This window comes from Salminus brasiliensis, chromosome 1 (assembly GCF_030463535.1).
Source record: "Salminus brasiliensis chromosome 1, fSalBra1.hap2, whole genome shotgun sequence".
Classification (NCBI taxonomy): Eukaryota; Metazoa; Chordata; class Actinopteri; order Characiformes; family Bryconidae; genus Salminus; species Salminus brasiliensis.
Genome location: NC_132878.1, coordinates 16,985,463 through 17,056,058, shown reverse-complemented (window position 1 = coordinate 17,056,058; position 70,596 = coordinate 16,985,463). Strand labels below are relative to the sequence as shown.

The 70,596-nt window shown below is 39.4% G+C and overlaps 6 protein-coding genes across 6 annotated transcripts; 1 reads left to right on the top strand and 5 right to left on the bottom strand.

Moving 5' to 3' along the window:
* Positions 1-16,275: 16,275 nt before the first annotated feature.
* cdca5 (cell division cycle associated 5) lies at positions 16,276-21,345 on the bottom strand. The gene is made up of 5 exons (XM_072693283.1): positions 21,199-21,345; positions 20,331-20,410; positions 19,782-19,844; positions 19,171-19,683; positions 16,276-16,572 (listed from the first exon to the last, which is right to left on the bottom strand). Exons 1-5 carry the CDS (start codon positions 21,260-21,262, stop codon positions 16,492-16,494), a joined length of 801 nt encoding a protein of 266 aa, XP_072549384.1. The 5' UTR covers positions 21,263-21,345; the 3' UTR covers positions 16,276-16,491.
* A 761-nt stretch (positions 21,346-22,106) lies between these two features.
* On the top strand, positions 22,107-29,533 carry zfpl1 (zinc finger protein-like 1). The gene is made up of 8 exons (XM_072693273.1): positions 22,107-22,239; positions 23,962-24,078; positions 24,180-24,291; positions 25,113-25,306; positions 25,840-25,912; positions 26,112-26,303; positions 27,411-27,534; positions 27,700-29,533. The coding sequence occupies exons 2-8, from the start codon at positions 23,977-23,979 to the stop codon at positions 27,884-27,886; spliced, it is 984 nt and encodes a 327-aa protein (XP_072549374.1). The 5' UTR covers positions 22,107-22,239; positions 23,962-23,976; the 3' UTR covers positions 27,887-29,533.
* A 2,384-nt stretch (positions 29,534-31,917) lies between these two features.
* Positions 31,918-34,604, bottom strand: LOC140537989 (serine/threonine-protein kinase pim-2-like). Its single transcript, XM_072660365.1, has 7 exons — positions 34,571-34,604; positions 34,110-34,265; positions 33,906-34,000; positions 32,843-33,037; positions 32,539-32,716; positions 32,225-32,401; positions 31,918-32,049 (listed from the first exon to the last, which is right to left on the bottom strand). The coding sequence occupies exons 1-7, from the start codon at positions 34,602-34,604 to the stop codon at positions 31,937-31,939; spliced, it is 948 nt and encodes a 315-aa protein (XP_072516466.1). The 3' UTR covers positions 31,918-31,936.
* Positions 34,605-41,186: 6,582 nt separating this feature from the next.
* On the bottom strand, positions 41,187-43,334 carry LOC140537982 (serine/threonine-protein kinase pim-2-like). Its single transcript, XM_072660351.1, has 5 exons — positions 43,155-43,334; positions 42,108-42,290; positions 41,804-41,981; positions 41,490-41,666; positions 41,187-41,314 (listed from the first exon to the last, which is right to left on the bottom strand). Exons 1-5 carry the CDS (start codon positions 43,332-43,334, stop codon positions 41,202-41,204), a joined length of 831 nt encoding a protein of 276 aa, XP_072516452.1. The 3' UTR covers positions 41,187-41,201.
* A 9,094-nt stretch (positions 43,335-52,428) lies between these two features.
* Positions 52,429-55,078, bottom strand: LOC140537975 (serine/threonine-protein kinase pim-2-like). Its single transcript, XM_072660340.1, has 8 exons — positions 55,045-55,078; positions 54,582-54,737; positions 54,378-54,472; positions 54,180-54,227; positions 53,332-53,526; positions 53,028-53,205; positions 52,714-52,890; positions 52,429-52,541 (listed from the first exon to the last, which is right to left on the bottom strand). The coding sequence occupies exons 1-8, from the start codon at positions 55,076-55,078 to the stop codon at positions 52,429-52,431; spliced, it is 996 nt and encodes a 331-aa protein (XP_072516441.1).
* Positions 55,079-63,226: 8,148 nt separating this feature from the next.
* On the bottom strand, positions 63,227-65,897 carry LOC140537968 (serine/threonine-protein kinase pim-2-like). Its single transcript, XM_072660327.1, has 8 exons — positions 65,864-65,897; positions 65,401-65,556; positions 65,197-65,291; positions 64,999-65,046; positions 64,130-64,324; positions 63,826-64,003; positions 63,512-63,688; positions 63,227-63,339 (listed from the first exon to the last, which is right to left on the bottom strand). Exons 1-8 carry the CDS (start codon positions 65,895-65,897, stop codon positions 63,227-63,229), a joined length of 996 nt encoding a protein of 331 aa, XP_072516428.1.
* Positions 65,898-70,596: the final 4,699 nt, after the last annotated feature.

The window sequence follows — 70,596 nt, the reverse complement described above, 5'->3', positions numbered from 1 at the left end:
ACGGCATCAAAGAGGCTCCCTCGGCAGCTCTACGAGAGACCCTTGGACATATCTTTGATTATGAATTGAGAAGCCTCATTTGAAATTCAGTACAACTCAGACTCAAAGTCGAATCGAACCTATGCAGCACAGGCTTTCGGCTCTGAGCAGCAGTCAAAGGGCACAGACCTACCTAATTAGTTAATGGCCCATATATAAAGTGGCCACTTCCATTATACATACTCAGCCTGTCAATTTCAAGATGATTTATAGTGTAATCCTTAGATGGTAGGCCTAGGTCTGAGTTTTGGATTACATGTCAAAGTCATGTGAGATGATGAGCTACACCACTGTTCATCGGTTGTATCTATTGTACCCAAACTGATTTTACTCCACTTTTGAGTTAACTCAACTTACTTAATTTACTCAAATGTTCTTATACTCTTATACTACTCTTATACCTATAATGTCTTCATTTCTACATCAATCTTCAGTACTACATTTCTGAGCCCCAGGCTATAGAGAATATCAATATCTAATGTTTATTGGCCTAATGTTTAATGCATGTTATGTATTGCATCTTAGTTAGATCATCAGTTCAGTTCAAAAACAGCAAATAATCTTTTTTAACCCCAATTTTATATTCCCAATTTAGTCATGTCCATTTCCTTAGGACACCTCCTATCACATGAAACTGATGGGTCACATAATGTTCCACTGCATTTTTTCATACTTTCACAAACTTAGTTCAGGGGACGGCTCTATGGTTGAGAATGTGAGAAAGAGAGACACAATCTCCAAAACTGGGGACATTATGTAATTCAATTTTGAATACATTGATGCCACTAGTAAAAAATTCTGCCCAGCTACTGAAGCACATTACAAAACACTAAAAAATAAATAAAAATGAATTTAGAATAAGCTCAACTTAAACTGTTGACCTTAATAAGATTAAGATAAAATTAGAAAAATGTGAAGATAAGCTGAGTTAACGCCAAAAGGATGGGAAATCAGTCTCTATGCAGACTTGCCAACTTGCCCACAAGTCCATAGGCCCCTTTCCCACATTTTCAGTTCCCAGGTCAAACAGAAATGTATTTTCTGAGGACCCCCACTCTAGGTCACATCTGATAGACTCCCTCTGGATAGCTACAAGAGGGGACTCTTTCTTTTTCGACTATGAATTGTAAAGCCTTTCTACAAAGTGCAGCCACCACGTTGTGAGCAGTGGACAGAGGACACAAAGCTAGCTAATACATGTACAGACTGCACATACATACATATTTATATTGATTTTTGCTTATTTTAGTTTGCTTAGATCAGATTTCTGCATTACAAAACTCCAGCCACACTTCAGATTTGTGCTTCAATGCTCACCAAACACTACAGAGCATCCACACCTGTAGTTTGTCCTGCAATATATGACTACAGTACCTGGGCCAGATTTATGAAATGCACCCCAAAGATTTGCTGTGACAGTAAGAGTAATCAGCGTCACAGTAACATTGCTGCTCATTTATACACAAGTATTACTGGCTTGTTTTACTGTTTACTGCATTCCTGCCCCTTTCCCTCATTTGCATATGCCGCTAGGCTCGCATAACACAGAACTATCAAAATATACCCTGTCCGCAAAATATACCCTGTGAACCTGTCTGACGGCTCATTTCCCCATTCATAAGTCTATATGGATTTCATTTCTTTAACATGATGTACTCTAACATGTTTGGTCACATTTGCAAGTTAGTTGTATGCAAATGTTTGCTGGTCCTTTTAAAACACAATTTCTATCAATTTAATTCATTTAACACAACAAAAACATGACATTTAAATGTTCTATAACGATTGCACATGCCACATTGTATGATTTATGTGTTTGCCCAAGGGCTAAATTATGCAAATGCACAGTAATTAACATGTGAAGAAGTGTGTTGTCTGTAGAGATCAGTCACTATCCTTACAATTGTCTTGTAATTTGTGCTAAAAATGTCATTTGACCTGGGGTTCCAAAACTTTTGCATACATTTGTATTTATAAAGCAATTTTCATGTGAAACATTGTGACTGCAACTGAGATTAACTTGATTTTGGAGCACATTCATTCATTACTTTTCTTCCTTTTGTCAAATTTTTAGTTTTCTTTTATGTAGTATGACCCCTTTAGCACCTATTTTGAGCGGCAATTTTGAATAGCTTTTAATAAGGACACAATTAAAAATACTGTAGTGGTAAAGAGCCTGTGGTCCACAGAATATCGCCACCGAGAAAAGAACGCATTTTGCGTAGCATGGCACAGTGGCTATAGTTTTATGAATCTGGCCTATTGTGTGCTCACAGTTATGGCCTTCATCTTGTATTTGCCATTTTTATCTAAACTATTGACCATAATCACATCACAACATAACCCATGCCAGGTTAAAGCATCGTTAATACTTTTTCAACCTTGCGTCTCATAGCTGTGTCCTCTCTCCTGCCTGTATAAAGTGGTTGAGCATTCTTTGTGCTGATTCTAGACTCGCCAGACTGCCTACAGGCTCCAAGCCCCCCTTCCCAGCCCCTCTCCCACCACCTTCAGCATTCTGGTTGCTAGGCCTCTTCCAGTTCCGAACGATCTCCTCGTCATCTGAATCCTCCATGGAGCCCCTTTGTGGATGGTGTAGGTCCATCATGGCTTCGGTGCACTTTAACTGGCTGTGGCGCTCATGATGCTGCAGGCCGGTGGAGTTTATTTCTTCCAGGCTAGCGGAGAGGATGCGAATAGGAGTGCCCAGGTGCCGCCCAGCAGGAAAGTGGCGACTTTCTCCACTAGGGCCGCCCAGACCCTGCTTAAAGCGGGACAAACTGGCATCAGCCAGTGGAATGGGTAAAGTCTCGGGGTGTATGGTGAACTGGAGGTGGGGTATTTGTAGGCCATGACCTCTGGCCATCTCTTCACCTCCAGATTCGCTCTCAGTGTCCCCATCTCCCCTACCGTACTGGTCTGCCCTCACCACCCGGCTGTGCCCCTGCCGCCATGGCAAAAAGGCTGTGTCGGCGTGGTGACTTCCTTCCGAACTTCTCAAGGCATAGTGCTGTGCCTCATCCCCCATTTCGGACCAGTCAGATTCCTCCTCCTCTGGGAGGGTACCCAGCAGTTGCTCATCCCCAGTTACTGAGCCTTTGTCGTAATGATCGCTGTCCATAAACTGAAGTGGAGGAGGCGCAACTGGAGGTTTGAATGGTTTAAGGGGATCATCTGACTTGAAATGCTTAACTAGGGCGTCCTGTAGCATAGAGGTCACCTAGGAGGTACATGAGGAGAGTGAAAGGTCATTTAATTAAGTGTTCCACAGAACTCTAGATCAAGGAATACTGTACACAATTATCAGATGGAATTCCAGAAAGTATAACTAAACAATCAAGAATAAAATCAAGATCAATCAAGATAGACACAATAAATGCCCCTTTAGATTTATCCTGCCTGGTTTGACATGTTTCCTCTGTCACCCATCTCATACATTAATTGTCTCCAGGCTCTGAATGGTTGTCTTGGCAGCTGACAGTTGGTCTGTGAGTTCTGAGATTCGCTGATTTAGTCTCTCACGTTCCCCACCCATACTTTCAGCCTGAACAGAAACAAAAAGGCAAAAAAACATCATTCAGATTAGGATCCATAATATATTAAACTTTGATGCAATCATACTAGCTTGTTCCAACTAATTTAGGGTGGGATAGAAAATATATGCATGTCCAAAAGTATTTAGGCATTCCTTTTAAGTAGTGAATTCAGCTATTTTTAGGAGAACCCATTGCAGATACAGGAGTTCAGTTGTGCACAGACAACTGTATAAACTGACAACTGTATAAACTGACAATTGTAACCACATAAATTGGAAAATGGCCAATAAAACACTTGAGCCTAAGGTCACCAGGTACGAAGCCCAGCATTTGGCTGTGGAGTAGTGGAACTGTGTTTTCAGGAGTGATGGAATTATTATATATATATATATATATATATATATCAATCATACATTTGGGATTAGTTGGAGTGGCATTAGTTGTCCAGAATGAGTCATCCAACATGAGCACCTAACCTTACTCTTGTGACTGAGTGCAATCACATCCTCAGAATAATGTTATTCTAGTAGAGACTGCAATTGGAGACAGCCTATTACCAATACACTACCGCCCCCTATTTTCAGATCTATTCAGAATACTATGTCATCCAGAACTACACTACTCAAAATAGGGTAATTTAGCACAGGATATAGCCATATATGCTTAAGTGGTTCTTATTATAGCACCAAAAGGTTTCACTAAGGTCAAAGAACTCTTTTTGCTTTGATTGTAGGTTTAATCCCAGTCTTTACCCACCCATAATGTAGATGAGATGATGCCTTCTTGCACCGATCATCCTAATGTTGTTCCTATGTCTGTCTTAGAAGAGTAACTGCTCGAACCTCAGTTAAAACTTCACATTAATAAACTTGATTTTAAAAGAATTGGATAAGAAGGTGTCCACAAACTTTCAGACGTACAGTGTATCTTACAGATGGCTGTGGACATGAACGACGGATAAACCAAGAAACCAATCCATAACATTAACTTCACAGAATTGTGCATGAAAGCATATACTTTACCACACAGTGTAGTTTCTTTTCTAGTAGATGATTGGTCTGTTGAGTGGAAGAATAGTTATCCTGAAGCCTGAAAAGGGAAACATACCATTGACACTGAATAGTATGTTCCAGATACACACACCAACAAGCACACATTGATTTGAGAGGTGCATTTGTGCATTCGATAGAACAATACAATATATTGGTCCTTGACCTCGTGAACTTGTCCATCATACTGCTGAGCTCCACACGAGTCCTTTGAAGCTCAGATTCTAGTAGCTGATGTCCAGTGATGAACTCAGCTCCCAGACATTCCATACGCACTGCTGTCTGCCGCAAAGAGTTGTGGAGATCTTCATTCTGTTCCTGCAGCATTCTGGAGAGAAAAGAGGGAGAAAGAGAGGGTGGAGCACTGTGATGTGATGAACACTATCAACTAAATGATCAGTTTATTGTTCTTATTGCACTCACATCACAAGTATATCTTTCATATAGATGCATTGTGTATGAACACTATATGGACAAAAGTATTGGGACACCTGCTTATTAAATGTTTCTGCTGAAATGAAGGATATTAAAAGTGTTTATCCTGCTTTTATTGGAGTAACTTGGACTTTCTTTTAGATTTTGGAGCATTGCTGTCAGCAACAAGAACTTTGGTAAAATCAGGCTGTTGGATGATCACCACCCCACCTCATCCCCAACTGCTCAACTCATCCCCAACTGCTCAACTCATCCCAATAAGTGTTGGATGGAGCACCATCACTCCAGAGAACACAGTTCCACTGCTCCACAGTTCAATGCTGGGGGGCTTTATACCCCTCTAGCCCACGCCTGAAATTAGACATGGTGCCTATAGGTTCATGTTTATCTGCTCTAGAGAGTCACATTTTATTGACATTTGGACATGTGTATGTTGCAACTTGAAAAACTGGACTTCTCTGACTTCCTCAGTTTCATATAGAGCTGTTTGAGCTCTTTCTGCTTAGAAAGGCTGTAGCCTTCTCCAGACATCTCTCTCTCCTTGAAGGTGTCACTATATGTTTTGTCACTGTGAGTGTTTTATTATATTATGTACACATGCAACTCACTTGATCCTCTCGAGTTCAGAGCCTTTCTCCTGTGTAAAATTAAAAAAGGGAATTGATTTCAAAAGTTGCCAGTGAGAATGATGATGGAAAAAGCATTCAGAAAAAAAACAGTATTGATCACGTGGCTTTAAGGCAAAACTACCAGGAAATCAATATACATATATTGTTAATTAAGTTGGTGAATGCTTGTGTCGCTGCATATTACACAACCCAGCCATAAACAGATACATAATGTACAGTTAATAAATGCTCATTCGAGTCACAAAGTTACATAATATAATCAATATATATTATATTTGAACCGATCATTTGAATAAATAAACAAACAAATGGGGAGAATGAAATGCCCTGAACTCCACTGCTTAATTTCCCAGGACCTATATATCATCATATATATATATTATATATATATTATATATTGGGACGTGAAGCCAAAAGCCCCCCTGTTATATGAGATCAGAGCCATGAAAGAAAGGAGGAGACGGGGAGGTGGTGGGTGCAAAGATGGTCATCAGGGAAGTGAAGAGGGGGGGGGTATATAGGGCCTGGGAAATTAAGAGGTGGAGTTCAGAGTGTGGTCCTTTTCCCAAATATGTATATAATATTCTCTGGTGATTTTGTCAGAAATTCTTTATCTTAGAGAAACAGAGAACGCCTTACATTGAGAAGCAAGGGTGTTCCCTTGTAGCTGACAGTAGACTGATCATCATGGGTGGTAGGACAGGTGGTGTTTCCTGAGGAATCTGAACTGCTGGAATGAGGGGAGGTGGCCCTCTGTGCAACAGGAGAGTGGTGAAGAGCACTGGGATGATCCCCATGTTGGTGATGCCCCTCAGTATGGGCATGATGGTGATGATGATGGGATTCGGGATGATTGTGGTGATACTCATGGTGGGATTCAGTTTGAGAATTATGTAAGTGGGAATGATGATGGGTTTCCACATGAGAATGGTGGTAGGATTCAGAATGGGAAAGGTGATGGGAGTCTGAATGCTCATGGGCATTGTGGGATTCTGGGTGCTCATGATGAAGGTATGCTTCAGTATGAGCACTGTGGTGATGAGCTTCTGGATGGGAACGATGATGGGGTTCTGGATGTTCATGATGATGGTGGTGGTGAGATTCTGGATGTGAATGGTGTGATTCTGAGTGTTCATCTTGGTGGTGATGGGGATGGAGAGGAGATTCTGCATGGGAATGGTGATGTGATTCATGGTGGTGAGATTCTGGATTATCATGGTGATGGTGGTGGTCATTCTCCTTATGAGTGTGAATACGGGATTCAGAATGGGAATGATCATGGTGGGGGGAATGTGGATGCTCGTGGTGGTGGTGGTGGTGGGTTTCAGATTGGGAATTGTGATGGGAGTCTGGATGGGAGTGGTGATGGTGATGGTGCCCTTCAGAGTGGGATGGGCTGCGAGGGTGGGATTCATGATGTGAATGTTCATGTGCTTCAGCATTATGGTTAGTTGCTTCTCCAGAATGAGAGTGGTGATGAGGATGATGATGATGATGGTGATGACTGCCAGAATGAGACTGTTGGTGATGACCATCAGGAGTTGGGCTATGAGAGTGAGAGCGGTGGTGAGTATCAGAATAGTGTTGACTTTTTAGATGACCTTCTTCGGAGTGAACCTCAGGATTAGATTGATGATGATGGTCATCAGAATGGTGATGAGAATGATGATGGTGAACATCAGGATGAGAGGAGTGATGATCATGGGAATCATGATGTGAATGGTGGGAATGATTGAGCTCATGCTCAGGATGCTGGTGAGTGTCATCATGATGCTGGGAATCTGAGTGAGATGAGTGGTGGTGATGAGATTTCTCATGCATGTTATGATGATGGTGGGGTTCAGGGTGAGAGGAATGGTGATTAAGATCTGGAAGTGAGGAATGATGAAAATGGGACTGGTGATGATGTGTTTCTGAGTGTGGAGAATGATGACTAGGGGATGGACTTTGGTTAAGTGTATGATGGTGATGGTGGTGCGATGGAGAAAGTGAACGATGGTGGTGAGATTCTGAATGGGAATGATGGTGGGTTTCCGAGTGTGGAGAATGATGATGTGGAGATGGGCTTCTGTGATCACTGTGATGATGGTGGGGTGATGCAGATTCTGAATGTGAATGAGGATGGGTTTCTGAGTGTGGAGAATGATGGCGTGGTGATGGGCTTTGGTGATCGCCATGATGATGGTGGTGGTGGTGGTGGTGGTGCGACGGAGAAAGTGAACGATGGTGGTGAGATTCTGAATGGGAATGGTGGAGAGATTCAGAGTGTGGAGAATGATGCCGTGGAGATGGGCTTCTGTGATCACTGTGATGATGGTGGGGTGATGCAGATTCTGAATGTGAATGAGGATGGGTTTCTGAGTGTGGAGAATGATGGCGTGGTGATGGGCTTTGGTGATCGCCATGATGATGGTGGTGGTGGTGGTGATGCGGTGAAGACAGTGAATGGTGGTGGTGAGATTCGGAATGGGAATGATGGTGAGTTTCTGAGTGTGGAGAATGATGGCGTGGTGATGGGCTTCTGTGATCACCATGATGATGGTGGTGGTGGTGTGATGGAGAATGTGAATGATGGTGTTGAGAATCTGAATGGGAATGATGATGAGTTTCTGAGTGTGGAGAATGATGGCGTGATGATGGGCTTTGGTGATCACCATGATAATGGTGGTGGTGGTGTGATGGAGAATGTGAATGATGGCGTGGTGATGGGATTTGGTGTTCGCTATGATGGTGATGATGGTGGTGCGATGGAGAAGGTGAGCGATGGTGGTGAGATTCTGAATGGGAATGATGGTGATGTGCTTCCAAATGAGAATGATGATGATGAGTTTCTGGCTGTGGAGAGTGATGATGTGGGTTTTGGTGATCACTTTGGTGGTGTGATACAGCAGATGGATGATGGTGATGAGATTCAAAGTGGGAATGGTGGCGTGTTTCTACATGTGAAGAATGATGATGTGGCGATTGGCCTTGATGAGCTCCGTGATGGTGGAGGTGGTGGTGGTGTAATGGAGAATGTTGGTGCGAGGATGAACTGCAATGATCTCCTGTGTGGTGATCATGATGGGAATGGTGATGAGGAACCGGAGAGGGAGAGTGGCGCGTCAGTGTACTCCTTTCTGTGTCTGTGCTGGCCCCATCTGTCAAATGACAACCAGACTTACTGTGATGCTTCTTGTGTCCCTTATGTCCCTTATGGCTATGGCCAGACTTTAAGGAATGGCTTTTAGATGATCCACTGCTGGTGCTAGTCTGGCTGCTTATACTATGGTGAAGATGCTTGGGATGGTGGTGATGATGGTGGTGCTGATGAACATGGTGCTTGCTTGAGTGTTTGCTTGAATGAGAAACCCTGCTGGAATGTGAACGTCGACTGGAGCGCTTGCTTAAACGGGAATGTTTGCTGGTGTGGGATGGTGCACCGGATGCCACAGAGTTTGCACTTCCAGGCCGGCTGGCAGAGTGTTTTTGGTTTTTGCTGTCTTTGCATTCAGGCTTTGGAGACCTCACAGGGGATGGACTTGCAGGTCTATGAGCGTCAGTTACTCCAAGAGTTTGTAGCCTGGAGGGACTGAGTACCTGTCTAGTTATCTCATTTAGAAAAGCAGAAAACTTCATCTTTTCTTTTAGAATATTTTTTCTGGCCTCCTGCTTCCTCTTTTCCATTTCTTTCTCATTTAATTCTGTTTTTACAGAGCGGTCTACTTGCCTCGACAGCGCTTCCATAGACTTTGCCTTTCGAAAGTTTCCTGCCTGACCCTTTTTCTTTTGCAGGGTGCTTTTTCCAGATTGTCTTAGGGATGACTTTGTCCCCCTGGTACTGCCTTTACCCTTTCGCTTGATAGATAATTTTTTTTTCATACTTGTGGACTTTTGGACATGGCCATTACCATCCAACAGTGGCATAGTATCCTCTTCATCTTCATCATCCTCAAAGGCTCGCCTTCGGCTGGAGATGTCAGTACAGGACTGGGAATGCTGTGGGCGGCGAAGAACCTTTTTGGACTTGGTTAATTTGGCATTTTCTAGACTGCTTTCAGAAGACCAGGATGAAGAGGAACCAGAAGAAGAAAATGAGGATGAGGAAGAACTGGAAGAGGATGAGGAGTTGGTAGAAGAAGAAGAGGTAGTGGAGGAGGAAGAGGAAGATGAAGAACTTGAGGTAGATGAGGATGATGATGATGATGATGTTGAAGAGGTGGAGGAGGATGTGGAGGAGCCTGTGGAAGAATCTGAGGAAGATATGGAGGAGTTTGATGAAGTAACTGATGCTTGAGGATGGGACTTCTTCCTGGATGCACGATGCTTTTCATGCCGGTGCTGCTGATGATGGTGGTGTTGCTGGCTATCAGAGAAAGGATGATGGGATTTTTCATGGTGATGCCCATGGTCCTCATGGGTATGGAAACTATGGTGATGGTGAACACTACTACCCGCTGATGTACTATGACTGCAAATAAGGAAACAAATAAATTATGCAGATTGACAATGTTATGTTATAATACCAAACCCTGTATGAATACTATATTCATACTATGTACAAGCTATACTATTGCTTGAAACTGACCCAGTATATGCCAGGCTTCAACATCACTGAATGTGTTTGATATTACTTGAATGGTGGGAAGATGTTCTGAGGGCATTTCACATGCACACTTTGGACTCAATTTCATTTTTTCATTTTCACCCTTGGTGTGATTTGCTTGGGCAGTTGTGAATACAGTAATTACACTTGGATGTGGACCAAAAAAAAAGACCCTTGAGAAGAGGTGGTCTCGGTTCGGCTTTGATTCATGTAGTTAAACTACACTAAATGCTCTAGTCTGGAACACAGGACCTTCTTCCTGTATTTACCGTCTTACTTCCGCCCCAGACAGGACTGACCAATAAGCGGAGAGAACGTTCTCACATGGTTTGTTGTGACGCATTTTGGTGCCCTTGATTTTGTTGCTTATGTGAAAACAAATCAAACCAAGGGGAAAACGTTCTAAGTTTACAAAGTCTGATTTAGATAACTGAGTCAGACCAGAGCTAATGAACTATAGGTGTGAAAATGGCCTAAGACTTTGAGGATGTGGAAAAATCTTAAAGCTAGTGTCCTAAAAAAGAATGGAAGCTGCAATAAGAAAAGGGTGGACACACTAAATATTGAAATATTTAATATTACATTAGCTGTATATAATTCTGTGTTTTTCCTGACATTGAAAAAATGGTAACTTTTACTTAATTGCTCTTTGGCTGTTTCACCTCCAAAGTAAACAAATGGAGGCTGGTCTTGTAAAAGAAACTGTACTTATCAGAGTTAAGGGAGCAGGGGCACTTTATAAGGGATGCAATTGCAAAAACAGTTCCTAAATTATCTCTTTTCAGGATGATCAGTGATTGTCTTACCTCTCAGTCGGGTGGGATTGTTGATGATGTTGATGTTGGTGATGGTGATGAGGGGAGTGGTGACGGTGATGATGAGGTTCGTGATGATGTTGGCTATGGTGGTGTGGTTGTTGGTTGGCCATTATTCTGTTTTCCTACTCCTTCTTTAAACAGTCATCAAGATTTGTCTTGCACAGGATTAAAGAGTTTCTCCAACTGTTGTTTTCCTACAGCAAACTCGCGTTTGGCCACAGTGAGACAGCCCAGATGGATGATACTCTGTAGGATAGTAAACAAAGCAAGTAGGTCTGACTAAGATGATGTCTTTATGATTCCTACAGAGGTTGTCAAAAATGCTGCAGAACATCGACTGTAATCAATATGTTTGCCGTGCAGCATTAATATTTAAGAGGGCACAATGATTATTATGGAAACAAGGTCATTCAGAGTGGTTTGATGTGAAATTCTCTGTTTTAGAGAAACATATCAAGTCAGAATTGTTCACAGTGACATCTAAAGAGTTTATTGACTCTGACAGTTACATCATGGAAAGCTTATAGGAAATGGTTCAGTACACTGACTGATGTCTGAGACAGTAGTTTTGAGAAGGTTCAGAGAGTTGGAGAGATACAAAATAGTCTCATATTTTGAACATAATTTGGGTGGTTTTAGATAGAAAATAAAATATAATTACTACTTTATTCATAATTATAATTACAACAAAATGTCATTAATAAAATAAATTGTAAACTCCAGGTTTCCATCACCACCACTGTAGAGAAAACAATGTGTCACTTCCTAGAACATGACATTTCACACCAAATCACTATGAACAACTTATCAACCACTATGAAAAACAATCAAATTATGCAGATATTTAGCAAATTAAGCAAAACGCATGTTGAGTCTTACCTTAACCATGGACCCAAATGGAGAAAATGGATAGAGAAAACAAATACATCACTCTATGACAAAAAAAGTGATCATGGTACAGCTTCTAAATTTTTAGATAAGTCCATATCATGCAGATCACTGTATCTCCTCCTAACAGTGCAACTGCAACTGATCAGGAGAAATGAGAGGAAATATAGTATCCTCACAACTTTTCTACCAGTGTTGGCCCCCTTCGGCCCCTCCCCTGCATTGCCCTGTTTGTGATTTTCCAAAAGGACCCATGCCTATGTCAATAATTCCTGTTCGACTGCCTCAAATGCCCCCAGCAAGATCGTGCAGCCATAACAACAATACACATGCTTCACTTTTAAGCTAAGTTGACCATTCTTCTCTGTGTGACAGAGCCTTTCTTTCATTTAGGAAACCATTATTTTCCTGAAGACTTCCTTAGCCCCTTAAAAAGCAAATGGAGCCCCGGCGGAAAGCGTTATTACAAACTTCTATTACCAAATAATAGCCCCACCAGTTTGTACAGACGTCCCTGTAGTTACTGAATAATACATAATAATACTGAATAATAATGCAATAAAATGTAGACAAAGTCAATCAGAGGGGTTTTGAGTGAAATGCTTATGCTGCTATAAATGTAGAGAAACCTGGTGGCATAGGAGCCAGGGATCACAACAAATACAACACAAATTTAACATATATTTTTTTTAAACTAGTAAACCTATACATGCCTTCTGAGTTTTACAAGTAATTTTGATATTAATAACTAATAGTAAAGTAAGATTAATTTTGCCTTACTACATACAGCATGTGTAGTCTTCATTATTAATGTATATATTAATTAATATATATTTTAGGCCAAGTCTCAGGTACAGGAAACATATCCTGTGTAATATTTTACATAGCACTTTCTGCAAAGTAGCTTTTAGAGATACCAGATACACGTCTGATTCTTATTACCACCACTTTTACAAATTCTAACTCTGTGTCTCCAGAATAATGCATTTTCCATCACATCACTCTGCGTAACTTTGTTTTCACTTTGTTTTTGAGAAATCTGTGGAGTTCACCTTTAAAACCACCATCGCTGAACACACTTATGATCTGACAAACGGATACTGGCTAGTTTCCTACGCTTCGGGTGTTGGCTAGCACAGTAGTAATGTGTCCCTGGTCATTATTGAAGACGGAACCATTGGGAATCAATTTGAATTATAACAATGACACAACACATTTTCATCAACAAATATTCACGCCTCCATTGGAGTGGGTGACTTTACACTGCAGGATATGCACATTTTCACCATAACTATAGCTACATCAATATAACATAAGCAATAAATATGAAATGAATCAGATGAACGAGATAAATCTAGAAGTATAACATTAGTCCTCACATTCAACATTAGTTAAAATAATTACCCATTTGGGTCATTTTCATGACCCAGCACTGGGTTACTATATAGGCTAACTTACAATTCTATATACATACTATATATGCATAACATGCTATGTAAATAAAATAGAGTATAAAATAAATACTTGTTCTTTATAACGATTTAAAGCAGCTGATTTTTTAGTAATTACAAGTTTAGTTACAACTACTTCTGGTACAACCAGTAAAAAAGAATCTTTATCGTGTCCTTGCATCTTTTTGACTCTTAAAGACAAAGGAGCCTATAACAGTTTCTCAGATTAATGAGATGGATGTAGCACCTTTGGCCAATAGAACCATTTACGTCAAAGATATGTACTCTGAAGAACCACACATCCAAGAATCATTTGGGTCCCTTTCATTTTGAGAGCATGAGTTGAGTTAATATTGAGTTCTCTAAGCCCCAGTGTCCCTTTTAGTCCCCTCCAAACCAATCAATGGTCAATTGTGTAATACAGCCCCTGCCTGCACTGATAATCGATGGCGGTATCACAGCAATGTGACCCTCCAGCAAAGAGAATGGAAGGACACAGACAAAGCCACAGCACAAAGTCTCAATACAGGCTTGGACAAGATAACAGCATGTCAGCCTCTTTACCATTATGTAAGAAGCGTGCAGGGACCCTTCCTGTACAAATCTTTTTTTAATCTGCCATAGAATGTCTTATAATGCATACTATCTGACCAATAGCACTTAATATGCTTGCGTTGAATTGAAAGGCTTATAAAAAAGAGAAAAAGGCAGATTTCTCTTGTCCAGTAACGTAACAAATATAGGTGTTTCAGATGGTTTTTTGAGGGATGCCATAGAAGAACCAATTTGGTTTTGTCGTCCCTCAAATAACCACTTAAAACCCCCCTTATTTTGTGTGTACAGAACCAAGTGCTACATTTTTTTTTAGAAGTTTCAACTGTATGGCTGGGGTTGACTATATGTCAAAGATAACACATGTAAATATCATCACAATTTAAATATGATAATCAAAGCCATATTGGAATTCCAATCATCCTCATCCTACTTCTTTTTGACTCTTGCTTGTGCAGTTATTCCCAAAAACCATCATGCCTGATACAGCTATGCCATGTCGAGGTCCATTTTTGTCAGTAGCACTACTGAAAGGCATCGTTCATATGAATAGATTACACTTACATAAGCCTTTCTTCACAGGTGACATAAACCCACATAAACAAAAGGACAGGCCTACTCAAATGTCATGCTTTGCTAACTGAGTAAAAATAAGTTAACAAATCTTCTACAGGAAACAAACAAGCATAGTATTTAAACATATTAGAAAAAAAATGAAAACTGTTTAGCTGAAAGTTTGAGGTTTTGCTGACGAATCCCTCTCTCTCTCGAGAAGATAAACGGATACGGTTACACTGCTTTAACAGGTTTAAGCAGGGTCTAGGACCGTCCTCATCCTTCACTATTCCATCCACTTTGTGCAATGAATCACTTCCAAAACATTCACGTTAGACCAGAAAAGTCTTCATCTGTGCATCCATAATGAAGACCAGAAAGTAAAACTAGATGGGCTATTAGTAAGGACTCCTTTATTTGTCTTGGTAGATAGAACATGCAGAGATTCAGACAGGTACAAAAATACAAATCTACACTATATGGACAAACATTTTGGGACACCTGCTTAGTTTATACTGCTTTTTACTATTTTACTATTATTTTGGAGCTTTCCTGTGAGGATTTGACTACTTTTAGCAACAAGAGTCTCAGTAAGGTTAGGATGGTGGATGATCACCACCTCCCACCTTATCCTGCATCACACATTGCAAAAGTATTGGATGGAGCACCATCATTCCAGAGAACACAGCTCCACTGCTCAATACCCCTCTAGCCCACGCCTGGCATTAAGCATGGTGCCAATATATTTATATTTGCCTGCTCCAGAGAGTCCTATTCAATTGGTGGTACTTCTCTACAGGGACACGACCAGCTGTAAGTGTGCATTTGCACATTTGTATAAGCAACAGGTGCAACTTAAAGGGGCTGAATGCATTCACTAGAAGGGGTGTCCGCAAACAGTTTGACATATAGCGTAGCTTGCATAAGACAAGCTGTCTTTTACTGATCTTGTCCTGCAGCCCTCATAACTGGTCAGATTTTTTAACCATCTCAGTGCCTCTGGTAGAAACAGACCATTCAGGTGAAGTTCAAGCCCATAATTAGAAAGTAAATATGAGGGCAAAGTTACTAGGTTGTTAAAGAAGGACCAAGAGGGGGAATAAGAGATACAAATAAGATTGTGGCACTTATCACATAACTAACTGCCCCCTCTAGTGGCAAATTATATAAAGTGTAACATGGAAGAAAGCCTGAAAATGAGAATGTACTGCAGTCATAAACAACATTACCGCAAAAACATTACCATGGTTTTGAAGTAAGAGTAGAATGGTGAATAAAATGATTAATTATATTAGCTGCAACAGTGCTGACTGGATTTCTTATAAAAAAAATATATAATAAATGCAGCATCGAGTACTTGTACATCATCTCAGCTTCCCACATTGTACTCTGCATGTTCTAGATATGGTAAAGGACCTTAACTAACTCTACTACAGAATCAAACAATACATTTTCAGAAGTGAAAGGCAGAAAAAGAGACAAATACAAACAAATGGACATTTAAAAGTAAATAAAACAAACAATTCCCTGTTGAAAATGAATATAGCAACATTGTTCTCTGAACCAGAACTGTCTTACCTCTTAAGTCAGTATTTGAAACTGTAAGTTATAAGGAAAGGAACTGATTAAACTGAGAGGTTCAATAGCACAGATTATTTTTTAAAGCAATGTTCTGGCCTGATCTAACAAAAGCTAAAGAAAATTGAGTAAATCAATAAAGAACTAAATGAACCTCCAGTCTAATGGCTTACTCCATTCTGCAAGACATTTACATCAGCAGTTTTGGTTGACATGTTCGTAGGTATGAGCACCCAAACAGGTGAATGCAGGCAACAAATGCAGGTTGGTCTTGAACTGTGTTCAATTGAGAGCAGATATTCTGTTTCAGTTCCCTCTGCTTATTATTTTCTCTTTTCCAGTGGTGTTTACTGTCTCTAAGGGCTGTACAGAGGCTTCACTCTACCACCAACTCAAAAGACTCCGCTTCTTCGAACTCAGCATTCATTTGTGCAGCTAGAAGGTCCAGCTCTGAAATCTAAGAAAGGGAATTAAAAGACATTATTAAATTAGAAACACCAACACCAACATTTTTTTTTAATACATTTTGTATCCCAGGATTAATCAGGCTTTAGCTGAAGGTGGGCAAAAAAATGGCAGAATATACAGCAAGATGTGTAATAGCATTCAAATCAACACCTTTTCAAAGTAATGATTTCCACTTCATAGCAACATACCCACTCAAAACATAGCATGAACCCACTGTTACAAAAACATAGATATATTCTAGGAGTGGGAATGATTCAGAGAGTTGCAATGTGATAATAAAACGACTACTAACTAGGATATTTTAATTCTTTGTGCCCGCATAGAAAGTCAATGTGATTTCATACATTAGTTTTAAATGCAGAGGCTGCCGGTCTGATTTCTCACTCATCCATCTTGTCTCTTATGTGCACGCCACAAACTTGAATAAAATTTTGGCTGATAATACAGCTACAAGTGGCCAATATTTGGCAAAAAATCACTTCATTTGTATATATCCACTCTAAACATATAGCTTTTGTTTTATTAGACTACTTGTGTAAAATAATTGTCTATTATTTACCAAGGGACATGCTATAGTTTTAATGCTCTAACAGACCAGAGCAAATAATAATATACGAAATATGCCATCTCTAAACTCCTCTTAATTACAGACTGTTAATCACTTTATGATCTTATTTTTTCAGTAAGTGGTTTAAAAGACGTTTTAAGGATCTGCAGGAATCCCAGCATTTTTTTTAACATGGCATAATACTGTACTGCTACAGCCTTTGAGCATGACCATATTTCCATCAATGCCAGAAGAACCATGTATGGCTCTCTAAAGAATAAGAATTGAACAGAAGAGGTTTGAGAGTGTGAAGAACTTTATATTGACGGGGTCCATTCAAATTTTAAAAAGTTTGTTATACTTTATCTCATTTATAATGTATGTATAGTGCCCTCCATAATTATTGGCACCCCTGGTTAAGATGTGTTCTTTAGCTTCTAATAAATTGAGTTGTTTTCTAAATAATATAGGACCACGATGGAAAAAAAAAAAAAAGAGTAAAATCCAACCTTTAACTCAAGTGAATTTATTCAGTAGGAAAAAAATCCCACAGTAAGAAATAATGGTTTAACATCAAATCATGTGTGCCACAATTATTGGCACCCCTGATGTTAATACTTTGTACAACCCCAAACACCAACACCAAAACAGCACCTAATCTTCTCTTATAATGTTTCACAAGATGGGAGAATACAGATAGAGGGATCTTTGACCATTCCTCTTTGCACAATCTCTCTAAATCATCCAGCGACCTGGGTCCTCTCCTCTGCACTCTCCTCTTCAGCTCACCCCACAGGTTTTCAATGGGGTTGAGGTCTGGGGACTGAGATGGCCATGGGAGGAGCTTGATTCTGTGTGTGGTGAACCAGTTCTGTGTAGATTTGGCGATATGTTTTGGGTCATTATCTTGCTGAAAGACCCAGTGACGACCCATCTTCAGCTTTTGGGCAGAAGCCACCAGATTTTGTTCTAAAATGTCCTGGTATTTCAAAGCATTCATGATTCCATGCACCCTAACAAGGTTCCCACAGAATCACTGATCCTCCCCCATATTTCACAGTGGGCATGAGGTGCTTTTCTGCATACTCAGCTCTTGTGTTACGCCAGACCCACTTAGAGCATTTGTTGCCAAAAAGCTCTATCTTAGTGACCAAAGCACACAGTCCCAGTTGAAGTTCCAGTACTGCTTAGCAAACTCCAAACGTTTGTGTTTATGATTGTGAGTGAGAAAAGGTTTTTTCCGTGCATGCCTCCCAAACAGCTTGTTGGCATGCAGATACCGCCTGATGGTTGTTTTGGAGACTTTGTGACCCCAAGAAGCTACCATTTGTTGCAATTCTGTAACAGTGAGCTTTGGAGACCTTTTTATTTCTCTTATCATCCTCCTCACTGTGCGTGGTGGCAAAATAAACTTGCGTCCTCGTCCAGGCTTGTTTACCACTGTTCCAGTTATTTTACACTTCTTAATAATTCCTCTGACAGTAGATATGGACAGGTGGAGGTGAGTGGCTATTTTCTTGTAGCCATTGCCTGACTTGTGGAGGTCAACACACATCTGCCTTACTTGAATGGTATGTTCCTTTGTCTTTCCCATGTTGAAGAGAAATGGCCTCTGTGTCACGTCATATTTATACCCCAGGGAAACAGGAAGTTGTGAATTACTAATTAAATGTTCCTACATACTCTGATCAACTTCGTAAACTACTGTAGAATTGACAGAAATACTTTAATTACATTTATTTCCCAAGAAATGTTAGGGGTGCCAATAATTATGGAACAGGTGATTTTATGAAGAATAATTATTTCTTAGTCAGGGATTTTTTTTCCCCCCCTTAAAATTCACTTGAGTTAAAGGTTGGATTTTACTCTTTTTTCCATCGTGGTCCTAAATTATTTAGAAAAAAAATCAATTTATTAGAAGCTAAAGAACACATCTTAACCAGGGGTGCCAATAATTATGGAGGGCACTGTATATTATAATGTTATATACATGAACATACACACAGTGTAGTATGACCTACAGATTCCCCCTTTCCTCACCTTTATCTGTTGGACCCTCTTCCTCCGGGGGTTTTTCTTTACCAGGCAAACTCCAGGAATGTTCAGGTCAGGTTCAGGGGGGTTGGACACGCTGTCCTCAGCTGCTGAGAGATTGAAAGACCCTATACACAGGGATGTTGATGCCTGGAGCGCTCCCCTCGAGACATCACCCTTACGAATCACCTCAGGGGTCTGAAGCTTCTCAAACCCAAACAGGGTTTCGCGGCGTGTTGGGGATGAGGCAGACTGCGGTTTTGGACTCTCAAAAGACCGGTCTCCCATGCTCAAACGGCTGTAAGACCGACGGACCTTGTTGGACCAAACTGGATCCTGCTCCGGCTCTGGCTCTCTGGGCTGGGGAGGAGGTGATGAAGGCACCTGTATGGGGGAAAGGATGGTAGGCTTGGATGCTGATGCCTCTGTTTGGGTTGGGCTTGTGCTTGAAACTTGGGACCTCTTTCTAGTGCCACTGGATAATCTTTCCACATTTTCCTTGATTGGCTCTGATGGTACCTGTGATAGAAAAGAGCATAGTGTAAAGAAATATGATTACTAAGAACGCATGAAAACAAGAACACCGCTCATTTATCAGTGTGATCTGTTGAAGTTACCTGTGTTTTCCTGGGTGCAATTTTCCTTACAGTGATGGAGCGTTTAACCGCCACACGTGGAACCTTGGTGGCAAAGAGGCATAAAATACATTAACAACACATAACGTGTCCAAAGGTTTGTAGGCACCTGTTCATAGAACATTTCTTTTGACATTAAGCACAATAAAGGGAGATAAAACATTGTTTAAAAGGATCTTATTGCATACAGCCACATTCAGGTCTGGTAATGATGTTGGATGATTAGCTTTTAATCAAAAACCACTCCACTTCTTCCAAAAGAAATTACACAGCACTCCAGCACTCCACAGGCCAAGTTCTGACAGCGGAGACCTTCAGTGCATTTATTAACTTTGACAATGCGTTTCTATGAAGAGTATACAACTGTGTGTGCAACTGAATATTTGCAGATCTGAGACCATGTCCATAACAGAGGATTCAGAACAAGGTCTGAGAAATGCCCTATAGTAGATGAGACTTCTGTGAAATAATTTAATCTTAGTAAGTGTTCACACCATAGCTAAAACAATGATCACCCAGCTAAACTCTCACCTCGTCTTTGGGTGGCAGGTTTTCTTCATTCCCTGACAGCCTTGCTGATCTCCTTCGCTGTTGACTGCCTCCATCTGTTACTAAGAAATCAACGCACATTAAAGATTACAGTAATTCCACATAGAAGCTCACAAAGAAAGCTGATGAATGTAAAAACATCACCACTTTTTAGTTTAAGTGATTTTAGCAATATATTGGAGAAATAATGTTAATTATATACCCATTATATAACTAGCTACACCCAACACCCTGCTCTTGCTGCCCAGCAGTTTATGTAAATGATACTTTGTGCACTTTACTCATGATGTCCAGGGTGTTTACAATCGTTTAAATAAACAATAAGATGATACGTTGCTTTTCTAGAAATGTGTTTTTGTCAGGTTAACATTTACAGTAAGGTGTAAGGCTCCTTCCACCCTCAGGATAATGCAGTAAACTAGCTAAACATGCTATCTGGTAACAGAGGATATCATCAGGTACCCATCAGGTAGTCATGCAAGAGCAGCACCCAGAAAGCATGGCTTATATATTTATTTGATTAAATGCTTACACATATAGCTATATTCTAATCCTGTGGTCTATTCAGGAAATATATTAACGTTTAATTTAATCAGTCTCGTCCAGCACTAGGATCTTAGACCACTACTGGCTGGAGCAGTCGAGGCTAAGGCTACACGGTTAGCTTATACTGCTAGCTTCTGAAAACACAGCGTTGATTTTGCACGTCCCAAAAACGACTAGACTAGACAAGCTAGCTAGTTCTTGTGGTAGCTAGCTATGATTGTCGTCGATATTACCACTACTTTTAGCTACCCAAATCGGCAAGTATGTGCAGAAAAGGCTAGCGCTAGCTAGTTTAGCCGCTTACCTCTGCTTTGGTTGGTTTTGCTTATGTGACCAGTCGATGCTGGTCGCGGTGTCCTGCTGCTCATTTTTAAAAGTTACTCAAAAACGCTAGCTAAAAAGTATTAAGCTCAGTACCCTCTAAAAACGTAAATAAACTTATACAAAAGTCGGCGCTCGGCTTAAGTATATGTGCCTGCTTTCCAGCAATAGACAAATATCAGCTGCCCGGCAAGCTTTCAAAATTACCCGCCTTATCGTATCAGAAATGGCGGAACAACAGAGGCGTTTGACTCGTGAATGAATCGTTTGAAATGATTCGTTTGAACCATTTAATTTCATTTCAATTCATTTTATCAACATAGCGTCCATTTCAGTTAGGTTATATGTGAGGAATTTTGATGATATCATCTTTTTCACGATGTCACCCGAAAAACACAAATACTATGAAATGCGACACTGTAACATTGACTACAATGTCCGTGAATCTATTGAATCGGACGTTTGATTCATTGAAACCAATTCAAGAATCGGTTCGTTACATGGAATCGAACTTCTCATCTAGCGAGCTTATCTAAAATGTTAATGTTAAATTTATTTATATAGATATCGGTGTTGACTTTATGAATTATAATAGTAAGTCAATGGAAGTTTAATACTACTTTAATAAGCATCGATTCAACCGTTAATCCGGTAGGAGGCGCTGGTTATTAAGTTATCAAATAGAAACAGTGGCAGTGTCCAAACAGATGAATCAGTGTGCTTGGCTCGACTTTGGCTGATCGGTAGCTCATGGTCGCACCGCATATAATGACAGAGCAGGCTAGTATGTGCCTGGCTATGGCTTGTAGATCAGGCATAACTAAGAAACGCGTACAGCGGAGGAGGATGTACACAAGTTCAGTGTGAAGTCATCAGCCTGCGACTACAGCGGAAGAGACGTGGCAAAAAATGCTTCCCGAAAAATGCATCACAAAAATGAAGTGGAATAACTAGACGAGGACATTTCTCACACTTAGGGCTTTTCAGTAAAAGGACTGGACTTGATTGATTCCGCGTACTCTCGGTAAGTAGACAAGTGGCTAATTTGGAGATGAATTAAACTCAGATCCTTCAAAGTTTGTGTTAAACGTCTATACTGTAGACATAGCTAGCTAACAAGGCTAACTTAGTTAGCTAGCGATCTAACGGTTGATTAGATGTCGCTGCTTGGACATTACATTGAAGAACTTCCTGTTTCAATTTCTAAAACGTACAAACAAAATTATTTTTATGTTGACATGACATTTTCTCCTATGTTAGTATAAGTGATTAGGGCGTGAAACAACGGGTTCTGAAACCCAACAATTTGGGATTAACCTGCTGCCATTTGATCACACTGATGCCATTAAATTGTGCTTGTAGCTCAGTAACAAGACAGACGTGTCTCTCTGTAGTTTGACAGACATGATAAGGAGAAACGACGTGTGTCTCTATATCTGTCCATCAATATGGGTTATTCAAAGCTATGTCATACATAGGTCTAATGCAGTGATGGGCCAGTGAATGCTCACATTATAGATGGTTAGGTCGTAGCCCAGTTGGTACAGGCCCTGCTCTGTGGGATGTGGTTTAATGCTGTTGCTTACATTTTAAAGAATGGTTCACCAAAAAACTTAGCTCAAATGTACATCGCCCTGCTCACCACATAGTGTATGACTACTTAGTGTTATTTAGTTCTTCTAAATCATGGTTAAATCACTGTGCTGATCAGTTATTTATCTCAGTGTTACTGAGCTCTACTAAAGCATGAGTAGACTGATAAATCACTGTGCTGATCAGTTATTTATCGCAGTGTTACTGAGCTCTACTAAAGCCTGAGTAGACTGATAAATCACTGTGCTGATCAGTTATTTATCTCAGTGTTACTGAGCTCTACTAAAGCATGAGTAGACTGATAAATCACTGTGCTGATCAGTTATTTATCTCAGTGTTACTGAGCTTTACTAAAGCATGAGTAGACTGATAAATCACTGTGCTGATCAGTTATTTATCGCAGTGTTACTGAGCTCTACTAAAGCCTGAGTAGACTGATAAATCACTGTGCTGATCAGTTATTTATCTCAGTGTTACTGAGCTCTACTAAAGCATGAGTAGACTGATAAATCACTGTGCTGATCAGTTATTTATCTCAGTGTTACTGAGCTCTACTAAAGCCTGAGTAGACTGATAAATCACTGTGCTGATCAGTTATTTATCTCAGTGTTACTGAGCTCTACTAAAGCATGAGTAGACTGATAAATCACTGTGCTGATCAGTTATTTATCTCAGTGTTACTGAGCTCTACTAAAGCACGAGTAGACTGATAAATCACTGTGCTGATCAGTTATCTCTGTGTTGTATGCAGTTTGACAGACAGGATAAGGAGAAAAGGGTTAAGTGTCTCTTTTTTTTTTTAACAACATGGGTTAGATAAATTTATACATGGATTCTATGCAGTGATGAGTGAAAGGCCCACATAGTTATATATGATTAGGCCATAGCTCAGTTGGCCTTAGCCCCGCCTTATCATCTCTGCTCTTATACTGTTGCTTAAATTTGAAGGAGTGGTTTACCAAAAAACCTTGCTTAAATGAACATATCCCTACTCTCTACATAGGGTATGACTACTATGGGCATGAAACAACAGTTTCTGAAACCAACAGAGAGCAATTTGGGACTAACCCGCTGCTGTTTGATCACACTGATGCCGTGAAGTATTATTGGTTGTGCGATTAGCTGTCTGTGACATAGATTTGTTTGTATGCAGTTTGACAGGCAGACCATGGGTCTGTGCAAGTGTCCGAAGAGGAAGGTTACGAACCTCTTCTGCTTTGAGCATCGGGTCAACGTTTGTGAGCACTGCCTTGTTTCCAATCACAGTAAGGTTTGTGGACTCAATATTTTGTATACAGACTTCACACGTTGACTGTCCATCCTGTTCACCTTCATATGTTGACTGTGCTCTTTTGCTGTTCTGCTGTGCAGTGTATAGTACAATCCTACCTGCAGTGGCTCCAGGACAGTGATTACAATCCCAACTGCAGTTTGTGTAATCAGCCTCTAATTTCACAGGAAACTGTGAGGTTGGTTTGCTATGGTGAGTCACTCCTTTCCATATGTTTCATAGCTAAATCTGTAGGCTGAATGTAGTGGATGTATCCCATGGGGTCTTAAGTGCCAGCTGGAATGTTTTGATAAATACACAAACAGGGTATAACTGGCTATAACGTTGTGTGAGGTACAGTTGTAAGCTGTACATATGTGAGCTGGGCCCTTTCCCAGTTACAGAAATGTAGTGATAGCAGGTGGTCTAAGACATAGTGTAGCCCTGTGGAAACCCAGTAAAGTTCAGAAATACATTTTGAAATGATATATATCTAGCATGTTTAATATGTTGATACGTGCCTGCACTTTTCTGCAAAATAGAATATTATAGTAGGCAAACCCTTTTGACAGTTAGCTAATAGACTTACATGCTTCTCATGCTTAATTTCTTAAACCCCCAAAACATATAAAACATATAAAAACATATATATATATATATATATATAAACTTAGTTGTTGTGTGCATGTTGTTGTGTTGTTGTGTATGGTAGTCATTAATGTCCTAAAAAAAAAAGTGCTGGAAAAGGTTTTTCTAAAAAGAGTGGGAACTCTGGGCCAATCTGTCACATTCATAACTACCAGTGGTCACAAAGAAACTCTTACCTTCTAAATAAGACCTTAGAAGAGAAAGATATTTAACAGAAATTTGTATGCTAGACTTACCAAATAATATATTATTTGTGTCAGTGTTTAGTGTATCTATCAAGGAAAAAAACAACAACAAAACACTTTTTTTATTGTTTGACCAACAAGTACTTTTCTGTCAATTGTTTGATCATTTCCTCATCATCGTCTTGTCTTGTTTCATTTTAGATCTGTTCCACTGGTCATGTCTGAATGACCTGGCCTCACGCCTGCCCCTGTACACAGCACCAGCAGGCTACCAGTGCCCAACATGCCAGGGGCCTGTGTTCCCACCTTCAAACCTGGCCAGCCCTGTGGCTGATGTTTTGAGAGGGCAACTGTCCACGGTTAACTGGGCCAGAGCAGGACTGGGTCTTCCACTGGTGAGTACAATTTGCGCAGTATCTGCCATTTGTTTGATTAGATGTAATTAACAGCCTTTTCTTCAGTCAGACTTGTTTTGATAATCAGTTGTCCCATGATGATTATAAAATCAGCCTCTGTTTTTAGATTATTCAGAGTGCTCAGGTGTGTTCAGAAAACATGTTAGCCAAGGGAACTTTTACTCCACATTTAATCCAATACTGTGCAAAACATATAGGCACCTGTGAAAGTTAGAAAGATAATATTAGAATAAATATAAAATAATATTCATATAGAAAGTATTACATTAAATCTTCCCTAAAGCTCTCCTCACTGGATTCCAGTATTATTTGTAGTTATAGTCCAACACCTGGTTTGGTATATCTGCTTCATGATGGGAAATCAGGTGAGCTGGGAATGGGGTTGAACACATGCACACTCTGGGGTGGGGGCGTCCAGGAGGTACCTGGAACAAAGCTTTGTTCTTCAAACCAACTCACAAGATATCAACTAAGAATTAACTCTTGAGTGTTAACTTTCACACTATTTTCAGGTTGAAGACAAACAGGAGCTTGAGGAGAGCTCATCCCATGATGTCACTGATTATACAGACTGGACTTATGATGGTGAGTCTTTCTGTGCAGTGTTATAAAACAGCTCAAAATTATGTTTTTCATATATTTGCTTGTGTTTTCCATTGTCATGTAGAGAAGCCTGTTCAGTGAATGGAAATAGTAGCTCTGGATGTTGCCAAGATTGCTGTGGAGTAGACTATGATACCATTGTGTTGAGTTTAACAATCTTCTAATCTGACTGCACCCCCAGCTCCTGCTGTGGAATCCGCTGCTGCGTCTTCCCTCTCGTACAGCCCAGAGCCAACAATCAGTCCTGCACCTCCACATCAGGACATGGGGCACAGCCATGGCATGCACAATAATGGAGGACTGGGGGTCCAAGAACACTCTGTCATCAACATGATCACAGCCACGGCACCTGACACTATCACTATCAGCAAAGGTATGAAATGGATATATATATATATATATATATAATTTTCTTTTCTTATTTTTTGGCATATTAATTTTGTTTTATTAATAAAAAAAATGAATAATTTTTAGTTATCTTCAGCCCTTGATTAGTAACTGTAGTACTGCAAATTCCTTAAACTCAAAACAATACGTTTACGGTGGAAATTTGTGGTACAGTTATATTACATGTATGTGTATATATATATATATATATATATATATATATATATATATATATATATATATATATATATATGTGTGTGTGTGTGTGTGTATATATATGTGTGTGTATATATATGTGTGTGTGTATATATATGTGTGTGTGTGTTTATTTATTTATATATATATAATCACACACTATATGGACAAAAGTATTGGGACACCTGCTCATGCATTCTTGAAATCAAGAATATTAAAAAAAATCATCCTACTTTTATCAGAGTAACTGTCTCTGCTGTCTAGGGAAGGCTTTCTGCTAGATTCTACAAAATTGCTGTAAGGATTTGATTGCATTCAGCAACAAGAGCATTCGTGCGGTCAGGGTGTTGGCTATTCACCACTTTACCTCATCCCTACCTCATCCCTAACTCATCCCAACTGCTCCAGAGAGTCCTACTCTATTTGTAATATTTCTGGACAAGCTATGTATGTAAACAGTTCTGCACATTTTAGAGCACAGTTTTTTTTCTGAACAGGATAAAAGTAAATGTAGGAATGTGCCATTACATTTTTTTATTTGGCAAAATGTTAAATGAGGCACAAACAGTAATTATGCTTTATAATATTTATAATATAATTTATAATTTCATGAAATAGTTAAACATAGTTAAAATAGCAAAAAGTTAAATTAGCATGATTTATCACTTGCCTCCTATGAAGTTGTTTAGCCAAAACATGTATGATATATTAGTGGTGTTGCTTTAGTTTAGAATGGGAGATGCTAGGCTAACCTCTATCAAACTCTGAGGCTAATATTGCTCAAATATTGAGACCCATCCATACTTCTGGTGTTGTAGCCCTTCCCAAACCCATGTTCTGGCTGTGGCTTCAAGTGCATTTGAACATTTGAACAGTCTTGTTCCATCATTTTTTCCAGCCTCCTCACCAAGGAAGGTGTATGACACACGAGAATCAGGCCACACCTCAGTGACCCAGATCGACTTTGACGATGATAAGTACCGCCGGCGGCCAGCCCTCAGCTGGTTTGCACAAATACTAAAGTGAGTTTTTCCCTCATTTTTGGTTTTTGCTTCCTTGATCCTTGAAGTCACAGTTATTGTTTCTAAAAGTGTTGTGTAGTCACAAACAAGCTAGAGCAGAAGCTCTTTTTTTTGTCTTCCAGTGTTTTCTACAGCCTATTTTTTCCTCTTTCAATCTCTCAACAGGAACCGCTTAGGCGCTAAAAGAAAAACCCTGACGATGAAGCAGAAAATCCTCATGCTCCTCCTGATAGGAATGATTGGCTTCTTCACCCTCATCATCATAATGGCCAAGTTGGGCCGGGCTTCGGCTGACGAAGACCCCAACCTGGACCCCATGCTGAACCCTAACATCCGGGTGGGCAACATGTGAGGAGGGCAAAACCTCTTCTACTTCTGGAGCGGTGGTGTGACGTTTCACTCCCAGATCCAGCTTAAGTAAAACAAACTGGAAGCAGGAACTGGACTTCAGAGTGCTGGGACCAGCGAATAGGCACCTCCAATGTGGCATTTGTGGGAATGATGATGATGAGGATGACGAGCTAATGCTTTTTCTGCCTGGGGGCTGGAGGCAGTACCTCCTCTCTACCTTTTCTTAGTGTGGCTGCCAGCAGATACAACCATGTTTCACTGTACCAGTGTATCTGCTTCTGCCCTCTTCTATGAGATGACATAGAATTTCACACCCTTGAAGGCACAAGAGTGTGTTCAGCGTTTTATTAGACCGTCTTAAGTTCCTCATGCATTTGTGTGTATTAACATACGGTAATCTGATGGGTATGTATACATGGTGGTGGGGAGGCGACTCTTTCTCAAAGCAATACGGCCAATCAGGACTTCCTCTCTAAAAACAGGACGTTATGGTTTAGGTGATTTGCAATTCAGTGTGTAACTTTCATTACTGAATATTTGACCAAGTATGGGTTTTTGTTTTTGTTTTTTTTGCAGCTCCAAAAATCTAATCTACAAAGGTGTGTGGAAGTACATGTAAAGTTCACCCCAGAGCTTTAATCCGCAGATAGGGAAGAATAGAAGAGAGCCCTTGAGTAGCTAAACAGTTAAACACTTTTACTATATATTCTACATAGGGGTGGGTGATATGGTAAAAAATAAAAGATCACAATATTTTAAGACATTTTCATGATACAATATTTATTGCGGTATTGTTTAGGGTATGTATCAGTAGCAGCGGATTCTGAAAAACTGCTATTCAAATACTCTCCCATGTTGAATACAGTGATTTTTATTCAAAATGTGCTGCAGTTTATCCAGTTAAAAGGACTAATTACTCTTTGGGCTTTATTCACCAATCTTTATTAAGAAGAAATGACTTCTTAAAACCCACTTGTTCAGTTTTTATAAATTCTGGCATTCACCAGTGTTTTCTTATTTGTTTATGAGGATTTATCATTATATAAGAGCTTAGCCGTATACAATTCTGCTCCATGATTCTGACGCAGCCTTTTTTTCTCAAATTCTTTGGAAGATATTGGTGAATGAGGCCCTTTGTAATGAAATGTGCAGTTGGTCAGTGTTCTTTAAGCATTGACTGTATCCATGATCATGCTCAGAAAAGTATATTGCATAACACAATAACAAAAGTTATCACCCCACAGTAAAATATCATCATATTGCCCCACCCATAATTTCAGATTAGACCTGCCGTTAAATTGAAATGGAATCCACAGAGCTGCACTGGAACTCATAAATCCCCAAACAGCTATTTTGGTTTGGTTTGGTTTGGTTTGTAATCTGGTTGAAAAGTAATATATTGAAATCATCTCTGGCTGTGTTCACACTACACTCTCGTTTGCACTTTCTCCCCTCAGTCTGGTTTCCACATTCTGGCCCTACTGTTCTTCACTCTAGAAAGATCCTACATTTATGATGGGATATACTGTACAATTTGAACTTGTTGTCGGAGCTCCACTGGGAGAGAGATGTGTGAAAGTACAGTATTGAACTCTGAGGATTTCACTCTGTTCACCTCAATCTTGCTATTAAATTATGAAATTTAAAAGATGAAGCTTTTTTGTTTGTTCACTAACACTGTGTTTTACACTTTTGGGAATGGTGTGCCCAGTTATGGCCCTGGTGGTACACTTCACCGGCTGAGTTAAGTTCCGACATGCAAATGAACAAATTCCGCAAGTCATCAAATTCATTTAGTAAATAATTACACTAAATGGTATCAAGTGTGCAGAAAAAAAGCCATATTTAAGTCTCAGAGAATTGAACGACTGCTAGTGCTAAACACAGCATATAGCATATAGATCTAAAATCACTTATACTGATAGGCAGTTGATTTTACATCCTTGTGAAATGTGGATATGTTAAAATATCAATTTGTTATATATATTTCTTACAGTTACAGAAAAAAAAAATCAAGATTTGAGCAAGTCAAGAAGGTTTTACGGGGGTTGGGAGATGTGTCTAGTAGAAGAAATGACTATCACCAGTCGGCCTCAGCTGGCGCTAGTTCGTCCTTGCTGGATTGGTGTGTCTAGTGTAAGAGCTTGTCTACACCTTGCATTACCAAGTGTTTCATGTCTAGATCTTGTCTGGATATAGTTTGGATGGATTCTCTACCATATTTAAATACAGTGCATCCCCACTGTGACCATCGCAGTTATTCAATTATTCAGAGTAGACTCTGGACCCACCCTGACCAAGAAGAAGCACATTAGAAGACAAATGAGTGAATAGAACCAAAACAGGTTCTTCTATGGAGTCCTTCAAATAACCTTTAGTATATATAGTATATATAATATTTACCCAGAATTCTTCTTCAATACATTTTAATGAGGACACTTCTCATTGTGTCACCTCTAAATCTCTGTGATTTTTATTACATCATAAGATTTATTATTAAATTATTTGATGTGAAACAAGGCAAACTGGGCTGGATTATTCTCCAGTCACAGCAGAGGACTGTAGTCTGGAACCTCCAGCATTTCAGTTAGATGAATAATTCATGAAGGCTTCTTTCAGAGTTCAGTTAATGTAGTGTTAGAACTGTTCTAAAAAGAAACCATGTTCATTCATCAAGTGTGATTTCCTGAGAGGAAGAGAGTAAGCACTTAAATCAGCTCCTCAGATCCACATATAATAATTAAATAACTTATTAACTAAAAATAAATAAAATAATTGTGTTTAGAAGCACTTTTAGATACTCAAGGATGATGTGAGCAAATGAACATACAGACAAAACCAAATGATTTAGAAAATGCATTTATTTACAAAGCAAATGACAAAGATCCGGGTCCAAGCCTCTTTTGAGCAAGCCGAGGGCGACAGTGGCAAGGAAAAACTCCCTCCGAAAGAGAGGAAGAAACCTTGAGAGGAACCAAGACTCAAAAGAGGAACCCATCCTCTTTGGGTCGACAACGGATAGCAAAACAAAAATCATATAAGCAAGTAGAAAAGATAAAGAGCTAAAAGATCAAAAATATTAAAATCTAAAAGACAAAAAAGCACAAAAAAGATGGATTAAAACACATAGATAAGATAAACACAATAATTTAATAATAAAATAAAGCATTCAAATCTTTTCATATTCTTAAAATACAAAAGCTTAAAAATCAAAAGATTAAAGATAAAAGATTAGGCTCAATATAAATGTATTAAAACACAATATGAAGACCATTAATAAATAATATAATATAGCATTAAATGTTAAAAAGATCCACAAGATAAAAAGCACAAAATACATGGATTAAACACAAATATATAAAACACTCAAGGATCAAACAATTAAAGATGAAAGATTTAAATGTAAATATCTAAAAGATAAAAAGCTTAAAATAGATCAATAAAAACAAAAATATACACCATTAATAAATAATGTAATAAAGCATTAAAATATTACAAATAAAAAAATCTACAAGATAAAATGCTCAAGATAGATGGATTAACAAGAATTTATATAATACAAAGATAAATACAATAATAAGAAATATGAAATATAAAGATAACTAATAATGACTGGAACACTAAAAGATACAAATATGAAAATATTCAATATAAAAAGCACAAAATAGAGGAAAAAGACAAATATCTCATGCAGAAATAAACACAATACATAAATAATGTAATAAAGATTAAAAGCTTAAATCAGAAGCTTAAATTAAAACATTAATATACAATAAAGACAATAAAGGAGTAATGTTATAGAGCACTAAAAGAGAAAAACACAAGAAAAATTTATTAATCTCTGAAATACTATATAAAGATAAACAATAAAATTACTGTTCCTGTTCAAAAGTTTGAAATACTTTTTATTAATAACTGTTCTTCTATTTAATATTACCTTTGCAGTCTAAATTAAAACCCTCTGAACTACATAGATCATTTCAGAAAAATAGAAAAATCTAAAGTTTGATTTGAGTTGTGTTTCTACATGGATGTGAACTAGTGTGTGTCTCTAAGTGTCTGTGTCATGGTGTGGACTTAGCCAAGGGTCCTGTAGCAGGTCACGGAGTGAGGGTCTGCGGAGCGGGCGCCTCGACAGGCATCTCCTCAGCAGGTTCTTACACTCTGCAATAATGGACAGACAGTTAAAAGTGTGTATGGGGAGGGGGCGAGAGAGAAAGAGAGACAGAGAGAGAGAGAAAGTGAGAGAGTGTTTGGGGTCTATGTTCTGTTGTGGTCTATACAGAGCTACAAAGGGTTCCTTACTTGTGTATGTATGTGCATGTGTGTACACACTCACGGAGAGACAGGTGGGCAGGTATGCGGAGCCTCTGGGTGATGATCTCTGTTCTGGTGTTGAAGGGGCTCTCTCCACACACCATGTCATACAGGACCACCCCTATCTGCCACACTGTGGAGGGCTCAGCCTGGTAGGACCTCCGGGTGAACCACTCAGGGGGGATGTACTGAGTTGTTCCTTTAAAGTAAAACAGAGACAGCGAGTGAGCATGAGGGAACGCTTCTGAACTCTAGTGTGAGATTCAGAAATGGTAGCTTCTACAAAGAAGACAACGTTTCTCCACAGTCCTGCAAGTGTTCACTGCACATCCATACCAGAGAACTCAGTATAGGGGCCTTCTCGTAGAACACAGCCACAGCCGAAGTCCAGAAGGCGAACGCGGGGTCCCTCTGGGTCCGTCTGAATCAGGATGTTCTCTGGCTTGATGTCGCGGTGAAGGACGCCTCTGGAGTGGATGCCAATTACACCTTCCACAAGCTGCCTTAGGAGTACCTGCAGAGTGTGAGCAGAGGGGCAGGACAGAGTTAAAGGGGCCCTATTTAAGGTGAGGAGAGAAGTGTGTGCGTGTGTCTTAAATGAGCTCCAGCCTCAGCAGCTGTTTTCTTCATTGTCTCTCACCTTGGCCTCCTCCTCCTGCAGACACCCCCTGTCCATGATGTAGTCAAAGAGGTCAGAACAGGGTAGCGGGCGCTCCATCACCAGCACAACCTCGTCCTGCAGCTCAAACCAGTCCAGCAGCTCCACGGGGGTCCCTCCAGAGGCGGACTGGTCCCCGCCCGCCATCTGCATCAGCGCCACTTCCAGTGGGAGGTCCTTCAGTTGTCCAATCAGAATAGAAAAGAGAGCACAGTATTACTCACATGCCTCCTCTGGAGTCCAGCAGAAACAGAGACTGACCTCTACCTGAGGGTGGACCATTTAGAGGCTGTAGCTCATGATGATTCTGTTAATGCACAGCATTTTTATTCACTACCATTAATCCAGTAATGTGAATATGAAGTCTGCTTTCCATTGTTTTGGGTACAGTAAGTGTTTAATTAAGTTTAATATGACTTTTTAAAGTATATTCTTGTTTTTAAATGTGAGGCACCTAATAAACATTGGCTAATGTAAAAGTTTAGAAATTGGAAATGACCACACAGGAAGAGAAGAGTGATGCTTTATATCAGTGACAATGTGTGTCCTTATTTATTCAGAACAATATCAAATTAACAATATAAAACAATATCAAATATTGTAGAACAATAAAATTAAATATTACTTAGAGTTCATCAGAAAGAGAGAGCAGCTCAGATCTCTCTTCAGTTCCTGTTGTGATAGATGCTGAATATACCTGGAGCAATAAGCAGCACACCTGAAAAGCTGAGTTTGTGCTAAATCAGAGAACATAGATCATTGACTGTATGACAGTGTGATACATCACCAATTTCAGACCCAGGTCAGACTTGTGTGTGTGTGTGTGTGTGTGTGTGTATACGCTCACCTCAACGGTGTGAACCACGTTCTCAGAAGGTATATGTTTAATGGCCACCTGCAGGACAGAGAGAGAGTGTTCTTTAATCAATGACAGACTGACCACTGCTCTTCAGAATCACTGTGTAGGCATGACTATTGCCTGCCTACAGTTGTTAAGCTGGAGTAGTCAACATCATGCTGTGCATATGTGCGTGTGTGTAATTACAGGTAGCAGGTCCTCCCGTCTGTAGCCGGTGAACACTGTGCCGTATCCTCCTGTGCTCAGACAGTACAGCTCCACATACTTCCGCTGCAGCTCCCCTGTAGAGAGTGGACAGACAGGGTTCACTGACCATGTGTGTGTTTGTGTGTGTACTCTAAACGTCCTGCTGCACACATCTGTCATCAAGCACACTCGTTGGGAACTCACCGTCCTGCTCCCCCTCTGTACACTCCACTCTCCTCCTCTTCACGCCCTGGGAGCCTCCACTGCTGCTGTTCTTCCTCTTTCCACTGGGGGTGGAGCGGTGGGAGCTGCTGCTGGACCTCCGGGACACTGGAGAAGCTGTGTCGTCAGGGTCTGGGCCTGGAATTGCAGAGCAGAAATATCTCAAGATCTGCTTTTACACAGTTTGTGGTGCTGTGTCTGTTTATCAAGTAACGTAGGCCTTTTTGTTTTTGCAGATCTGCAGGTTTAGTGTATCAGTAGTTGTTACTGAGTCAAAATCAACAGGTAGATGAAGTAGTTTCACCATTTCAGCTTTGCTTAGCCTCTAGTTTCTGGGCTACTTCATAAAATATGCTGAAACAAATATTTCATGTCTCATATCTGAATTTTGCACTGGTGTAATTAAGCTAACTAGCTCACATAATTAAAAAATCAGAACTCACTCGACGTTTCTTTGCGCAGAGTAGACAAGAACATGTCTCCACAAAGGTTCCTCAACACCTAGAAAGAAAATCTACAGATAAAGAAACAGATAAAGCACGACTAGTAACAGATCAGTCAGATTGAACAGGTGAAAGTGGTGAATATTAGAGATCAGACTAAAACTGTGTGTTTAGATTTGAAGTTGTTGTGTTGCCAAGTGATAGAATGTGTGATGTCATAATGGATGGTCCAGAGTTCTGGTTCTGTGGTTGTCGTGGAATCGGAATCTGGGAGTTTAGTGCTGGGATGGATATACATGTGTACAGCAGTGTTATACTCCATGCAGTAAAACTGTCAAATTCACAGTGAAAAACTCCCAAAACACCTTTTGTAACGTTATTAAAACTTGTTTTTACCATTTTTCTAATAAATGGTTTATGACAGTAAAATAAAATCTAATTTTATTTCAATCTGATCTAATTTAATCAAACTCCTTTAATGAACAGTTACCCTGTAAAAGCACAGTATCACTATTCACTGTTAAAGGAAATAAACTGCAGTTATTTTACACTGTTCGTTGCTTATTTAACTTTTTTATTTAAATCTGTGAAACCAGACCTGCACATTCTCTGTGTTCATTAATGTTAAATACTTTACAGGAATTGTACAGTTGATCCAGTTTTAATTAGTGTAAATATAAGTCTAAGTCTAAGTGTAAGTCATTATGTAAAGATTTTTGACTTTTATAATCTTCACAAGCACAAAGTAAATGGAGATGAAGAATGGTGAGGATACTGGATGCTTCCAGAAGAAAACTGGTTTAAGTTGATCATGGCTAGTCCTGCGTTATGCAGTTGTCTCTGTCTACAAGAAGTTTGGTGTGTGTGTGTGTGGGGGGGGGGGGGATTGCACATGGTATTTTTGCATTGAGGGATCTCTGTTCCCTGAACATGTGTGTGTAGTTTAAGTGTGTGTGTATGTGGTCCGCTGGGAGCAGTGCTGGTTGTGGAGTCTGACGGCAGCAGGAAGGACGGACCTGCGATTCTTCTCCTTCACACACTTGGGGTGAAGCAGCCTGTCACTAAAGGAGTTGCTCAGTGCTGCCAGAGTCTTATGCATGGGGTGGGAGCTGTTCTCCAGCATGGAGAGCTCCTGTCTCCCACCACCTGCACTGGGTCTAAGAAGCACCCCAGGACAGAGCCGGTCCTCTTTATGAGCTTATTACGGCTCTTCTTATCTGCCGTCGAGATGCTACTGCTCTAGCAGACCACTCCATAAAAGATGGCAGATGCCACCACTATGTTAAAGAAAGTCCTCAGGAGTGGATTAGTCTTCTTTTGACAGATGTTCCAAGTCTCTTAGATTTCAAGATCTACTGTTTAGAGATCATCAGATGTTCTATAGGTCTTAAATCTGGACTCATTGCAGGCCACTTACGAAACCTCCAGTGCTTTGTCTTAAACCATTGCTGAGTTTTTACTGAAGTATGATTTGGGTGTTTGTCCTATTGAAAGACCCATTTGTTTGAAAGATGACCGAAATTCACAATATTTTAAGACATTTTCATGATACAATATTTATTGCAATATTTTTTAGGGTATGTATCGTTAGCAGCTGATTCTAAAAAAAAACTTCTATTCAAATACTCTTCCATGTTAAATACAGTGATTTTTATTCAAAATGTGCTGCAGTTTATCCAGTTAAAAGGACCAATTACTCTTTGGGCTTTATTCACCAATCTTTATTAAGAAGAAATGACTTCTTAAAAACCACTTATGCAGTTTTTACACAAATTCTGGCATTCACCAGTGTTTTCTTATTTGTTTATGAGGATTTATCATTATATAAGAGCTTAGCCATATACAATTCTGCTCTTTAAAAACACGCCATGATCCTGACACAGCTTTTTTTTCTCAAATTATTTGGAAGATATTGTTGAATGAGGCCCTTTGTAATGAAAGGTGCAGTTGATCAGTGTTCTTTAAGCATTGACTGTATCCATAATATGCTCAGAAAAGTATATTGCATAACACAATAACAAAAGTTGTCACCCCACAGTAAAATATTGTCATATTGCCCACCCCTAATTCCAGATTAGACCTTTAAAGAGACTTTTAGACCTTTAAACTAGAATTTTAAAAGACGAAGCTTTTTTGTTTGTTTGCTAACACTGTTTCATCAAAGTCAGTGTAAATTTGGTCATATAGAGTATACAGCACGAGTGTATAGATAAACATTGTGTTTTTCCAGGCTCCAGTGTGTAAATATAACACAAAGTAAGAAAACACACTACAGGCTGATCCAACTTTGATGTCCTTAAAACAAGTCAAAATGAGGCTCAGTATTGTGTGTGGCCTTCATGTGCCTGTATGACCTCCCTACAATGCCTGGGCATGCTCCTGATGAGGTGGCGGATGATCTCCTGAGGGATCTTTTCCCAGACCTGGACTAAAGCATCCGCTCAACTCCTGGACAGTCTGTGGTGCAACGTGATGTTGGTGTATGTAGCGAGTCATTATTTCCCAGATGTGCTCAATCGGATTCAGGTCTGGGGAACGGGCGGGCCAGTACATAGCTTCAATGCCTTCATCTTGCAGGAACTGCTTACACACTCCAGCCACCTGAGGTCTAGCATTGTCCTGCATTAGGAGGAACCCAGGGCCAACCGCACTAGCATATGGTCTCAAAAGGCGTCTGAGGATCTCGTCTCAGTACCTAATGGCAGTCAGGACACCTCTGGCGAGCACATGGAGGGCTGTGCGGCCCTCCAAAGAAATGCCACCCCACACCATTACTGACCCTCTGCCAAACCGGTCATGCTGAAGGATGTTGCAGGCAGCAGATCTCTCTCCATGGCATCTCCAGACTCTGTCACGTCTGTCACATGTGCTCAGTGTGAACCTGCTTTCATCTGTGAAGAGCACAGGGCGCCATTGGCGAATTTGCCAATTCTGATGTTCACTAGCAAATGCCAAGCGTCCTGCACGGTGTTGGGCTGTGAACACAACCCCCATCTGTGGACGTCCAGCCCTCATACCATCCTCATGGAGTCGGCTTTCTAACCGTTTGTGCAGACACATGCACATTTGTGGCCTGCTGGAGGTCATTTTGCAGGGCTCTGGTAGTGCTCCTCCCGTTGCTCCTTGCACAAAGGCGCTGGGCTGTTGCCCTCCTACGGCCTCCTCCATATCTCCTGGTGTCCTGGCCTGTCTCCTGGTAGTACCTCCAGCCTCTGGACACTACGCTGACAGACACAGCAAACCTTCTTGCCACAACTCGCGTTGATGTGCCATCCTGAATGAGCTGCACTACCTGAGCCACTTGTGTGGGGGTCCAATGAAGAGGGCAGTTGGGTCTTGATGTTCCTCATGACTAGCCTCTCGAAGCACTTCATGATGATGGGCGTGAGAGCAACGAGACTATTGTCCCAACCGCTCCACGATTCCATCACTACCACCCTTCATCTCTCCCTTACCCACCTGGAGAAGAAGGACACGTATGTCTGAATGTTGTTCATAGACTTCAGTTCAGCATTTAACACCATCATCTCACAGAATCTCACCAAGAAGTTAAGCTTGCTGGGCCTCAACACCCCCTTCTGCAACTGGATCCTGGACTTCCTGAGGGGGAGGCCCCAGTTAGTCCGGTTCGGGGACAGCATCTCCAGCACCATCACAGTGAACACTGGGGCACCCCAGGGCAGTGTACCGAGTCCTCTGCTGTTCACCCTGCTGACTCATGACTGTGTTGCGAAACACAGTTCTAACAGCATCATAAAGTTTGCTGATGATACAACTGTGCTGGATCTCATCAGCAAAGGCGACGAGTCAGCATACAGAGAGGAGGTGCAGCAGCCAAGAAAGCCCAGCAGCATCTCCACTTCCTCCGGAAGCTAAGAAAGGCCTGTCTCCCTCCACCCATCCTCACCCTCTTCTATAGAGGGACCATAGAGAGCATTCTAAGCAGCTGCATCACTGCCTGGTTTGGGACATGCACAGCCTCTGACCGCAAGACCCTCCAACACATTGTGAGGACAGCTGAGAGGATCATCAGAGTCTCTCTTCCCTCTGTCATGGACATTTACACTGCCTGTTGCATCCGCAAAGCAACCAGCATCGTGGATGACTCCACCCACCCTTCACACAGATTGTTCTCCCTCCTGCCATCAGGAAGAAGGTACCGCAGCATCCGGTCCAACACGACGAGACTCTGCAATAGCTTCTTCCCCCAAGCCATCAGACTTCTCTTCAGACTCTCTCTCTCTCTCTCCAACCATTTACCCCAGATAAAATGGGAAGCATTTGCACTAATAACTATACTATACTCATGCTACCACGAGTGTGAAATCACCACCAACATTCAAAAGTGATCAAAACATCAACCAGAAAGCATAGGTACTGAGAAGTGGTCTGTGGTCCCCACCTGCAGAACCACTCCTTATTGAGTGTGTCTTGCTAATTGCCAATAATTTCCACCTGTTGTCTATTCCATTTGTACAACAGCATATGAAATTGATTGTCAATCAGTTCTGCTTCCAAAGTGGACAGTTTGATTTCAAAGACGTTTGATTTACTCTGAGTTATATTGTTTATTTTTTTTGAGCAGTGTACATTTCTTATAGTTGAAGAAAAATAAAATCAAGATTGGACCAAGTCAGGAAGGTTTTAAGGGGTTTGGGAGATGTGTCTAGTAGAAGAAATGACTATCACCAGTCGGCCTCAGCTGGCGCTAGTTCTTCCTTGCTGGATTGGTGTGTCTAGCGTAAGAGCTTGTCTACACCTTGCATTACCAAGTGTTTCATGTCTAGATCTTGTCTGGATATAGTTTGGATGGATTCTCTACCATATTTAAATACAGTGCATCCCCAGTGTGACCATGGCAGTTATTCAATTATTCAGAGTAGACTCTGGACCCACCTTGACCAAGAAGAAGCACATTAGAAGAAAATGAGTGAAAAGAACCAAAAAAGGTTCTTCTATGGAGTCCTTCAAATAACCTTTAGTATATATAGTATATATAATATTTACCCAGAAGTCGTCTTCAATACATTTTAATGAGTATGTTTTATTACATCATAAGTTTTATTATTCAATGATTTGATGTGAAACAAGGTAAACTGGGCTGGATTGTTCTCCAGTCACAGCAGAGAGGACTGTAGTCTGGAACCTCCAGCATTTCAGTTAGATGAATAAATCATGAAGGCTTCTTTCAGAGTTCAGTTAATGTAGTGTTAAAACTGTTCTAAAAAGAAACCATGTTCATTCATCAAGTGTGATTTCCTGAGAGGAAGAGAGGAAGCACTTAAATCAGCTCCTCAGATCCACATATTATAATAATTAATTAAAATATTGAATAAAATGAAATAAAATAATTTTATTTAAAAGCACTTTTAGATACTTAAGGATGATGTGAGCAAATGAACATACAGACAAAACCAAATGATTTAGAAAATGCATTTATTTACAAAGCAAATGACAAAGATCCGGGTCCAAGCCTCTTTTGAGCAAGCCGAGGGCGACAGTGGCAAGGAAAAACTCCCTCCGAAAGAGAGGAAGAAACCTTGAGAGGAACCAAGACTCAAAAGAGGAACCCATCCTCTTTGGGTCGACACCGGATAGCAAAACAAAAATCATATGAGCAAGTAGAAAAGATAAAGAGCTAAAAGATCAAAAATATTAAAATCTAAAAGACAAAAAAGCACAAAAAAGATGGATTAAAACACAAAGATAAGATAAACACAATAATTTAATAATAAAATAAAGCATTCAAATCTTTTCATATTCTTAAAATACAAAAGCTTAAAAATCAAAAGATTAAAGATAAAAGATTAGGCTCAATATAAATGTATTAAAACACAATATGAAGACCATTAATAAATAATAGAATATAGCATTAAATGTTAAAAAGATCCACAAGATAAAAAGCACAAAATACATGGATTAAACACAAATATATAAAACACTCAAAGATCAAACAATTAAAGATGAAAGATTTAAATGTAAATATCTCAAAGATAAAAAGCTTAAAATAGATCAATAAAAACAAAAATATACACCATTAATAAATAATGTAATAAAGCATTAAAATATTACAAATATAAAAATCTACAAGATAAAATGCTCAAGATAGATGGATTAACAAGAATGTGTATAATACAAAGATAAATACAATAATAACAAATATGAAATATAAAGATAATAACTAATAATGACTGGAACACTAAAAGATACAAATGTGAAAATATTCAATATAAAAAGCACAAAATAGAGGAAAAAGAGAAATATCTCATGCACAAATAAACACAATACATAAATAATGTAATAAAGATTAAAAGCTTAAATCAGAAGCTTAAATTAAAACATTAATATACAATAAGGACAATAAAGGAATAATGTTATAGAGCACTAAAAGAGAAAAACACAAGAAAAATGGATTAATGACTGAAATACTATAAAATACAAACAATAAAATTACTGTTCCTGTTCAAAACTTTGGAATACTTTTTTTATTAATATCTGTTCTTCTATTTAATATTACCTTTGCAGTCTAAATTAAAACCCTCTGAAATACACAGATCATTTCAGAAAAATAGAAAAATCTAAAGTTTGATTTGAGTTGTGTTTCTACATGGATGTGAACTAGTGTGTGTCTCTAAGTGTCTGTGTCATGGTGTGGACTTAGCCAAGGGTCCTGTAGCAGGTCACGGAGTGAGGGTCTGCGGAGCGGGCGCCTCGACAGGCATCTCCTCAGCAGGTTCTTACACTCTGCAATAATGGACAGACAGTTAAAAGTGTGTTTGGGGAGAGGGCGAGAGAGAAAGAGAGACAGAGAGAGAGAGAAAGTGAGAGAGTGTTTGGGGTCTATGTTCTGTTGTGGTCTATACAGAGCTACAAAGGGTTCCTTACTTGTGCATGTATGTGCATGTGTGTACACACTCACGGAGAGACAGGTGGGCAGGTATGCGGAGCCTCTGGGTGATGATCTCTGTTCTGGTGTTGAAGGGGCTCTCTCCACACACCATGTCATACAGGACCACCCCTATCTGCCACACTGCGGAGGGCTCAGCCTGGTAGGACCTCCGGGTGAACCACTCAGGGGGGATGTACTGAGTTGTTCCTTTAAAGTGAAACAGAGACAGCGAGTGAGCATGAGGGAACGCTTCTGAACTCTAGTGTGAGATTCAGAAATGGTAGCTTCGACAAAGAAGACAACGTTTCTCCACAGTCCTGCAAGTGTTCACTGCACATCCATACCAGAGAACTCAGTGTAGGGGCCTTCTCGTAGAACACAGCCACAGCCGAAGTCCAGAAGGCGAACGCGGGGTCCCTCGGGGTCCGTCTGAATCAGGATGTTCTCTGGCTTGATGTCGCGGTGAAGGACGCCTCTGGAGTGGATGCCGATTACACCTTCCACAAGCTGCCTTAGGAGTACCTGCAGAGTGTGAGCAGAGGGGCAGGACAGAGTTAAAAGGGCCCTATTTAAGGTGAGGAGGGAAGTGTGTACATGTGTCTTAAATGAGCTCCAGCCTCAGCAGCTGTTTTCTTCATTGTCTCTCACCTTGGCCTCCTCCTCCTGCAGACACCCCCTGTCAAAGAGGTCCGAACAGGGCAGCGGGCGCTCCATCACCAGCACAACCTCGTCCTGCAGCTCAAACCAGTCCAGCAGCTCCACGGGGGTCCCTCCAGAGGCGGACTGGTCCCCGCCCGCCATCTGCATCAGCGCCACTTCCAGTGGGAGGTCCTTCAGTTGTCCAATCAGAATAGAAAAGAGAGTATTACAGTATTACTCACATGCCTCCTCTGGAGTCCAGCAGAAACAGAGACTGACCTCTACCTGAGGGTGGACCATTTAGAGGCTGTAGCTCATGATGATTCTGTTAATGCACAGCATTTTTATTCACTACCATTAATCCAGTAATGTGAATATGAAGTCTGCTTTCCATTGTTTTGGGTACAGTAAGTGTTTAATTAAGTTTAATATGACTTTTTAAAGTATATTCTTGTTGTAAATGTGAGGCACCTAATAAACATTGGCTAATGTAAAAGTTTAGAAATTGGAAATGACCACACAGGAAGAGAAGAGTGATGCTTTATATCAGTGACACTGTGTGTCCTTATTTATTCAGAGCAATATCAAATTAACAATATAAAACAATATCAAATATTGTAGAACAATTAAATAAAATATTACTTAGAGTTCATCAGAAAGAGAGAACAGCTCAGAACTCTCTTCAGTTCCTGTTGTGATAGATGCTGAATATACCTGGAGCAATAAGCAGCACACCTGAAAAGCTGAGTTTGTGCTAAATCAGAGAACATAGATCATTGACTGTATGACAGTGTGATACATCACCAATTTCAGACCCAGGTCAGACTTGTGTGTGTGTGTGTGTGTGTATACGCTCACCTCAGCGGTGTGAACCACGTTCTCAGAAGGTATATGTTTAATGGCCACCTGCAGGACAGAGAGAGAGTGTTCTTTAACCAATGACAGACTGACCACTGCTCTTCAGAATCACTGTGTAGGCGTGACTATTGCCTGCCTACAGTTGTTAAGCTGGAGTAGTCAACATCATGCTGTGCATATGTGCGTGTGTGTAATTACAGGTAGCTGGTCCTCCCGTCTGTAGCCGGTGAACACTGTGCCGTATCCTCCTGTGCTCAGACAGTACAGCTCCACATACTTCCGCTCCAGCTCCCCTATAGAGAGTGGACTGACAGGGTTCACTGACCATGTGTGTGTTTGTGTGTGTACTCTAAACGTCCTGCTGCACACATCTGTCATCAAGCACATTCGTTGGGGACTCACCGTCCTGCTCCCCCTCTGTACACTCCACTCTCCTCCTCTTCACGCCCTGGGAGCCTCCACTGCTGCTGTTCTTCCTCTTTCCACTGGGGGTGGAGCGGTGGGAGCTGCTGCTGGACCTCCGGGACACTGGAGAAGCTGTGTCGTCAGGGTCTGGGCCTGGAATTGCAGAGCAGAAATATCTCAAGATCTGCTTTTACACAGTTACTGTGGTGCTGAGTCTGTTTATCAAGTAACGTAGGCCTTTTTGTTTTTGCAGATCTGCAGGTTTAGTGTATCAGTAGTTGTTACTGAGTCAAAATCAACAGGTAGATGAAGTAGTTTCACCATTTCAGCTTTGCTTAGTCTATAGTTTCTGGGCTACTTCATAAAATATGCTGAAACAAATATTTCATATCTCATATCTGAATTTTGCGCTGGTGTAATTAAGCTAACTAGCTCACATAATAAAAAAATCAGAACTCACTCGACGTTTCTTTGCGCAGAGTAGACAAGAACATGTCTCTTGAGCCCTTCGAGCTTCAAGTACGGCTCGGCTCGACCCACCATCCCTCAAAATCCGCGGAAGACAAGCGTCCAGGCTTTTTTCTGTCCTGGCACCAAAGTGGTGGAACGAGCTGCCCCTGGATGTCCGAACGGCCGAGTCGCTCGCTGTCTTCAAACGCAGACTGAAGACCCACCTCTTCAGAGAGTACTTGGACGAATAGTTCTATGGTTGCCTTATTGTATTGTGTTTAGTAATGTCTAAGCTTGGAGGTATCTTTTGTATTAGTCTATTCTAACTAGCTGAGGTTTTCTTGGGTAAATAGCAAAGCACTTTGTAAGTCGCTCTGGATAAGAGCGTCTGCTAAATGCCATAAATGTAAATGTAAATGTAAATGTAAATGTCTCCACAAAGGTTCCTCAACACCTAGAAAGAAAATCTACAGATAAAGAAACAGATAAAGCACGACTAGTAACAGATCAGTCGGATTGAACAGGTGAAAGTGGTGAATATTAGAGATCAGACTAAAACGGTGTTTAGATTTGAAGTTGTTGTGTTGCCAAGTGATAGAATGTGTGATGTCATAATGGATGGTCCAGAGTTCTGGTTCTGTGGTTGTCGTGGAATCGGAATCTGGGAGTTTAGTGCTGGGATGGATATACATGTGTACAGCAGTGTTATACTCCATGCAGTAAAACTGTCAAATTCACAGTGAAAAACTCCCAAAACACCTTTTGTAACGTTATTAAAACTTGTTTTTACCATTTTTCTAATAAATGGTTTATGACAGTAAAATAAAATCTAATTTTATTTCAATCTGATCTAATTTAATCAAACTCCTTTAATGAACAGTTACCCTGTAAAAGCACAGTATCACTATTCACTGTTAAAGGAAATAAACTGCAGTTATTTTACACTGTCCGTTGCTTATTTAACTTTTTTATTTAAATCTATGAAACCAGACCTGCACATTCTCTGGCATTAGATCTGCTTGTGTTCATTAATGTTAAACACTTTACAGGAATTTTACAGTTGATCCAGTTTTAATTAGTGTAAATATTAGTCTAAGTCTTAGTGTAAGTCATTATGTAAAGATTTTTTTAACTTTTATAAACTTCACAAACACAAAGTAAATGGAGATGAAGAATGGTGAGGATACTGGATGCTTCCAGAAGAAAACTGGTTTAAGTCGATCATGGCTAGTCCTGCGTTATGCAGTCGTCTCTGTCTACAAGAAGTTTGGTGTGTTCTTTCTGTGTCCACGTAGATTTCTCCCTGGAGGAGGACGGAGGAGAAGAACAGATGGAAAATTGCAAGAATACAAATGATTGTTCGAATGGTGGCTGAGGAACCTTAGTCGACCGCCATACAAATTCAAGCTGACCTGCAGACACAAGGTGCAAGCGTAAGCTTCTAACGCCATCTAAATGAAATGGGGCGCTATGGTTGGAGACCCCGGAGGAGAGAGAAACATAAAAAAGACAGACTGGACTTTGTTAGAATTTACCCAAAATAGAGCTTTTTGGTAAAACACATCATTGTACTAATTATGGAGAATGAAATGACTATAATAATGTATAATTAAAATGAATAATAAAAAATAAATAATGGCAGATATATCATATTTTTTTTCAGATGTGACAAATATAAAAGTGGATATAGGGAAATTCTAATATATGTGATATATTTAAAATCTATATATTGCCATATATCAGATTTCTGTATTAGGAAAAAAGTCAAATCTGATATCTGATTCCACACAGAACTCCAGAAATAGACTGGACAAAATTACTGGAAACCTCAACCTAGTTTTTAAAAGAACACCATTTGAAAAGAATTACTGAAATCAGTCACCTCCTGTAACCATGAAAAGCTTTTTTCACTTCTCTACTGCAATTATGGATTAGTCTTCTTTTGACAGCTGCTCCAGGTCTCTCAGATTTCAAGATCTACTGTTTAGAGATCCTCAGATGCTTTGTGGGTCCAGAAACCTCCAGTGCTTTGTTTTAAACCATTGCTGGGTTTTAACTGAAGTATAATTTGGGTGTTTGTCCTTTTGAAAGACCCATGACCTCAGTCCAGAAATCCAGCTTTCTCACAGTGGGACCTGCATTGCGCCCCAAAAATTCTTTGGTGGTCTTTACTGCCATGCACACAGTCAAGTCAAGTCAAGTCAGAAGCGACAAATCAACCCTTATGACTTTGAACCCTTGAATCTTTGAACCTCTGCCATGTTTGACTATAGGAACTTGTTGCATTGTGATTAGTACAATGATATGCTCAATTATAAAGCTCTATTTCAGCCTCATCTGTCCACAAGAGACTGTGGCTTCCTCAAGTAAGTTCTAGCAAACTCCAGTCTGTTTTTTTATGTCTCTGCGTCCTCCTAGATCTCCTACCTTAGAGCCCCAGTTTATTCATTTGGCATTAGACAGTGAAAGCTGACACTGTTGTACCTTATGTCTGCAGGTCAGCTTGAATTTGTTTGGAAGGTGACTGAGGTTCTTTAGCTACAATTTGAACAATCCTTCTTTGCAATCTTCCATCAGTTTGTCTTTTGTCCACAGTTAGCTACAGTGCCACAGGCTGTAGACTTCTTAATGCTGTCTGGTGGAAAGTTCAGGCTTTATGTGCAAGGAGGTACAGCATATAGTACAGATGCAGAATGGGCTTGACAGAGGCACCAGCACTTTTATAAGTTTACCAGTTATGTGTAGTGCAAGACAACCATTCAGGACTCAAAAGAGAGGCATAAATAAGTAGGTTTCAATGGCTGGGAACACAAGCAGGTCAGGTTATTGCTTTCACCAGTGTTTTCTAATTTGGGATTTGTTCAGTTTATGAGGACAAGGGGATCCATCATTCTAAGAGCAGAGCCGTAAACAGTTCTGCTGTTGAAACACATCATGAATCTGACGTAGACTTTGTGTTCCAACTTTTCTCACAAACGAACTTAAATTATTAGGAAGATATTGGTGAATGAGGCCCACTCTTATAAACACATTCGTATTTTGAGATTCTTTGTACTTTTTTTCTGGAAATCTTGTAAATCTGGCCCCAGGTCTTCAGTGTAAATATTAATATGCGTTTACTCATATGTACTCATATGTCTGAATAAATATTTCCTACATTTTCTGAACAGGATAAAAGTAAATGTAGGAATATGTCATCACTTTTTTTTTCTTTTGGTAAAATGTTAAATGAGGCACAAACAGTAATTATGCTTTATAATATTTCTAGTAGACTTCATGAAATAGTTAAACATAGTTAAAATAGCAAAAAGTTATATTAACATGATTTATCACTTGCCTTCTATGAAGTTGTTTAGCCAAAACATGTATGATATATTAGTGTTGTTGCTTTAGTTTAGAATGGGAGATGCTAGGCTAACCTCTTTCAAACTCTGAGGCTAATATTGCTCAAATATTGAGACCTATTCATACCTCTGGTGTTGTAGCCCTTCCCAAATGTATGTTCTGGCTGTGGCTTCAAGTGCATTTGAACATTTGAACAGTCTTGTTCCATCATTTTTTTCCAGCCTCCTCACCAAGGAAGGTGTATGACACATGAGAATCAGGCCACACCTCAGTGACCCAGATGTACTTTGACGATGATAAGTACCGCCGGTGGCCAGCCCTCAGCTGGCTTGCACAAATACTGAAGTGAGTTTTTCCCTCATCTTTGGTTTTTGCTTCCTTAATCCTAAGAAGTCACAGTTATTGTTTATAAAAGTGTTGTGTAGACCCAAACAAGCTAGAGCAGAAGCTCTTTTTTTATGATTCAGTGTCTTCCAGTGTTTTCTACAGCCTATTTTTTTCCTCTTTCAATCATTGTGGGAATGATGATGATGATGATGATGATGATGATGATGATGATGATGAGGATGACGAGCTAATGCTTTTTCTGCCTGGGGGCTGGAGGGAGTACCTCCTCTCTACCTTTTCTTAGTGTGGCTGCCAGCAGATACAACCATGTTTCACTGTACCAGTGTATCTGCTTCTGCCCTCTTCTATGAGATGACGTAGAATTTCACACCCTTGAAGGCACAAGAGTGTGTTCAGCGTTTTATTAGACCGTCTTAAGTTCCTCATGCATTTGTGTGTATTAACAAACGGTAATCGGATGGGTATGTATACATGGTGGTGGGGAGGCGACTCTTTCTCTTTCTCAGGACTCCCTCTCTAAAAACAGGACGTTATGGTTTAGGTGATTTGCAATTCAGTGTGTAACTTTCATTACTGAATCTTTTACCAAGTATGGGGTTTTTTTGTTGTTGTTTTTTTTTGCAGCTCCAAAATTATAATTCACAAAGGTGTGTGGAAGTACATGTAAAGTTCACCCCAGAGCTTTAATCTGCAGATAGGGAAGAATAGAAGAGAGCCCTTGAGTAGCTAAACAGTTAAACACTTTTACTATATATTCTACATAGGGGTGGGTGATATGGTAAAAAATAAAAGATCACAATATTTTAAGACATTTTCATGATACAATATTTATTGCGGTATTGTTTAGGGTATGTATCAGTAGCAGCTGATTCAAATACTCTCCCATGTTGAATACAGTGATTTGTATTCAAAATGTGCTGCAGTTTATCCAGTTAAAAGGACTAATTACTCTTTGGGCTTTATTCACCAATCTTTATTAAGAAGAAATGACTTCTTAAAACCCACTTATGCAGTTTTTACAAATTCTGACATTCACCAGTGTTTTCTTATTTGTTTATGAGGATTTATCATTATATAAGAGCTTAGCCGTATACAATTCTGCTCTTTAAAAACACGCCATGATTTTGACGCAGCCTTTTTTTCTCAAATTCTTTGGAAGATATTGTTGAATGAGGTCCTTTGTAATGAAATGTGCAGTTGGTCTGTGTTCTTTAAGCATTGACTGTATCCATGATATGCTCAGAAAAGTATATTGCATAACACAATAACAAAAGTTATCACCACACAGTAAAATATCGTCATATTGCCCACCCATTATTCCAAATTAGACCTGACGTTAAATTGAAATGGAATCCACAGAGCTGCACTGGAACTCATAAATCCCCAAACAACTATTTTGGTTTGGTTTGGTTTGGTTTGTAATCTGGTTGATTGAAAAGTAATATATTGAAATCATCTCTGGCTGTGTTCACTCTTACACTCTCGTTTGCATTTTCTCCCCTCAGTCTGGTTTCCACATTCTAGTGAGTGTATAGCTGAACAACATTGTGTTTCTCCAGGCTCCAGTGTGTAAATATAACACTAAATAATTACGCTAGACAAGCAGACAGATCAGAAAGCACTGATAGAATACATAGATAAGCATAAAAAAAAATAAAACTATTAAAAAGTTATTGCACATAGTAAGATAATTGCACTTTGTTTACATTGGTACAAGGAATGAGAAATTTCCAAAAATAGTTCTAATAAATAATAGGTACACTGAGCTGTGTTGCTGTGTAGACTGTTGTGTAGACTGATGGCCTTTACAGAGGATATGAGCTGAGTATGTGTGTTAGACAGTTTGTGTGTGTCAGCACATACGCATCAGCATTTTGGAGAGAGAGTCCTATATAGTGTAGTAGAGAGTTCTTGGACTTATAGTGACAATAGTGAACAGTATTCTGGTGCTCTACGGTGTCGGGCAAATGTTTGGGCACCCTGGTCTAAATTTCTGTCACTATGAATAGTTCAGTGAGTGGAACAGGGGTGTCCAATTCTGACCTGCAGTCACACCAGCCCTTTGAGGGTAAGATTGGACATTCCTGAAGTAGAAAATGAAATGCTTTCCAAAAGGTATAAAGTTAAAGATGACAATCTTAGCCAAGGTGAGAGTGTTATGTTTGTTTTGTACAATTTTAGAGGGAAAAAAGTAAACGGACAACATGCAAAACTTTGGGTAACCCAAGACATTTGACCTCAGACATGAATTAGCTTACTGTAATTAAGAAAATAAACAGTTAACAGAAATGGGGGAGATCAAGTTGAAGTCTTGATTCCCCCCAAAAAATTGTACAAACTTTTTGGAAACTGCAGAAGATGGAAACAGAAGCTCGCACCATTTCACCATATTACACCATATTGAAATTGAAAGCTGGAACTTACATTGAAGGAATAATTAAGAGCTGTGTTCAGAGCTTTGGTCAGCTTTACTGGAATTGACAACGACTCTTTATCAGTTAATTTAATGTGCTTCCACTTTTGGGAATGGTGTGAGCAGTTCTGGTCCTGGTGATACACTACACTGGCTAAGTTAAACTCCAACATGCAAAGAAACAAATTCTGCAAGTCATCAAATTCATTTAGTAAATAATTACACTAAATGGTATCAAGTATGCAGAAAAAAGCCATATTTAAGTCTCACAGAATTGAACGACTGCTAGTGCTAAACACAGCATAAAGCATATAGAACTAAAATCACTCATACTAATACAATTGATTTTACATCCTTGTGAAATGTGGATATGTTAAAATATCAATTTGTTATATATATATTTCTTATATTTGAAGAAAAATAAAATCAAGAGCAAGTCAAGAAGGTTTTACGGGGTTTGGGAGATGTGTCTAGTAGAAGAAATGACTATCACCAGTCGGCCTCAGCTGGCGCTAGTTCTTCCTTGCTGGATTGGTGTGTCTAGCGTAAGAGCTTGTCTACACCTTGCATTACCAAGTGTTTCATGTCTAGATCTTGTCTGGATATAGTTTGGATGGATTCTCTACCATATTTAAATACAGTGCATTCCCACTGTGACCATCGCAGTTATTCAATTATTCAGAGTAGACTCTGGACCCACCCTGACCAAGAAGAAGCACATTAGAAGAAAATGAGTGAATAAACCCAAAACAGGTTCTTCTATGGAGTCCTTCAAATAACCCTTTGTAGATCCTTTTTTAAGGAAACATTCATACCGCTCCATCCAAGATCAGATAGTCATTCCCTGTAAAAGGTTACTGTGGAACTCAAAATAATATTTACCCAGAATTCTTCTTCAATACATTTTAATGAGGACACTTCTCATTTTGTCACCTCTTAATCTCTGTGATTTTTATTACATCATAAGATTTATTATTCAATGATTTGATGTGAAACAAGGTAAACTGGGCTGGATTATTCTCCAGTCACAGCAGAGGACTGTAGTCTGGAACCTCCAGTATTTCAGTTAGATGAATAAATCATGAAGGCTTCTTTCAGAGTTCAGTTAATGTAGTGTTAGAACTGTTCTAAAAAGAAACCATGTTCATTCATCAAGTGTGATTTCCTGAGAGGAAGAGAGTAAGCACTTAAATCAGCTCCTCAGATCCACATATTATAATAACTAAATAAATTATTAACTAAAATTAAATTAAATAATTTTATTTAGAAGCACTTTTAGATACTCAAGGATGGTGTGAGTAAATGAACATACAGACAAAACCAAATGATTTAGAAGATGCATTTATTTACAAAGCAAATGACAAAGATCCGGGTCCAAGCCTCTTTTGAGCAAGCCGAGGGCGACAGTGGCAAGGAAAAACTCCCTCCGAAAGAGAGGAAGAAACCTTGAGAGGAACCAAGACTCAAAAGAGGAACCCATCCTCTTTGGGTCGACACCGGATAGCAAAACAAAAATAATATAAGCAAGTAGAAAAGATAAAGAGCTAAAAGATCAAAAATATTAAAATCTAAAAGACAAAAAAGCACAAAAAAGGTGGATTAAAACATATAGATAAGATAAACACAATAATTTCATAATAAAATAAAGCATTAAAATCTTTTCATATTCTTAAAATACAAAAGCTTAAAAATCAAAAGATTAGGCTCAATATAAATGTATTAAAATACAGTATTAAGACCATTAATAAATAATATAATAAAGCATTAAATGTTAAAAAGATCCACAAGATAAAAAGCACAAAATACATGGATTAAACACAAATATATAAAACACTCAAGGATCAAACAATTAAAGATAAAAGATTAAAATGTAAATATCTAAAAGATAAAAAGCTTAAAATAGATCAATAAAAACAAAAATATACACCATTAATAAATAATGTAATAAAGCATTAAAAGATTACAAATATAAAAATCTACAAGATAAAATGCTCAAGATAGATGGATTAACAAGATATATAAAACAAAGATAAATACAATAATAAGAAATATGAAATATAAAGATAATAACTAATAATGACTGGAACACTAAAAGATACAAATGTGAAAATATTCAATATAAAAAGCACAAAATAGAGGAAAAAGAGAAATATCTCATGCAGAAATAAACACAATACATAAATAATGTAATAAAGATTAAAAGCTTAAATCAGAAGCTTAAATTAAAACATTAATATACAAAAAAGACAATAAAGGAATAATGTTATAGAGCACTAAAAGAGAAAAACACAAGAAAAATGGATTAATGACTGAAATACTATAAAAGATAAACAATAAAATTACTGTTCCTGTTCAAACGTTTGGAATACTTTTTTATTAATATCTGTTATTCTATTTAATATTACCTTTGCAGTCTAAATTAAAACCCTCTGAACTACACAGATCATTTCAGAAAAATCTAAAGTTTGATTTGAGTTGTGTTTCTACATGGATGTGAACTAGTGTGTGTCTCTAAGTGTCTGTGTCATGGTGTGGACTTAGCCAAGGGTCCTGTAGCAGGTCACAGAGCGAGGGTCTGCGGAGAGGGCGCCTCGACAGGCATCTCCTCAGCAGGTTCTTACACTCTGCAATATAAACAGACAGTTAAAAGTGTGTTTGGGGAGGGGGCGAGAGAGAAAGAGAGACAGAGAGAAAGAAATTGAGAGAGTGTTTGGGGTCTATGTTCAGTTGTGGTCTATACAGAGCTACAAAGGGTTCCTTACTTGTGTATGTATGTGCATGTGTGTACACACTCACGGAGAGACAGGTGGGCAGGTATGCGGAGCCTCTGGGTGATGATCTCTGTTCTGGTGTTGAAGGGGCTCTCTCCACACACCATGTCATACAGGACCACCCCTATCTGCCACACTGCGGAGGGCTCAGCCTGGTAGGACCTCCGGGTGAACCACTCAGGGGGGATGTACTGAGTTGTTCCTTTAAAGTAAAACAGAGACAGCGAGTGAGCATGAGGGAACGCTTCTGAACTCTAGTGTGAGATTCAGAAATGGTAGCTTCTACAAAGAAGACAACATTTCTCCACAGTCCTGCAAGTGTTCACTGCACATCCATACCAGAGAACTCAGTGTAGGGGCCTTCTCGTAGAACACAGCCACAGCCGAAGTCCAGAAGGCGAACGCGGGGTCCCTCAGGGTCCGTCTGAATCAGGATGTTCTCTGGCTTGATGTCGCGGTGAAGGACGCCTCTGGAGTGGATGCCAATTACACCTTCCACAAGCTGCCTTAGGAGTACCTGCAGAGTGTGAGCGGAGGAGCAGGACAGAGTTAAAGGGGCCCTATTTAAGGTGAGGAGAGAAGTGTGTGCGTGTGTCTTAAATGAGCTCCAGCCTCAGCAGCTGTTTTCTTCATTGTCTCTCACCTTGGCCTCCTCCTCCTGCAGACACCCCCTGTCCATGATGTAGTCAAAGAGGTCCGAACAGGGCAGCGGGCGCTCCATCACCAGCACAACCTCGTCCTGCAGCTCAAACCAGTCCAGCAGCTCCACGGGGGTCCCTCCAGAGGCGGACTGGTCCCCGCCCGCCATCTGCATCAGCGCCACTTCCAGTGGGAGGTCCTTCAGTTGTACAATCAGAATAGAAAAGAGAGCACAGTATTACTCATACGCCTCCTCTGGAGTCCAGCAGAAACAGAGACTGACCTCTACCTGAGGGTGGACCGTTTAGAGGCTGTAGCTCATGATGATTCTGTTAATGCACAGCATTTTTATTTACTACCATTAATCCAGTAATGTGAATATGAAGTCTGCTTTCCATTGTTTTGGGTACAGTAAGTGTTTAATTAAGTTTAATATATTCTTGTTTTTAAATGTGAGGCACCTAATAAACATTGGCTAATGTAAAAGTTTAGAAATTGGAAATGAACACACAGGAAGAGAAGAGTGATGCTTTATATCAGTGACACTGTGTGTCCTTGTTTATTCAGAACAATATCAAATTAACAATATAAAACAATATCAAATATTATAGAACAATAAAATTAAATATTACTTAGAGTTCATCAGAAAGAGAGAGCAGCTCAGAACTCTCTTCAGTTCCTGTTGTGATAGATGCTGAATATACCTGGAGCAATAAGCAGTACACCTGAAAAGCTGAGTTTGTGCTAAATCAGAGAACATAGATCATTGACTGTATGACAGTGTGATACATCACCAATTTCAGACCCAGGTCAGACTTGTGTGTGTGTGTGTGTGTGTGTGTATACGCTCACCTCAGTGGTGTGAACCACGTTCTCAGAAGGAATATGTTTAATGGCCACCTGCAGGAAAGAGAGAGAGTGTTCTTCAACCAATGACAGACTGACCACTGCTCTTCAGAATCACTGTGTAGGCGTGACTATTGCCTGCCTACAGTTGTTAAGCTGGAGTAGTCAACATCATGCTGTGCATATGTGCGTGTGTGTAATTACAGGTAGCAGGTCCTCCCGTCGGTAGCCGGTGAACACTGTGCCGTATCCTCCTGTGCTCAGACAGTACAGCTCCACATACTTCCGCTCCAGCTCCCCTATAGAGAGTGGACAGACAGGGTTCACTGACCATGTGTGTGTTTGTGTGTGTACTCTAAACGTCCTGCTGCACACATCTGTCATCAAGCACACTCGTTGGGGACTCACCGTCCTGCTCCCCCTCTGTACACTCCACTCTCCTCCTCTTCACGCCCTGGGAGCCTCCACTGCTGCTGTTCTTCCTCTTTCCACTGGGGGTGGAGCGGTGGGAGCTGCTGCTGGACCTCCAGGACACTGGAGAAGCTGTGTCGTCAGGGTCTGGGCCTGGAATTGCAGAGCAGAAATATCTCAAGATCTGCTTTTACACAGTTACTGTGGTGCTGAGTCTGTTTATCAAGTAACGTAGGCCTTTTTGTTTTTGCAGATCTGCAGGTTTAGTGTATCAGTAGTTGTTACTGAGTCAAAATCAACAGGTAGATGAAGTAGTTTCACCATTTCAGCTTTGCTTAGTCTATAGTTTCTGGGCTACTTCATAAAATATGCTGAAACAAATATTTCATATCTCATATCTGAATTTTGCGCTGGTGTAATTAAGCTAACTAGCTCACATAATAAAAAAATCAGAACTCACTCGACGTTTCTTTGCGCAGAGTAGACAAGAACATGTCTCCACAAAGGTTCCTCAACACCTAGAAAGAAAATCTACAGATAAAGAAACAGATAAAGCACGACTAGTAACAGATCAGTCGGATTGAACAGGTGAAAGTGGTGAATATTAGAGATCAGACTAAAACGGTGTTTAGATTTGAAGTTGTTGTGTTGCCAAGTGATAGAATGTGTGATGTCATAATGGATGGTCCAGAGTTCTGGTTCTGTGGTTGTCGTGGAATCGGAATCTGGGGGTTTAGTGCTGGGATGGATATACATGTGTACAGCAGTGTTATACTCCATGCAGTAAAACTGTCAAATTCACAGTGAAAAACTCCCAAAACACCTTTTGTAACGTTATTAAAACTTGTTTTTACCATTTTTCTAATAAATGGTTTATGTAGAAAATAAAATCAAATTTTATTTCAATCTGATCTAATTTAATCAAACTCCTTTAATGAACAGTTACCCTGTAAAAGCACAGTATCACTATTCACTGTTAAAGGAAATAAACTGCAGTTATTTTACACTGTCCGTTGCTTATTTAACTTTTTTATTTAAATCTGTGAAACCAGACCTGCACATTCTCTGTGTTCATTAATGTTAAATACTTTACAGGAATTGTACAGTTGATCCAGTTTTAATTAGTGTAAATATTAGTCTAAGTCTTAGTGTAAGTCATTATGTAAAGATTTTTTTAACTTTTATAAACTTCACAAACACAAAGTAAATGGAGATGAAGAATGGTGAGGATACTGGATGCTTCCAGAAGAAAACTGGTTTAAGTCGATCACGGCTAGTCCTGCGTTATGCAGTCGTCTCTGTCTACAAGAAGTTTGGTGTGTTCTTTCTGTGTCCACGTAGATTTCTCCCTGGAGGAAGACGGAGGAGAAGAACAGATGGAAAATTGCAAGAATACAAATGATTGTTCGAATGGTGGCTGAGGAACCTTAGTCGACCTCCATACAAATTCAAGCTGACCTGCAGACACAAGGTGCAAGCGTAATGGGGCGCTATGGTTGGAGACCCCGGAGGAGAGAGAAACATAAAAAAGACAGACTGGACTTTGTTAGAATTTACCCAAAATAGAGCTTTTTGGTAAAACACATCATTGTACTAATTATGGAGAATGAAATGACTATAATAATGTATAATTAAAATGAATAATAAAAAATAAATAATGGCAGATATATCATATTTTTTTTCAGATGTGACAAATATAAAAGTGGATATAGGGAAATTCTAATATATGTGATATATTTAAAATCTATATATTGCCATATATCAGATTTCTGTATTAGGAAAAAAGTCAAATCTGATATCTGATTCCACACAGAACTCCAGAAATAGACTGGACAAAATTACTGGAAACCTCAACCTAGTTTTTAAAAGAACACCATTTGAAAAGAATTACTGAAATCAGTCACCTCCTGTAACCATGAAAAGCTTTTTTCACTTCTCTACTGCAATTATGGATTAGTCTTCTTTTGACAGCTGCTCCAGGTCTCTCAGATTTCAAGATCTACTGTTTATAGATCCTCAGATGCTTTGTGGGTCCAGAAACCTCCAGTACTTTGTTTTAAACCATTGCTGGGTTTTAACTGAAGTATAATTTGGGTGTTTGTCCTTTTGAAAGACCCATGACCTCAGTCCAGAAATCCAGCTTTCTTACAGTGGGACCTGCATTGCACCCCAAAAATTCTTTGGTGGTCTTTACTGCCATGCACACAGTCAAGTCAAGTCAAGTCAGAAGCGACAAATCAACCCTTATGACTTTGAACCCTTGAATCTTTGAACCTCTGCCATGTTTGACTATAGGAACTTGTTGCATTGTGATTAGTACAATGATATGCTCAATTATAAAGCTCTATTTCAGCCTCATCTGTCCACAAGAGACTGTGGCTTCCTCAAGTAAGTTCTAGCAAACTCCAGTCTGTTTTTTTATGTCTCTGCGTCCTCCTAGATCTCCTACCTTAGAGCCCCAGTTTATTCATTTGGCATTAGACAGTGAAAGCTGACACTGTTGTACCTTATGTCTGCAGGTCAGCTTGAATTTGTTTGGAAGGTGACTGAGGTTCTTTAGCTACAATTTGAACAATCCTTCTTTGCAATCTTCCATCAGTTTGTCTTTTGTCCACAGTTAGCTACAGTGCCACAGGCTGTAGACTTCTTAATGCTGTCTGGTGGAAAGTTCAGGCTTTATGTGCAAGGAGGTACAGCATATAGTACAGATGCAGAATGGGCTTGACAGAGGCACCAGCACTTTTATAAGTTTACCAGTTATGTGTAGTGCAAGACAACCATTCAGGACTCAAAAGAGAGGCATAAATAAGTAGGTTTCAATGGCTGGGAACACAAGCAGGTCAGGTTATTGCTTTCACCAGTGTTTTCTAATTTGGGATTTGTTCAGTTTATGAGGACAAGGGGATCCATCATTCTAAGAGCAGAGCCATAAACAGTTCTGCTGTTGAAACACATCATGAATCTGACGTAGACTTTGTGTTCCAACTTTTCTCACAAACAAACTTAAATTATTAGGAAGATATTGGTGAATGAGGCCCACTCTTATAAACACATTCGTATTTTGAGATTCTTTGTACTTTTTTTCTGGAAATCTTGTAAATCTGGCCCCAGGTCTTCAGTGTAAATATTAATATGCGTTTACTCATATGTACTCATATGTCTGAATAAATATTTCCTACATTTTCTGAACAGGATAAAAGTAAATGTAGGAATATGTCATCACTTTTTTTTTCTTTTGGTAAAATGTTAAATGAGGCACAAACAGTAATTATGCTTTATAATATTTCTAGTAGACTTCATGAAATAGTTAAACATAGTTAAAATAGCAAAAAGTTATATTAACATGATTTATCACTTGCCTCCTATGTAGTTGTTTAGCCAAAACATGTATGATATATTAGTGTTGTTGCTTTAGTTTAGAATGGGAGATGCTAGGCTAACCTCTTTCAAACCCTGAGGCTAATATTGCTCAAAAATTGAGACCTATTCATACCTCTGGTGTTGTAGCCCTTCCCAAATGTATGTTCTGGCTGTGGCTTCAAGTGCATTTGAACATTTGAACAGTCTTGTTCCATCATTTTTTTCCAGCCTCCTCACCAAGGAAGGTGTATGACACATGAGAATCAGGCCACACCTCAGTGACCCAGATGTACTTTGACGATGATAAGTACCGCCGGCGGCCAGCCCTCAGCTGGTTTGCACAAATACTGAAGTGAGTTTTTCCCTCATCTTTGGTTTTTGCTTCCTTAATCCTAAGAAGTCACAGTTATTGTTTCTAAAAGTGTTGTGTAGACCCAAACAAGCTAGAGCAGAAGCTCTTTTTTATGATTCAGTGTCTTCCAGTGTTTTCTACAGCCTATTTTTTTCCTCTTTCAATCATTGTGGGAATGATGATGATGATGATGATGATGATGATGATGATGAGGATGACGAGCTAATGCTTTTTCTGCCTGGGGGCTGGAGGGAGTACCTCCTCTCTACCTTTTCTTAGTGTGGCTGCCAGCAGATACAACCATGTTTCACTGTACCAGTGTATCTGCTTCTGCCCTCTTCTATGAGATGACGTAGAATTTCACACCCTTGAAGGCACAAGAGTGCGTTCAGCGTTTTATTAGACCGTCTTAAGTTCCTCATGCATTTGTGTGTATTAATAAACGGTAATCGGATGGGTATGTATACATGGTGGTGGGGAGGCGACTCTTTCTCTTTCTCTATGGCCAATCAGGACTCCCTCTCTAAAAACAGGACGTTATGGTTTAGGTGATTTGCAATTCAGTGTGTAACTTTCAATACTGAATCTTTTACCAAGTATGGGGTTTTTTTGTTGTTGTTTTTTTTTGCAGCTCCAAAATTATAATTCACAAAGGTGTGTGGAAGTACATGTAAAGTTCACCCCAGAGCTTTAATCTGCAGATAGGGAAGAATAGAAGAGAGCCCTTGAGTAGCTAAACAGTTAAACACTTTTACTATATATTCTACATAGGGGTGGGTGATATGGTAAAAAATAAAAGATCACAATATTTTAAGACATTTTCATGATACAATATTTATTGCAGTATTGTTTAGGGTATGTATCAGTAGCAGCTGATTCAAATACTCTCCCATGTTGAATACAGTGATTTTTATTCAAAATGTGCTGCAGTTTATCCAGTTAAAAGGACTAATTACTCTTTGGGCTTTATTCACCAATCTTTATTAAGAAGAAATGACTTCTTAAAACCCACTTATGCAGTTTTTACAAATTCTGACATTCACCAGTGTTTTCTTATTTGTTTATGAGGATTTATCATTATATAAGAGCTTAGCCGTATACAATTCTGCTCTTTAAAAACACGCCATGATTTTGACGCAGCCTTTTTTTCTCAAATTCTTTGGAAGATATTGTTGAATGAGGTCCTTTGTAATGAAATGTGCAGTTGGTCTGTGTTCTTTAAGCATTGACTGTATCCATGATATGCTCAGAAAAGTATATTGCATAACACAATAACAAAAGTTATCACCACACAGTAAAATATCGTCATATTGCCCACCCATTATTCCAAATTAGACCTGACGTTAAATTGAAATGGAATCCACAGAGCTGCACTGGAACTCATAAATCCCTAAACAACTATTTTGGTTTGGTTTGGTTTGGTTTGTAATCTGGTTGATTGAAAAGTAATATATTGAAATCATCTCTGGCTGTGTTCACACTACACTCTCGTTTGCATTTTCTCCCCTCAGTCTGGTTTCCACATTCTAGTGAGTGTATAGCTGAACAACATTGTGTTTCTCCAGGCTCCAGTGTGTAAATATAACACTAAATAATTACGCTAGACAAGCAGACAGATCAGAAAGCACTGATAGAATACATAGATAAGCATAAAAAAAAATAAAACTATTAAAAAGTTATTGCACATAGTAAGATAATTGCACTTTGTTTACATTGGTACAAGGAATGAGAAATTTCCAAAAATAGTTCCAATAAATAATAGGTACACTGAGCTGTGTTGCTGTGTAGACTGTTGTGTAGACTGATGGCCTGTACAGAGGATATGAGCTAAGTATGTGTGTTAGACAGTTTGTGTGTGTCAGCACATACGCATCAGCATTTTGGAGAGAGAGTCCTATATAGTGTAGTAGAGAGTTCTTGGACTTATAGTGACAATAGTGAACAGTATTCTGGTGCTCTACGGTGTCGGGCAAATGTTTGGGCACCCTGGTCTAAATTTCTGTCACTATGAATAGTTCAGTGAGTGGAACAGGGGTGTCCAATTCTGACCTGCAGTCACACCAGCCCTTTGAGGGTAAGATTGGACATTCCTGAAGTAGAAAATGAAATGCTTTCCAAAAGGTATAAAGTTAAAGATGACAATCTTAGCCGAGGTGAGAGTGTTATGTTTGTTTTGTACAATTTTAGAGGGAAAAAAGTAAACGGACAATATGCAAAACTTTGGGTAACCCAAGACATTTGACCTCAGACATGAATTAGCTTACTGTAATTAAGAAAATAAACAGTTAACAGAAATGGGGGAGATCAAGTTGAAGTCTTGATTCCCCCCAAAAAATTGTACAAACTTTTTGGAAACTGCAGAAGATGGAAACAGAAGCTCGCACCATTTCACCATATTACACCATATTGAAATTGAAAGCTGGAACTTACATTGAAGGAATAATTAAGAGCTGTGTTCAGAGCTTTGGTCAGCTTTACTGGAATTGACAACGACTCTTCATCAGTTAATTTAATGTGCTTCCACTTTTGGGAATGGTGTGAGCAGTTCTGGTCCTGGTGATACACTACACTGGCTAAGTTAAACTCCAACATGCAAAGAAACAAATTCTGCAAGTCATCAAATTCATTTAGTAAATAATTACACTAAATGGTATCAAGTATGCAGAAAAAAGCCATATTTAAGTCTCACAGAATTGAACTACTGCTAGTGCTAAACACAGCATAAAGCATATAGAACTAAAATCACTCATACTAATACAATTGATTTTACATCCTTGTGAAATGTGGATATGTTAAAATATCAATTTGTTATATATATATTTCTTATATTTGAAGAAAAATAAAATCAAGAGCAAGTCAAGAAGGTTTTACGGGGTTTGGGAGATGTGTCTAGTAGAAGAAATGACTATCACCAGTCAGCCTCAGCTGGCGCTAGTTCTTCCTTGCTGGATTGGTGTGTCTAGCGTAAGAGCTTGCCTACACCTTGCATTACCAAGTGTTTCATGTCTAGATCTTGTCTGGATATAGTTTGGATGGATTCTCTACCATATTTAAATACAGTGCATCCCCACTGTGGCCATCGCAGTTATTCAATTATTCAGAGTAGACTCTGGACCCACCCTGACCAAGAAGAAGCACATTAGAAGAAAATGAGTGAATAAACCCAAAACAGGTTCTTCTATGGAGTCCTTCAAATAACCCTTTGTAGATCCTTTTTTAAGGAAACATTCAAACCGCTCCATCCACAATCAGATAGTCATTCCCTGTAAAAGGTTACTGTGGAACTCAAAATAATATTTACCCAGAATTCTTCTTCAATACATTTTAATGAGGACACTTCTCATTGTGTCACCTCTTAATCTCTGTGATTTTTATTACATCATAAGATTTATTATTCAATGATTTGATGTGAAACAAGGTAAACTGGGCTGGATTATTCTCCAGTCACAGCAGAGGACTTTAGTCTGGAACCTCCAGCATTTCAGTTAGATGAATAAATCATGAAGGCTTCTTTCAGAGTTCAGTTAATGTAGTGTTAGAACTGTTCTAAAAAGAAACCATGTTCATTCATCAAGTGTGATTTCCTGAGAGGAAGAGAGTAAGCACTTAAATCAGCTCCTCAGATCCACATATTATAATAACTAAATAAATTATTAACTAAAATTAAATAAAATAATTTTATTTAGAAGCACTTTTAGATACTCAAGGATGGTGTGAGTAAATGAACATACAGACAAAACCAAATGATTTAGAAGATGCATTTATTTACAAAGCAAATGACAAAGATCCGGGTCCAAGCCTCTTTTGAGCAAGCCGAGGGCGACAGTGGCAAGGAAAAACTCCCTCCGAAAGAGAGGAAGAAACCTTGAGAGGAACCAAGACTCAAAAGAGGAACCCATCCTCTTTGGGTCGACACCGGATAGCAAAACAAAAATAATATAAGCAAGTAGAAAAGATAAAGAGCTAAAAGATCAAAAATATTAAAATCTAAAAGACAAAAAAGCACAAAAAAGGTGGATTAAAACACATAGATAAGACAAACGCAATAATTTCATAATAAAATAAAGCATTAAAATCTTTTCATATTCTTAAAATACAAAAGCTTAAAAATCAAAAGATTAGGCTCAATATAAATGTATTAAAATACAGTATTAAGACCATTAATAAATAATATAATAAAGCATTAAATGTTAAAAAGATCCACAAGATAAAAAGCACAAAATACATGGATTAAACACAAATATATAAAACACTCAAGGATCAAACAATTAAAGATGAAAGATTAAAATGTAAATATCTAAAAGATAAAAAGCTTAAAATAGATCAATAAAAACAAAAATATACACCATTAATAAATAATGTAATAAAGCATTAAAAGATTACAAATATAAAAATCTACAAGATAAAATGCTCAAGATAGATGGATTAACAAGATATATAAAACAAAGATAAATACAATAATAAGAAATATGAAATATAAAGATAATAACTAATAATGACTGGAACACTAAAAGATACAAATGTGAAAATATTCAATATAAAAAGCACAAAGTAGAGGAAAAAGAGAAATATCTCATGCAGAAATAAACACAATACATAAATAATGTAATAAAGATTAAAAGCTTAAATCAGAAGCTTAAATTGAAACATTAATATACAATAAAGACAATAAAGGAATAATGTTATAGAGCACTAAAAGAGAAAAACACAAGAAAAATGGATTAATGACTGAAATACTATAAAAGATAAACAATAAAATTACTGTTCCTGTTCAAACGTTTGGAATACTTTTTTATTAATATCTGTTATTCTATTTAATATTACCTTTGCAGTCTAAATTAAAACCCTCTGAAATACACAGATCATTTCAGAAAAATCTAAAGTTTGATTTGAGTTGTGTTTCTACATGGATGTGAACTAGTGTGTGTCTCTAAGTGTCTGTGTCATGGTGTGGACTTAGCCAAGGGTCCTGTAGCAGGTCACGGAGCGAGGGTCTGCGGAGAGGGCGCCTCGACAGGCATCTCCTCAGCAGGTTCTTACACTCTGCAATATAAACAGACAGTTAAAAGTGTGTTTGGGGAGGGGGCGAGAGAGAAAGAGAGACAGAGAGAAAGAAATTGAGAGAGTGTTTGGGGTCTATGTTCAGTTGTGGTCTATACAGAGCTACAAAGGGTTCCTTACTTGTGTATGTATGTGCATGTGTCTACACACTCACGGAGAGTAAGGTGGGCAGGTATGCGGAGCCTCTGGGTGATGATCTCTGTTCTGGTGTTGAAGGGGCTCTCTCCACACACCATGTCATACAGGACCACCCCTATCTGCCACACTGTGGAGGGCTCAGCCTGGTAGGACCTCCGGGTGAACCACTCAGGGGGAATGTACTGAGTTGTTCCTTTAAAGTAAAACAGAGACAGCGAGTAAGCATGAGGGAACGCTTCTGAACTCTAGTGTGAGATTCAGAAATGGTAGCTTCTACAAAGAAGACAACATTTCTCCACAGTCCTGCAAGTGTTCACTGCACATCCATACCAGAGAACTCAGTGTAGGGGCCTTCTCGTAGAACACAGCCACAGCCGAAGTCCAGAAGGCGAACGCGGGGTCCCTCGGGGTCCGTCTGAATCAGGATGTTCTCTGGCTTGATGTCGCGGTGAAGGACGCCTCTGGAGTGGATGCCAATTACACCTTCCACAAGCTGCCTTAGGAGTACCTGCAGAGTGTGAGCGGAGGAGCAGGACAGAGTTAAAGGGGCCCTATTTAAGGTGAGGAGAGAAGTGTGTATGTGTGTCTTAAATGAGCTCCAGCCTCAGCAGCTGTTTTCTTCATTGTCTCTCACCTTGGCCTCCTCCTCCTGCAGACACCCCCTGTCCATGATGTAGTCAAAGAGGTCCGAACAGGGCAGCGGGCGCTCCATCACCAGCACAACCTCGTCCTGCAGCTCAAACCAGTCCAGCAGCTCCACGGGGGTCCCTCCAGAGGCGGACTGGTCCCCGCCCGCCATCTGCATCAGCGCCACTTCCAGTGGGAGGTCCTTCAGTTGTCCAATCAGAATAGAAAAGAGAGTATTACAGTATTACTCACATGCCTCCTCTGGAGTCCAGCAGAAACAGAGACTGACCTCTACCTGAGGGTGGACCGTTTAGAGGCTGTAGCTCATGATGATTCTGTTAATGCACAGCATTTTTATTCACTACCATTAATCCAGTAATGTGAATATGAAGTCTGCTTTCCATTGTTTTGGGTACAGTAAGTGTTTAATTAGTAAAAGTTTAATATGACTTTTTAAAGTATATTCTTGTTTTTAAATGTGAGGCACCTAATAAACATTGGCTAATGTAAAAGTTTAGAAATTGGAAATGACCACACAGGAAGAGAAGAGTGATGCTTTATATCAGTGACACTGTGTGTCCTTGTTTATTCAGAACAATATCAAATTAACAATATAAAACAATATCAAATATTGTAGAACAATTAAATGAAATATTACTTAGAGTTCATCAGAAAGAGAGAGCAGCTCAGATCTCTCTTCAGTTCCTGTTGTGATAGATGCTGAATATACCTGGAGCAATAAGCAGCACACCTGAAAAGCTGAGTTTGTGCTAAATCAGAGAACATAGATCATTGACTGTATGACAGTGTGATACATCACCAATTTCAGACCCAGGTCAGACTTGTGTGTGTGTGTGTGTGTGTGTATACGCTCACCTCAGCGGTGTGAACCACGTTCTCAGAAGGAATATGTTTAATGGCCACCTGCAGGAAAGAGAGAGAGTGTTCTTCAACCAATGACAGACTGACCACTGCTCTTCAGAATCACTGTGTAGGCGTGACTATTGCCTGCCTACAGTTGTTAAGCTGGAGTAGTCAACATCATGCTGTGCATATGTGCGTGTGTGTAATTACAGGTAGCAGGTCCTCCCGTCGGTAGCCGGTGAACACTGTGCCGTATCCTCCTGTGCTCAGACAGTACAGCTCCACATACTTCCGCTCCAGCTCCCCTATAGAGAGTGGACAGACAGGGTTCACTGACCATGTGTGTGTTTGTGTGTGTACTCTAAACGTCCTGCTGCACACATCTGTCATCAAGCACACTTGTTGGGGACTCACCGTCCTGCTCCCCCTCTGTACACTCCACTCTCCTTCTCTTCACGCCCTGGGAGCCTCCACTGCTGCTGTTCTTCCTCTTTCCACTGGGGGTGGAGTGGTGGGAGCTGCTGCTGGACCTCCGGGACACTGGAGAAGCTGTGTCGTCAGGGTCTGGGCCTGGAATTGCAGAGCAGAAATATCTCAAGATCTGCTTTTACACAGTTACTGTGGTGCTGAGTCTGTTTATCAAGTAACGTAGGCCTTTTTGTTTTTGCAGATCTGCAGGTTTAGTGTATCAGTAGTTGTTACTGAGTCAAAATCAACAGGTAGATGAAGTAGTTTCACCATTTCAGCTTTGCTTAGCCTCTAGTTTCTGGGCTACTTCATAAAATATGCTGAAACAAATATTTCATATCTCATATCTGAATTTTGCGCTGGTGTAATTAAGCTAACTAGCTCACATAATAAAAAAATCAGAACTCACTCGACGTTTCTTTGCGCAGAGTAGACAAGAACATGTCTCCACAAAGGTTCCTCAACACCTAGAAAGAAAATCTACAGATAAAGAAACAGATAAAGCACGACTAGTAACAGATCAGTCGGATTGAACAGGTGAAAGTGGTGAATATTAGAGATCAGACTAAAACTGTGTGTTTAGATTTGAAGTTGTTGTGTTGCCAAGTGATAGAATGTGTGATGTCATAATGGATGGTCCAGAGTTCTGGTTCTGTGGTTGTCGTGGAATCGGAATCTGGGAGTTTAGTGCTGGGATGGATATACATGTGTACAGCAGTGTTATACTCCATGCAGTAAAACTGTCAAATTCACAGTGAAAAACTCCCAAAACACCTTTTGTAACGTTATTAAAACTTGTTTTTACCATTTTTCAAATAAATGGTTTATGACAGTAAAATAAAATCTAATTTTATTTCAATCTGATCTAATTTAATCAAACTCCTTTAATGAATATTTACCCTGTAAAAGCACAGTATCACTATTCACTGTTAAAGGAAATAAACTGCAGTTATTTTACACTGTCCGTTGCTTATTTAACTTTTTTATTTAAATCTATGAAACCAGACCTGCACATTCTCTGGCATTAGATCTGCTTGTGTTCATTAATGTTAAACACTTTACAGGAATTGTACAGTTGATCCAGTTTTAATTAGTGTAAATATTAGTCTAAGTCTTAGTGTAAGTCATTATGTAAAGATTTTTTTAACTTTTATAAACTTCACAAACACAAAGTAAATGGAGATGAAGAATGGTGAGGATACTGGATGCTTCCAGAAGAAAACTGGTTTAAGTCGATCACGGCTAGTCCTGCGTTATGCAGTCGTCTCTGTCTACAAGACGTTTGGTGTGTTCTTTCTGTGTCCACGTAGATTTCTCCCTGGAGGAAGACGGAGGAGAAGAACAGATGGAAAATTGCAAGAATACAAATGATTGTTCGAATGGTGGCTGAGGAACCTTAGTCGACCTCCATACAAATTCAAGCTGACCTGCAGACACAAGGTGCAAGCGTAAGCTTGCACTGTCTAACGCCATCTAAATGAAATGGGGCGCTATGGTTGGAGACCCCGGAGGAGAGAGAAACATAAAAAAGACAGACTGGACTTTGTTAGAATTTACCCAAAATAGAGCTTTTTGGTAAAACACATCATTGTACTAATTATGGAGAATGAAATGACTATAATAATGTATAATTAAAATGAATAATAAAAAATAAATAATGGCAGATATATCATATTTTTTTTCAGATGTGACAAATATAAAAGTGGATATAGGGAAATTCTAATATATGTGATATATTTAAAATCTATATATTGCCATATATCAGATTTCTGTATTAGGAAAAAAGTCAAATCTGATATCTGATTCCACACAGAACTCCAGAAATAGACTGGACAAAATTACTGGAAACCTCAACCTAGTTTTTAAAAGAACACCATTTGAAAAGAATTACTGAAATCAGTCACCTCCTGTAACCATGAAAAGCTTTTTTCACTTCTCTACTGCAATTATGGATTAGTCTTCTTTTGACAGCTGCTCCAGGTCTCTCAGATTTCAAGATCTACTGTTTAGAGATCCTCAGATGCTTTGTGGGTCCAGAAACCTCCAGTGCTTTGTTTTAAACCATTGCTGGGTTTTAACTGAAGTATAATTTGGGTGTTTGTCCTTTTGAAAGACCCATGACCTCAGTCCAGAAATCCAGCTTTCTCACAGTGGGACCTGCATTGCGCCCCAAAAATTCTTTGGTGGTCTTTACTGCCATGCACACAGTCAAGTCAAGTCAAGTCAGAAGCGACAAATCAACCCTTATGACTTTGAACCCTTGAATCTTTGAACCTCTGCCATGTTTGACTATAGGAACTTGTTGCATTGTGATTAGTACAATGATATGCTCAATTATAAAGCTCTATTTCAGCCTCATCTGTCCACAAGAGACTGTGGCTTCCTCAAGTAAGTTCTAGCAAACTCCAGTCTGTTTTTTTATGTCTCTGCGTCCTCCTAGATCTCCTACCTTAGAGCCCCAGTTTATTCATTTGGCATTAGACAGTGAAAGCTGACACTGTTGTACCTTATGTCTGCAGGTCAGCTTGAATTTGTTTGGAAGGTGACTGAGGTTCTTTAGCTACAATTTGAACAATCCTTCTTTGCAATCTTCCATCAGTTTGTCTTTTGTCCACAGTTAGCTACAGTGCCACAGGCTGTAGACTTCTTAATGCTGTCTGGTGGAAAGTTCAGGCTTTATGTGCAAGGACGTACAGCATATAGTACATATGCAGAATGGGCTTGACAGAGGCACCAGCACTTTTATAAGTTTACCAGTTATGTGTAGTGCAAGACAACCATTCAGGACTCAAAAGAGAGGCATAAATAAGTAGGTTTCAATGGCTGGGAACACAAGCAGGTCAGGTTATTGCTTTCACCAGTGTTTTCTAATTTGGGATTTGTTCAGTTTATGAGGACAAGGGGATCCATCATTCTAAGAGCAGAGCCGTAAACAGTTCTGCTGTTGAAACACATCATGAATCTGACGTAGACTTTGTGTTCCAACTTTTCTCACAAACAAACTTAAATTATTAGGAAGATATTGGTGAATGAGGCCCACTCTTATAAACACATTCGTATTTTGAGATTCTTTGTACTTTTTTTCTGGAAATCTTGTAAATCTGGCCCCAGGTCTTCAGTGTAATTATTAATATGCGTTTACTCATATGTACTCATATGTCTGAATAAATATTTCCTACATTTTCTGAACAGGATAAAAGTAAATGTAGGAATATGTCATCACTTTTTTTTTCTTTTGGCAAAATGTTAAATGAGGCACAAACAGTAATTATGCTTTATAATATTTCTAGTAGACTTCATGAAATAGTTAAACATAGTTAAAATAGCAAAAAGTTATATTAACATGATTTATCACTTGCCTCCTATGAAGTTGTTTAGCCAAAACATGTATGATATATTAGTGTTGTTGCTTTAGTTTAGAATGGGAGATGCTAGGCTAACCTCTTTCAAACCCTGAGGCTAATATTGCTCAAAAATTGAGACCTATTCATACCTCTGGTGTTGTAGCCCTTCCCAAATGTATGTTCTGGCTGTGGCTTCAAGTGCATTTGAACATTTGAACAGTCTTGTTCCATCATTTTTTTCCAGCCTCCTCACCAAGGAAGGTGTATGACACATGAGAATCAGGCTACACCTCAGTGACCCAGATGTACTTTGACGATGATAAGTACCGCCGGTGGCCAGCCCTCAGCTGGTTTGCACAAATACTGAAGTGAGTTTTTCCCTCATCTTTGGTTTTTGCTTCCTTAATCCTAAGAAGTCACAGTTATTGTTTCTAAAAGTGTTGCGTAGACCCAAACAAGCTAGAGCAGAAGCTCTTTTTTATGATTCAGTGTCTTCCAGTGTTTTCTACAGCCTATTTTTTTCCTCTTTCAATCATTGTGGGAATGATGATGATGATGATGATGATGATGATGAGGATGACGAGCTAATGCTTTTTTTGCCTGGGGGCTGGAGGGAGTACCTCCTCTCTACCTTTTCTTAGTGTGGCTGCCAGCAGATACAACCATGTTTCACTGTACCAGTGTATCTGCTTCTGCCCTCTTCTATGAGATGACGTAGAATTTCACACCCTTGAAGGCACAAGAGTGTGTTCAGCGTTTTATTAGACCGTCTTAAGTTCCTCATGCATTTGTGTGTATTAACAAACGGTAATCGGATGGGTATGTATACATGGTGGTGGGGAGGCGACTCTTTCTCTTTCTCTATGGCCAATCAGGACTCCCTCTCTAAAAACAGGACGTTATGGTTTAGGTGATTTGCAATTCAGTGTGTAACTTTCATTACTGAATCTTTTACCAAGTATGGGTTTTTTTTGTTGTTGTTTTTTTTTGCAGCTCCAAAATTATAATCCACAAAGGTGTGTGGAAGTACATGTAAAGTTCACCCCAGAGCTTTAATCTGCAGATAGGGAAGAATAGAAGAGAGCCCTTGAGTAGCTAAACAGTTAAACACTTTTACTATATATTCTACATAGGGTTGGGTGATATGGTAAAAAATAAAAGATCACAATATTTTAAGACATTTTCATGATACAATATTTATTGCGGTATTGTTTAGGGTATGTATCAGTAGCAGCTGATTCAAATACTCTCCCATGTTGAATACAGTGATTTTTATTCAAAATGTGCTGCAGTTTATCCAGTTAAAAGGACTAATTACTCTTTGGGCTTTATTCACCAATCTTTATTAAGAAGAAATGACTTCTTAAAACCCACTTATGCAGTTTTTCATGCAGAACAGACATTCACCAGTGTTTTCTTATTTGTTTATGAGGATTTATCATTATATAAGAGCTTAGCCGTATACAATTCTGCTCTTTAAAAACACGCCATGATTTTGACGCAGCCTTTTTTTCTCAAATTCTTTGGAAGATATTGTTGAATGAGGTCCCTTGTAATGAAATGTGCAGTTGGTCAGTGTTCTTTAAGCATTGACTGTATCCATGATATGCTCAGAAAAGTATATTGCATAACACAATAACAAAAGTTATCACCACACAGTAAAATATCGTCATATTGCCCACCCCTCATTCCAAAATTAGACCTGACGTTAAATTGAAATGGAATCCACAGAGCTGCACTGGAACTCATAAATCCCCAAACAACTATTTTGGTTTGGTTTGGTTTGGTTTGTAATCTG

Excerpts from the sequence above, each read along its gene's own strand:
- LOC140537989 (XM_072660365.1), bottom strand. The coding sequence starts at position 34,604 with ATGTTCTTGTCTACTCTGCGCAAAGAAACGTCGA. Across the intron at positions 32,717-32,842 it reads TGCAGGAGGAGGAGGCCAAG|GTACTCCTAAGGCAGCTTGT; the intron begins GTGAGAGACAAT and ends CACACTCTGCAG. Across the intron at positions 32,050-32,224 it reads ACCTGCCCACCTGTCTCTCC|AGTGTAAGAACCTGCTGAGG; the intron begins GTGAGTGTGTAC and ends CCATTATTGCAG.
- LOC140537975 (XM_072660340.1), bottom strand. The coding sequence starts at position 55,078 with ATGTTCTTGTCTACTCTGCGCAAAGAAACGTCGA. Across the intron at positions 54,738-55,044 it reads TCTGCGCAAAGAAACGTCGA|GCCCAGACCCTGACGACACA; the intron begins GTGAGTTCTGAT and ends CTGCAATTCCAG. Across the intron at positions 54,473-54,581 it reads TACAGAGGGGGAGCAGGACG|GGGAGCTGGAGCGGAAGTAT; the intron begins GTGAGTCCCCAA and ends CACTCTCTATAG.
- cdca5 (XM_072693283.1), bottom strand. The coding sequence starts at position 21,262 with ATGAGCAGCAGGACACCGCGACCAGCATCGACTGGTCACATAAGCAAA. Across the intron at positions 19,684-19,781 it reads TTGCACCCAGGAAAACACAG|GTACCATCAGAGCCAATCAA; the intron begins GTAACTTCAACA and ends TTTCTATCACAG. Across the intron at positions 16,573-19,170 it reads AGAGGGTCCAACAGATAAAG|ATTTCAGAGCTGGACCTTCT; the intron begins GTGAGGAAAGGG and ends TCCCTTTCTTAG.
- zfpl1 (XM_072693273.1), top strand. The coding sequence starts at position 23,977 with ATGGGTCTGTGCAAGTGTCCGAAGAGGAAGGTTACGAACCTCTTCTGC. Across the intron at positions 25,307-25,839 it reads CAGGACTGGGTCTTCCACTG|GTTGAAGACAAACAGGAGCT; the intron begins GTGAGTACAATT and ends CACTATTTTCAG. Across the intron at positions 25,913-26,111 it reads TACAGACTGGACTTATGATG|CTCCTGCTGTGGAATCCGCT; the intron begins GTGAGTCTTTCT and ends CTGCACCCCCAG.
- LOC140537982 (XM_072660351.1), bottom strand. The coding sequence starts at position 43,334 with ATGACAGATGTGTGCAGCAGGACGTTTAGAGTACACACACAAACACAC. Across the intron at positions 42,291-43,154 it reads GACGGGAGGACCAGCTACCT|GACCTCCCACTGGAAGTGGC; the intron begins GTAATTACACAC and ends GGACAACTGAAG. Across the intron at positions 41,315-41,489 it reads ACCTGCCCACCTGTCTCTCC|AGTGTAAGAACCTGCTGAGG; the intron begins GTGAGTGTGTAC and ends CCATTATTGCAG.
- LOC140537968 (XM_072660327.1), bottom strand. The coding sequence starts at position 65,897 with ATGTTCTTGTCTACTCTGCGCAAAGAAACGTCGA. Across the intron at positions 65,292-65,400 it reads TACAGAGGGGGAGCAGGACG|GGGAGCTGGAGCGGAAGTAT; the intron begins GTGAGTCCCCAA and ends CACTCTCTATAG. Across the intron at positions 63,340-63,511 it reads ACCTGCCCACCTTACTCTCC|AGTGTAAGAACCTGCTGAGG; the intron begins GTGAGTGTGTAG and ends TTTATATTGCAG.